At 53.3% G+C, this 70,002-nt stretch overlaps 2 protein-coding genes across 3 annotated transcripts; both read right to left on the bottom strand.

Moving 5' to 3' along the window:
• Positions 1 to 11,561: 11,561 nt before the first annotated feature.
• Positions 11,562 to 18,360, bottom strand: SLC35B1 (solute carrier family 35 member B1). The gene is made up of 9 exons (XM_056127297.1): positions 18,120 to 18,360; positions 17,380 to 17,483; positions 16,870 to 17,000; positions 16,613 to 16,643; positions 15,798 to 15,955; positions 14,677 to 14,803; positions 13,222 to 13,328; positions 12,918 to 13,071; positions 11,562 to 11,810 (listed from the first exon to the last, which is right to left on the bottom strand). The coding sequence occupies exons 1-9, from the start codon at positions 18,329 to 18,331 to the stop codon at positions 11,758 to 11,760; spliced, it is 1,077 nt and encodes a 358-aa protein (XP_055983272.1). The 5' UTR covers positions 18,332 to 18,360; the 3' UTR covers positions 11,562 to 11,757.
• Positions 18,361 to 21,244: 2,884 nt separating this feature from the next.
• Positions 21,245 to 67,607, bottom strand: FAM117A (family with sequence similarity 117 member A). Of its 2 annotated transcripts, XM_056127124.1 has the most exons (8): positions 67,376 to 67,607; positions 38,752 to 38,921; positions 29,252 to 29,347; positions 28,020 to 28,112; positions 27,576 to 27,710; positions 26,147 to 26,330; positions 24,491 to 24,641; positions 21,245 to 22,379 (listed from the first exon to the last, which is right to left on the bottom strand). In XM_056127124.1, exons 1-8 carry the CDS (start codon positions 67,569 to 67,571, stop codon positions 22,076 to 22,078), a joined length of 1,329 nt encoding a protein of 442 aa, XP_055983099.1. In that variant the 5' UTR covers positions 67,572 to 67,607; the 3' UTR covers positions 21,245 to 22,075. The 2 variants fall into 2 exon arrangements, with proteins under 2 accessions (XP_055983099.1, XP_055983100.1); XM_056127125.1 differs by lacking the exon at positions 38,752 to 38,921 and having other exon boundaries at positions 67,376 to 67,500.
• Between the last annotated feature and the right edge of the window lie 2,395 nt (positions 67,608 to 70,002).

The raw sequence follows: 70,002 nt of genomic DNA, 5'->3' as shown, positions 1-70,002 counted from the left end.
CCCAGTTCCAGGGACGGGTACTGGGACTAGAGTCCAGCCAGCCAGCAGTGCTACAGGAGAGGCGCCTTCCGGAGAAGTCTCGTCTCCACCAGGCTTATCACTGCCACACCCCGGAGGCTGGAGAGGGCTTTGGCTTTCGACAACTCTTCAGAGAGAAAATTATGAGGCTGCAATTACATAGGACCTTCCCCCCCACTTTTTTTTTGGGGGGGGGAACACCCAACTGTGCTCAGGGTTTACTCCTGACTCTACGCAAAGCAGGCACCTTCACCCACTGTGCTATCTCTCCAGCCCCTAGGGTGAGTCTTTTCTTTCGGAGAGGTGGGGGATTAATTTTGGGACCACACCTGGTTGTGCTCAAGGCTTACCCACAGAACACTTTAAAGAGGGGCTCCACACTGTTAGGAAAAATGAAATCATGAAATTTGCTTATAAATGGATGGACATGGAGAGTATCATGCTGAGTGAAATGAGTCAGGAAAAGGACAGATATAGAATGACTGCATTCATTTGTGGGCTATAAAAATATATGTATAGTAGAAGTCTAATATCCAAGGCCAGGGAAAACGAGGGCTAGGAGGACTGGTTAATGGTTGGAATCTACCACAAGTGTGTGTGGGGGGCAGAGGGTAGGTGAGACAGAGAAGGGACCAGGATGACAAGAATAGTTGGAAATGATCATGCTGGACAAGAACTGAGTGTTAAAAGTAGGTAAAGGGATATACCTGATAACCTTTCAGTATCTATACTGCAAACCAAAATGCTCAAAATGAGAGAGAGAGAGAGAGAAAAAAACGCCTGCCATAGAGGCAGGCTGGGGGTGGGGTGGGGGGTGATGTAAGTGAAACTGGGGACACTGGTGCTGGGAAATGTACACAGGTGGAGGGACGGGCGTTGGAACACTGTATGACTGAAACCTAATCATGAACAGCTTTGTAAGGGTCTATCTCACAGTGATTCAATGAAAAAAAAAAAATCTCAGAAGGAAAAAAAAAAAAAGAAGGGCTCCAATGTCACTCAAGCCGAGCCGATATCCTCCATCCTTCTGATTCAGAAAATTGACTCTTCCGAACGCTGAAGAGGTTTCCAGGCCAAACCGGAGGCTCTGCATCCTGAACGACTTAGTTCCTGCTCCTGAAACTCAGACATCATCTTGCTAAACCTCAGCTGTGTTTTCCAGAGATATGTCCTTATTCATTGGGGCGGCAAGAGCACATATGGGAGGCTCCGAGTGGGTGCGAGGCAGCCGGCTGCGGGTGAAAAGGACAGCATAGCATTAGCACGAATCAACAGACTGATCTGGCGGTCCGGCTCGGTCTCGGGGTGGGCACTGGTGGTGCGGCCGTGAAGCCGCCCCCGGCCTTCTCTTCCACTTGGGGGTTTTTGCAGCCCGGTGTGGGATGAAGGTTATTTTGATGATCTCGCTCTGGAGAAGTGAGAAGAGGAAGCACTGCCCTTTGACCCCCTCAGCTGCTTGCTTTTCAGTGGGCATGCAGCGGGTAGGTGGTGGGCGGCAGCAGATGCCAGGCACCTTCCCCTGAGGATGTATACGCTGGTGCCAAAAGCCTGTATAAGCTTTCTGATCTCCGTGCCAGCGTCTCCAGGCCCTGGAAGGAGACCAGGGAGGCCGCCGTGACTCCCGCATTCCTAGCTGAGAGCGGGGAGGGAGGGCTTGGGAGCCCACCAAGAAGGGAGCCAGCGGTTCCCAGACACATTTTCCAGCTGTCACACCTGCTAACATGGAAAGCTCACACGCGCACACACACACTCAGAAGCGCATTGTCTCTGGCTTTCTCGTTCCATCTGTCCTGTGCCCAAAGCAGTAGTAATGACTTCCATCAACAAACTGGTACCTAGGTGCCTGGATTTCTGGCCCTCCCAGAGACATGCACCAATGCTGGGCTGGCACCTACACCATGCCAGTCACTGTGTTAGGGGTTAGAGATACAAAGGCCTGGTCTGCAGTGGGGGTGAGGGAGAAAATCTGTATAAGTCTGAATGAGAAACAAGACAGAGAGTGATGTTAGTATTGCAACAAGTAAAGGGTCGAGTGGTGACCAGAGGCCTAAGAGCAGGCAAAGAATTTTAAAGATTGGGCAGGGGGGTAGGGGGTGGGGAGGGACTGGAGAGAGGTTTCAGGCAGAACCAGAGAGGAGGTTCCAGAAGGGTTCTAGAGATCCAGGTTCCATCCTAGGCAGTGCATGTTCCCTAGAGCATCCCTAGGAGCAACCTCTGAGGACAGAGCTGGAAATAGCACTTGAGCATCTTTGGGTGTGTGGCCCGGAAACCAGTAAACAAAAGAATATTCAGAAAGGGGATATGGAGATAGCTTTTCTTTTTTTTTTTTCTTTTGCTTTTTGGGTCACACCCAGAGGCGGTGCACAGAGGTTACTCCTGGCTCTGCACTCAGAAATCACCCCTGGCAGTGCTCAGGGAACCATATGGGGATGCTGGTTGGCCGCGTGCAAGGCAAACGCCCTACCCGTTGTGCTATTGCTCCAGCCCCCAGAGATAGCTTTAGAGAGCTGGAGTTCATGCTTTAAAATTGTTTTTTTTTTTGTTATTTTTTTTTGGGGGGGGGGGTCACACCCGGCGATGCACAGGGATTACTCCTGGCTCTGCACTCTGGTATTACCCCTGGTGGTGCTCAGGGGACCATATGGGATGCTGGGAATCAAATCCAGGTCAGCTGTGTGTAAGGCAAACTCCCTACCTGCTGTGCTATTGCTCCAGCTCCTGTCTGTTTTGAGACCACACCCGGCAGTGCTCAAGGCTTACTCCTGGCTCTGTGCTCAGGGACGACTCTTAGAGGGGCTCAGGAGACCTTATATGGGGCTGGGTATTTGAACTGGGATTCTCTGCATGTAAGACAAGCACTGACCTGATGTACTATCTCTCTGGCCCCTGCAGTGCACGTTTTGCAGGCAGAAGCCCCATTCCCATTCCTGGCCTTGCCCGTATCCACGGTGACCCTCTAGCTGAAAGTAGATCCCCCCAAGCATAGGTTTGACCCAAAAATAAAACCAAACCAAACAGGGAGATACAGCCCAATGGCTGGAGTATGGGGGAGCCCCCGAGCTCGGCCAGCTCTACTATCCTCCCTCCACTAAATTGAGAGTTCACAAGAAACTCAGTCACTTAGGGGCCAGAGTGACAGTACAATGGACAGGGTGCTTAACTTACACATGGCCTACCTGGGGTTGATCCCGGCATCCCATATGGTTCCCCCAGCACTGTGATCCCTGAGGTAGAACCATGAGTAAGCCCCAAAACCAGCCCCTCTCAAAAAATCAGTATTTTATTTTATTTGCTTTTTGGGTCACACCCGGCAATGCACAGGGGATACTCCTGGCTCTGCACTCAGGAATTACCCCTGGTGGTGCTCAGGAAACCATATGGGATGCTGGGAATCGAACCCAGGTCAGCTGCGTGCAAGGCTAACGCTCTATCCGCTGTGCTATTGTTTCAGCCCCCCAAAATCAGTATTTTAAAAGCTACTGTATAACTGGACAGGCCTGCTGCTCTTAGCCCCCTACCCTCCGAGATTGCACTATTCCCTTCAACTGCATGTGGCTCGTTCATCCCTATTCACCACACCGGTCCCGCAGGTATTACAGTTGGGACCGTGATGTGGAAAAGGCCTCCAAGGAGAGCGAAGGGCGAGCCTTCAGCGCCACTTGATGGAGTCCAGTCAGTGAGCCTTGAATGAGGGCCAAGTGCTTCGTGGCTATGATTTCTCGCTTGTTTCCCCTCCGGTCCCCGTGAGATGCATCTGGAAAGGAGTCTCGTGGCATCCCACCTCACCAGCATTGCCAGCTTTGACTCGTGCTGGCGACCTGGTCCCTCTCATTCCATACGTGTGAAGTGTGTCAAGTGAACAGAGTGGTCTAGAGGCGCCAGGTGGAACAGGGAGTTCCAAGCAGAGGGAACCGAGAGCACTCAGGCAGGGTGGGAACTAGAGACAGGGAAGCTGCAATACTCCCTGGTGAATGGGGGGCTGCCTTCTAGAAGTGGGAGGTAGGTGAGGTCAGGCTTGGGGAGGCAGCAGGAGCTGAAGCAGGGGAAAAGAATCAGTAAGAATTTGATTTTTTTTCTTATTTTATTTGCTTTTTGGGTCACACCCGTCAATGCACAGGGATTACTCCTGGCTTTGCACTCAGGAATTATTCCTGGTGGTGCTCGGGGGGGACCATATGGGATGCTGGGAATCGAACCCGGGTCGGCTGCATGCAAGGCAAATGCCTTGCCCGCTGTACTATCGCTCTAGCCCCAATCAGTAAGGGTTTGACAGGCTCTTTTCTGCTGCAGTAAGAAGGGGGGCTGGAGAGATAGGACAGTGGGTAGGCCTTGCTCATGGATGACCCCAGTTCAATCCCCGGCATCCCATATGATCCCCTGAGCACTTCCGGGAGTAATTCCTGTGCAGAGCTACGAGTTAGCCCTGAACAACACTGGTGTGGCTCCTCCCAACCCCCCTCCCACCCCCCCACACACAAACACACAGAGGGTAACATATAATATCAAGGAATAGCTCCGTGGCAGAGAGCTGTTCTTCCCAGTGTGAGCTCAAGAGGAGCATGACCCTACCAGAGCTGCCCTTTGGCACCTCCCCGGTGTGTGGTGGTGGGGATGGCGGGGGGGGGGGGGGGGGAAGCTCGGTGGTTTGGAGTGCATGTCTGACATGCATGCAGCTGGAGTTTGATCTCTGGCACCGCGTGGTCTCTTGTGCATGGTTGGGTGTGTCCCTGGTGACCCCCACACCACTGCACCCAAGCTAGCCACCCTCACCGGGCCCAAGCACCGAAATATCAGATCCGACTGCCAGGCTGAGTACCCCCAGGAATGACCCCAAGGCCGTGGCCACTGCTCGGGAGGTCACCTCCCTTCCCTCCACAAAAAAGTGTAATCTTCAGCCACTTCATCCAAGTATGTGTAAGCAAATGCCATCGCAAGAACACGGGGGAAAGAGATTCAGTGAATGAATACATGCGTGAAATAGAGCGAACCGTGGAAGCTTGGCAGTCAACAGGAGTGAAGGGACAGAATCAGATTTTTATTTCACAGCGATAACTCTGGCAGTGGGCAGGGGAGGGAAGTGAGCTCCCAAGGGCGGGGGGAGTTAAAACTTCAAGAATGCCGCCCTTCCCCCTTGAGGCCCCTGAAGCTCCACTGGGGTCTAGTTTAAGAAAATGGTGCCCCCTGCTGTCCCTGTTTGGACTTGCACTTTGCCGACCAGGAGGGAAATTGGGAACAAAGTACCTGCCCCCTACCCCCACCCCAGCACAGAATGGCAAGGGGTGATTCATTAAGGAGCCCCCTCCCTTTCCTAGAAAAAGAGGGGTTCATGAGAACAGGTATGCTAGTGACTAATGCTACAAATAATGTTTCCAGATGAATACAGAGCACTTGCTAGATTTGCATTTCAGATGAGCAACACGTAATTGGTGTTGTATGTCTTAATATCTCATGAATATTTTCTAGCATAAGCTTGGCCTAATTATTGCACTTGAACTAAAGTGTTATGCTCATATAGGGGCCAGGGACATAGTACCAGGTTGGGGTAGCACCTGACACTGGTTCCATCTCCAACACCACCTGGCCCTTTTATGCTGCCAGGTGTGACCTCAACATTGCAGGGACCAAGTAACACCGCATCCTCGGGTTGTTGTATTGAACACCAGTCTAGATGGCCAAGGATCACGAGAAATGCCGCCGTAGAGAGAGCTCAAAGTGCTGGAGGGGGTGCCTTGCACATCAGAAGCCAGGGTTTGCTCTAGCACTGCAAAGTGTCCCCTGAACATAGTCAGGAGTGATTTCCAAGTTCTGCTGGGTAGTACCCCAAGCCCCCAAAATAAATATTTTTGGGAACTAGCCTCTGACTCCATGAGAATTGCTAAAGAGCCCCATACTTTAAACAAACAAACAGACAAACTGGTTCATCTGAAATTTAAAGTAAATTATTAGCTAATGTGCTAAGCCTAAATTGTTAGAGGGGCAAGGAGAAATAACATTGGATGGGTTACTCGAGGGTTTTTTTGCGGGGGGTGGGCGCATACCTGGAGGTGCTGAGGGTTTACTTCTGGCAGTGCACAGGGCACCAGATGGAGTGTCAGGAAGGGAACTTGGGTTGGCGGTGTGCAAGGCAAGCGCCCTACCTGCTGTGCTATCACCCAGCCATGGATGAGTTACTCTTGTCAGGTTTCTCTCTACCACCTCAACTTCTTTCCTTTAGTTTAGCCAAGTTGGAGGGTTTGTTTTTTCGAGGGCGCAGAGGGTATTTGACTTGGGGGATACACTTGGCGGTGCTCGGGCTTACTCCTGGATCTTACTCCTGGACCACTCCTGGTGGGGCTCAGAGGACCATATGGGGTACTGGGAACTGAAACCGAGTCGGCCACGTGTAAAGTGAGCTCCTTACCCACTGTGTTGTTGCTCCAGCCCCACCAGCCCTACAGATGCATGAACACTTGCACCACTATGCACAAACTCACCTTTTTACAGGATATCTTAAGGGAACCCCCCCCCCCGGCTCCCCAGTCTCCAGGCAACAGTTCCTTCTCCATGAGCTGAACCCTGAGTGTGAACATTCCAGGCTCCCGAGTAGGAGGCAACAGAGTCCAGTCAGAAATGAAGCTGAAACACTGCTGCTGTGAGTTCCGGCCACCCCCACACAGCAAAACACACAAGTGGGCAGGAGACACGCTGGGCCTCCCCTGTGGTGCCCTCCTTCCACCTCTCCCAGAAATAATGCGGGTCAGGTGTCTTCAGAAAGAAAACCTACCAGACCCCAGGGACTGGTTCAGCTGTGTAAAATGAACTCACTCCCTCCTCTGAGACCCTCGTCGTCCTCTCCCCACTCTTTTTCGGCCAGTGGCAGGAGAGCCCCAGGTTCCATCTGAGAAGGGCACCTGTCGGAAATTGGCTCTCAGCAGTCCGGGAAGATCTTCCAGATGGCATTGTGGCTGCACGGAACTGGTATCTGTCACAGCCTAAACGTCCTAGGAGACCTTGGCAGGATTTTAGGCCTGACCATGAAGCCCACCGACCCCCACAACTAACGTGCTCCTCCAGGGGGGAGAAGGCAGAGGTGGCCTTGGGTCAGGGCCTCAGGTCATGGGTCAGGAGGTTGTTTTCCAGCCTTCAGAATGTTTGAGATGAAGTGGAACCTCATGGCTGGTCCTTTCTGTCGGGCTCGGCTTGCTGCAGCGCCCGCACTCCAGAGGCTGTGTTGTGAACACAGCCCCAAATTGAGTGATCCGAAGGGCATTGTGTGCATTACCATGTTGTCACAGAGCAACTTTTCTTCTTTTTTCGCTTTTTTTGGTCACATCCGGCGATACTCAGGGGTTACTCCTAGCTACGCACTCAGGAATTACTCCGGGCGGTGCTCAGGGGGTCATATGATAGGATGACAGGTATTGAACCTGGATCAGCGGTGTGCAAGGCAAAACACCCTCCCCGCTCTGGCCCCCAGAGCAACATTTTATGTTGACCATTTTCTGCAATTAAAAATTTCTCTAACACAGTGGCGTGACTTTCAACTGTCATTTCCTGAAAAGGGTTCTGCATTCTGAGATGAACAGCTTTCCCTAAAACCCTTGGTATTAAAGTACCCTTCTGTAAGCCTTAAATGACGCTAGATTTTCTTAAAATAATCTGAATTGGGGGTAGGGTGGGGAACGTATCTCTCAGTACCCTCGGTCCCCACTATTTGAAGATTCTACTGCATCAGGAAATCCCAACAGCCACGAAACCAGGCTCACTTCCCCGCTCTCCTTTGTGGTAAGCAGACCCACGTCAGGGCCTGGCCTTTATTGACGCATCTTGGTAGGCTATGGGCTTCTCTGCCAAATATGGAGACTTTGGGCCTAAGTTCTCCCCAAAGGCAGGGTAGGAAAATGCCATGGGCTAGAGCTGGAGGAAAGGAAGAGCAGATAGGGATGACAGTTCTGCTGAATGACTCCTCAGGCTGCCAAAGTCCCCTGAGGAGGGGTGGGGGTGGGGGTGGCCATCACCGCTCATAAAATTGTGCCTGTTGTTCTACTGACAAGTCACTGTGACTTGTCACTGAAGGGCTGGGCCTCTCCCTCAGAGGGCATGGATCCAAGACCCCACTAGAATTTGGAGAAACCTGAGTTTTAGTTCACCTCTCAGGGACCTACTATGTTGCCATTTCCCCTAAGCTGGCCCCCAATTCTGGATGGTGTAGACAGTCCACTCTGCCTTCTTTACAAAGCAGTTTTGGGGCTTTGAGGAAACACCCCATCCGTCCCCAAATTCCCCTGCTTCCAACTGATCAAAGGAAGCCCTTAGTCCTGCCTCTGTTAATCATTTGAAAAACAATGGGTAATTTTTCTTTTTGATGCTTCATTCCAGGATAGCTTCACCTTCAGTTTCACCCCAAATCACCTCTGTGGCTCACTCCCCTTGCTCTTGGCTAAGACGTGGACAGGAAATGGGAAAACCACTTTGTTGTGGGGTTGAGCAGAGTGAAGGAAGAGGCGGGGTGTGTGGACCTGATGGTCTGACCAAAATAGACCCAAGTACCATCCACCCCACACTGCAACCCTAATGTTAGGGGAAACACGCGTGCTGGCCTCCTCCCTTCTGCAGAGCCGAGAATTAGCTGGAGAGTCTTTGATGTCTGGAAAGCCGAGGCAGCAGGCTGCCCAGGGTTAGCGATCAGCACAGCTGTTTGAACTTGTCTGGGATTTCACCTTTATCAGCCCTCCTAGATCCTACCCGCACACGGCTGCTGCCTCGAGTCTCGCTTGGCACTCCCAACTCCTGTGATCTGGCAGCTAAGTAGGGCACCCTGGACAATCTGGAGACTTGCTCATTTTCAAGAACCATCCTATGGAGCTGATCAACGTCCCCACGGGGAGGCCCTCGCCTGCTCCCGAGCACACACTTGAACTGACCGGAGGCCTGGGAGGCCTGAGCATGGTGGGGGTGAGGAGGGGATGGGGCGACCATTTTCCATTTGCGGCTGGCGCCAAAACTCCAGTTCCCTTCTCCTTTCATCTTCCCACACTCCCCAACGCAAGCCTTGCCTTGCCCGGGCACCTTCCTTCACTGTTAGCCCTGAGTTTCCCAGCTGCAAACATTTGCTGGCCTGCTCCCTTGCTGTGAGCCCCGGGAGGGGAGGCACTGGTTCCACTCTGCGTTCCTGGCGTGTTCATGGGACGATGCCCAGAGAAGAAAGTTTCACTTGGAGCTCTCGGCAAGGAGGGCTGGGTGGGGGCTGCCAACAATAGGGCAGAATTGGGCTCCGGGCTCACGGTGGGTAAGGTGGGATTGTCCTAAGAGCCTGTTGCAGCAACCAGGCTGACAGGCTATCTGAGCAGCTGACATGTTGCCTTGCCCTGAGTGACCAGAACCAGGTGTACCGAGAGCTGAGATGTCGGGACAGTGAGCCAGGCCACACGCGGCAGAAAAAGTTTTACTAGCTTGTTCTTCTAGTCTGTGCTCTCTCTTGAACTGTCTTGCCCGTCTGTCTCCAGGTCTCTAGTAGCTTGCTTTTCCCACTCTGGAGAAGCCCATGTTCTCCCCTAAATATCCACGTCCTCTTTCCTTCTCCTCATATCTAAGTTTCAATATAAAAACTATCTTGCTTCACAAAAAAAAAAAAAAGTCTTGCTAAAATTGCCAGCTAAGGATTCCTGCAAGGTCTCTGGCCCCAATAACAAGCTCTCCACCTGTCATCGATTCACAGAAGCCACTGGGAGAAACTATCAGCCCAGATGAATTAGAAGGAGCTAATTCCTGTGAGGTCCAGGCTGAAAAAAAAACCCAGGGAAAGGGGTGGAGGAAGGAAGAGCAGCCCAACATACTTAAACATCTCTTCTTGCAAGGAGTTCAAGATGAGGCGGGGAGGATGGGGGGCGGGGGGCTTTTGGGGCCCTGTGACAGCGACACAGCGCCCCTGGAGAGCGAGCCAAGCGCGAAAGGCAGGGCTTGAAAGGCTGGGCCAGGGGAAGCGGGCCGCTGCTCAGGAAGGAGGCTGGGCTCCCATCTGGAGAGCCGAGGGGCTGGGGCTGCGGAACAGATGGAGCGCAAGTTGCAGCTGGTGGAGATGCACTTTCATGTGTAAAGTTGGGTCCTCAGAGGCTGGTGCACTCCAGCGCGGGCGGCGGCAGCGGGCAGGTGGCTCGGCGCCATGCTCCGCCTTCTCCCCCTCCTGCCGCCCTGAACACTCCACCGCGCTCCGTGCCAGGGCTCAGCCACCCTGCCTGACGCCAGCATCCCTTTCAACAGGCAGAAGCTGGCACGGGGACAGCCTCCCACAGCCAGGATGGCAGCGGACTGCAACACTGGAGCAGCTGAAGGGGCAGGGGCTGAGGAGGGATTAATGCGGCCTCCCGAGGGGGTGGGGTGGGCGGAGGACAGATGCGGAGCTGGAGAAAGGGCCTCAATTCTCCGGAGCTGTCACACACGTGCCAGCTCACGGCTCTCGCTCCACCGAGCTCTGGCCAACGCCGGGGCAGAAGGGAAAATGGGGGAAGCCAGAAAACTCTGAGGCTCTGGGAATTATTTGACCTCAACCTCAAGAGAAGGTTCTCAGGAGAGAATGTGTAGGAAATGTTTACTGTTAACCCACCCATTTTGTGTGTGTGTGTGTGTGTCGGGGGAGGTGAAGTGCAGGGGTTCGGGGGGGGCGGCAAGGGGGTGGGGAGAAGGACTGGGCCATGCCCGGTGGTGTTCAGGGGTGTTTCTTAATTCATGTCCCAGGGCGCTGGTCAGGCCAAAGAGCAGGATGTTGTAGATGATGTAGGGATCACTCCCAGTAATGCCTCGGGGAAGCATAAGTGGTCACAGGGATGAAAACCTGTCGCCTACAGGCCAGAGCAACAGCACAGCAGGGAGGGCATTTGCCTTGCATGTGGCTGACTCGGGTTCTATCCCTGTAACCCATATGGTCCTTTGAGCCCGCCAAAAGTGATCCCTGAACACAGAGCCAGGAGTAAGGCCTGGGTGTGGCCCTAAATACATTCCCCTCCACCCCACCCTCCCAAAAAACCAAAATGGGAAAAAAAAAAAAAACACGTGGATTACCTGAAAGGCAAGTGTCTTTTTTTTCTTTTTTCTTTTTGGGTCACACCTGGCAATGCACAGGGGTTACTCTTGGCTCTGCAATCAGAAATTACTCCTGGCATTTGGGGGAACATATGGGATGCTGGGAATCGAACCTGGGTCGGCTGTGTGCAACGCAAATGCCCTACCCGCTGTGCTATTGCTCCAGCCCCTGAAAGGCAAGTGTCTTAACCCTGCTCTATCCCTCTGGACCCCCCCAACCCTGAAAAGCAGCAGCTGTACCCCTCTCTAGACTGAACAGCCAGCCTGCCCTGGCATACTCCTACCCTCAGTACGAACAGCGAGCACATGTGCGGCTCTCTGGTCTGACTTTCCCGCCGCACTGCTGGGGCTCTTGGGAATTCAGCTGCTCGGCCAGGCCGAGTCCCCCCGATGAGGGACCAGTGTGCACCAGTGTGGCCTCCTCTTTCTCTGCTCTAGGATGTGTTCTGGGGTCATCTAGAACAAAAACCGCCAACTCTGGCTTGTAAAATCCAAATATCTTGTTTTCTGTTGTTGTTTTAGAATATGTAATCGTGCTTCCTTTAAAAAAAAGAAAAAAGAAAAAAGAAAAAGACTGGAACCCAGTCCATTATTCCGAGTGTGTCCATTTCCCCCCAGAGATGTAACTGTTCGAGATAATAACTTAAATATCCTTGGAGTGGAGGTAGTCTCAGACTCTTCCTAGTGGGATGTCTTCTTGGATCCTTTCCCAAACTTGGCATCAAGACCGAGACCTACGGAAAGGGAGAAATGGCTTTAGCTTGACTGGCGACGGGAATGAAATATAACAAAGTCTGCTGGGTAAAGGGAGTTCAGTCAAGATTCTTAAGATGAGCTTTAGCTAAAATGATTCTTCAAACATTGGGTTTATAGACCTTCCTAACTACAGAGTGGGGTAAAAATGAAAAAATGAAATTCAATACAATCACACACACACACACACACACACACACGAGATACTCCCATACCCATACAGTGCTGGAAGGTGATAAAGTGATATGCATGACACCGTACACACACACACACACACACACACACACACACACACACACACACACGCACGCGAGATATTCCCATACAGAACTGGAAGGTGGTAAAGTGATGACACCATGTACACACACACACACACACACGCACGCACGCACGCGAGATACTCCCATACAGAACTGGAAGGTGGTAAAGTGATGACACCGTGTGTACACACACACACACACACATACACACACACGAGAGATACTTCCATACAATCCTGGAAGGTGGTAAAGTGATATGCATGACACTTCTCTCTCTCTCTCTCTCTCCCCCCAAGCCCCCCCATACAGTGCTGGGAGTGGTCAGTGATATGCATGACACCGTATCAGTGATAGTACTGTAAACCACAGTGCCTACAAAACATAACAAGATACCTGCCATAGAGGCCGGCTGGAGGGTGAGGGAAACTGAGGATGTTGGTAGAGGAAAGTGGACACTGGTGTTAAAACACTGTATGTCTGAAACTCAGTCATGAGTAATTTAGTAATTCATGGTGCCTCTATTAAAATAAATAAAAGTACTCCCACATATGCATGGATATAAAAACACATCAAGCCTGAAAGAAACGCAAGGGTCAAACTTGTTGGGTGTTCTCTCGACCCTTCCAGCCCAAGTCTGAGGGGAGCCCAGATGCTGAGAGGAATTGTAGGCACAAATGATCATTGAGAAGGTGAGGTCTCCTTCTTTCATAAACTTTCTTCTCTCCAAGATAACCAGCAAATTTCATAAACATACAAGTCAATTTTCAGGGGGAACATAGCTAGTAATATCTGTCACTGTCCCAGGGACACCACGATTGGGGTACTCACCCAGAAACACAAGCACGGTGCCCACCCACTGCATGGAGCTGATGGGGTTGGCAAAAAGGATCACAGAGGCCAGAATGGTGAAGAACTTCCGTGTGGTGGTGATGATGGAGCAGGTCAGGGGGCCGAAATACACAACAGTCATGAAGATGAAACTCTAGAGACAGAAAGAAGGGGTCAGTGAGCGCCTGAGACCTGCCCCAGGCCTGAGGTCTGTAGCAGGATGATGGGGAGGAGCCGGCCACCCCCCTCTTCACAGTTACCCTGTCTCTCCTCGGGACGAGCCATCCCTTCCTGAGGGGCTCACCTGTCCCAGGGCGCTGGTCAGGCCAAAGAGCAGGATGTTGTAGATGATGGAAGGGTACCTTTCAGCGAAGCTCAAGAACTCCCAGAACTCCCCAGTGAAGAGGATTCCTAGGAGGAAATGGCCAAAGATTAATGGGGTATCCTATGGGCCCACGCCAAGTGATGGTTGAACATAGGAGACTGTGAGGAGAGGGGGGACTGGAAAGCCTCTATGTTCTGGGAGACTGTGGTCTTGGCAGAGAGCATCTATGGTCTATGAGGGATGGAGAATCTTTATGGTCTGGGTGTGGGGTCAGGGGATAGTCTCTGTGGTCTGTGAGGGAGGCTAGAGTCTCTGAGATCTGGGGAGATAGTCTCTATGGTTTGTGGGGGGATGGAGAGACTCTATGGTCTGTGTGTGTTGGGGGTGAAGAGTGTCTTTAGTCTGGGTGGGTGGATGGAAAGTCTTTATGGTGGTGGTGGAGCAATGAAGAACCTCTATGATCTGTGGTGATGGAGAATCTCCATGGACTGTAGGGGGATGGAGAGTCTGCATGGTCTATGGTAGAGATGGAGAACCACTGTGGACTGTGGCGGGATGGACAATCGGTATGATCTATGGTAGAGATGGAAAACCTCCATGGACTGTGGCGGGATGGAGAATCTGTATAGCCTGTGGTAGAGACGGAGAACCTCTATGAACTATGATGGGGATGGAGAACCACTATGGACAGTAGCAGGGATGGAGCGTCTCCATGGCATGTGTGAGGGGAAGGAGAGCAGTTCTATGATTCCATCAGGCATTCTCACATTTCTGGATCAGGGAAACTAACTGAAGACTTTTCCAAGAAAAACCTGAAAGTGAATGAGTTGCTTCTGCCAAAGTGATTGACAGCAGAGGCCTGAGAGGTGATGGAGACACCGATCCTATCCCCCAAGTCAAGTCAGCCCCGTGGCCTGCAGTTCTCTCCATCTCCTCTATTAGCCCCACTGTGCTGCACAGAGAATACATACGGACGCAGATCCACGGACGGTTCCAGTGACTTTCAGTGAATGAACTCACTCTCACCACCTACCAATGTTGCATCTCCCTAAAAGGGCAAGACCCCATAGAGCCCTGGGGTCTTGTGTGTGTCCTGGGTCTAGAACTGTGTGTCCTCCTGCAATACCCCACCCAGTGTCTTTTTCAACAGGCCACTCCTGAGTAGCAAGGAGAGCCCCTGGGAGTCTGGCCACATAGCAGCCTTGGTCAGGAGGAGCTCAACAGGCTGTGAGCATGCTCTGTATGCAGCAGGTCCAGGTTCAATCCCTGGCACCACTTGGTCTGATGTGTGCCGAGCCACGAGCGGCCCCTGAGCACCTGTAGCTTGGGTCAAGTTAGCAGCTGGCATCTGAGCCATGGAACAAGTGAATGAGGGCTATGTGTCCTCAGGGGAGAAATGTGTCCTCATGGAAAGAAAGCAGAATTGCTTCTTACCAGCACCCAGCAGCAACGTCGACCAAAGGTTGATGTTCAGCATCATGTGGTTGGAACCAGTTTGGTAATGTGCCCGCATGTGGTCCTGGGAAACGCCGGTCAGTCCATCCAGAGTCAGAGAGAGAAGCTGGGAACGACAGGGGGTGACCTATAGTGGGAAGGTGACAGGGCGCCTCCCCAGGCCAAGAGTTGGGAGCCCCTTGTCTTTTTGAGTCTGCTTTTCCTTTAGACACTACTTGGAACCAAAGGTTGTGTTTTGGCGGTGGGGACAGTGGGGATGCTAGCTCAGCAACCCCCACCTCACCCCCACACACACCACTGCCTCTGCAGGAAGCCTGCCCTTCCAATACAAAGTCACCACTCCAAGGGACAGGCAGACAGAATAGGTTCAGGAGAGCCACGGAGTCCCACACTGAAGACACAGGGGCTAGAGATATGACTCAGAGGCAGAGCACTGAGGGATGACCTGGGTTCAATCCCTGGCACACTCACTTCTGCCCCCAAACAAAACATGAAAGATCCTTCTAGGGAAGAAATTTAGTCCCAACACATGAGCCTCCTGGCGTGGAGCGCTCAGACTGGACTCTGGTCACACTGTCTGGCTGGACCCGGGCAAAGTCAGCTATGAGTTCTGCCACTTCATGGTCAGACTGGTCACCTGGCTAAGGGACTGAGTATCTTGGACTCAGTTTCTTTATCTGCCAAATGGAAATACTATCTATTGGATGAGGTCACTGTTAGAAAGGTCAGGGTCTACGGGAGCTACTGGGGACAGCTCATCCCCAGTAAGAGGCAGCTATGCCAGCTCAAGTGCTCCAACTAGCTTCAGGCTTGCCCTCATTGCTCTTAGGGCTCTGGGGGGATCCCTTCCCAGTTTTTAGACCCAGATGCAGAGTCAGCCCTTCACCAGAAGACAGCTAAGCTGCAGCTACAAATTTCCACTATGGACTTTGCAGAGTCCTGGGGCATGGAGTAAGAGACAAAAAAAAAAAAAAAAAAAAAAAAAAAAAACAGGGACAAGGAGCATCCCAAATTCAAAGATACAAAGCTAGCCCTGCCGGTCTCGGTGGGGACGTGCCCTGGAGAAGGTTCTGGAAAAGTGCTGCGCCAAGCTCACGTACCAGGAGCAGCTCTCCATAGCCAATGGCGTGTTCCTCCATCCCAGCTACTTTCTTGGGCTTGTACATGAAAAGAGCCACTCCAGCCACGATGAGCAACACACACATGTACTTGGCCATTGGGTACTTCTTCTTCAAGAGGGTCACTCCAAGGAGCATGACTACAGGGGAACAAGGGGAAACCTCAGGCCCCCAGTGGTGCCAACGAGCCCCCACTCTCCTCAGGGGAGCCAAGAAAGGGCTCACGGAAGAAAAACATATCTGAAAGAGGGTGTGAGACTAGCACCTAGATAGAGGCAATTGAGCAATGAACTTGGACAAAGAGTACCGGGCCAGGAGAGGGAGGGAACAAAGGTGAAAGGTCGAGGAAGGAACAGGGCAAGAGTGGGGACAAAGGGAAGCGAAAGAGTAAGATCGTTAGGAAACAAATCAAAGATTTTGGTCACCAAAGATGGGTTTAGGGGCCAGGGTAAGCATGCTTCACAGGCCTGTGGCCCTGGGATTCAGTCCCTGGAACCCACAACAAACAAATGAAAACACACAAGAAAATAACCCAAAGCAAAAAAAAAAAAAGGGATTTGGAGGATCTTATGAAAACACAGAAACACTGGGGGGCAGAGAGACGGAGCGCATGAAGCAGGCCTGATGGGCCTCCATCCCGCTCGCAGCCAGCAGCGCCAGACGCTCCCCATCCACAGCTGCAGGAAGGGCTCGGGGTGAGAAAGAGACCGGCACGGAGGCCAGTGCACTGCTGCAGAGGAGGAGAGCGCCTGCCACAGGAGTGAGGAAGGATGATGCAGCCCTCTCCCACTGCTTACCTGGGATTGGCTTGCAGGATTTACCAAGGACCTGAAATGAAATTCGGCAAGCAATTCAAGCATCATCTGCAATGTGCGAGGCAAGGTGCTACACTGAGAGGACCCAGGGAAACAGCTGCGGCCCCATCACCGCCAAACCCTCACCCAAACCCTTGGATCGCTGGCTCTTCACACTTGGAATCTCTCTCACACACTCTCCTCTTTCCGTCACAGGCCCCTGTGGCCATCCCCCTCCCCCTCCTGCCCCGAGCTGTCACCTGAGTTGGGTAGTTGACAAACTGCAGTGCTGAGTTGCTGGAGACCATGGCACCCAGATAGGAGACAGAACAGGCAGCATAGAGCCAGCTCCGCGTGCGATCCACCCTGGCAGTGTCAAACAACTGGATCACTGGTGGAAGGGCAGAAAAAAAAAAAAAGGGTGGGTGGGTGGAAAGAACCTGGCAAAACCTGGTGAGCCCAGGATGAAGCACTGAGCAGAAGTCAAAGACACAGAAGAGGAAGCTGCCTGTGAAACAGGACCAGAGGCACAAGCTCTGTCTGTTCTCTCAGGCTGGGAACTCTCTTCATTATTCAACACCCAATCCCACCCAAACCTAATACATAAAGAGTGCGGGGTGGGGGAGGGGGGCGCGCATTCAGTTCAAGAGCCAGTTAGCCCTGTTGCTAACTAACATCCAGGGGAAAAGGAGAGAAAACCCACTGTGGGGGGAGGTGTGGAGAGTTAAGACCGTCAGGGGTGCACAACCTGTTACTGTTCAAATACTCACAGATCTTGGCAAATACAGCATTGATCACACATTGGATGAAGACCAAAGTTAAGGCAAAAGTGAACTTCTCCTGCTTGGCTCCCTCCCCATATTTTCCTCTTGTTCTATGAATAAAATGCATAAAAAAAAAGGAGGGGTGGGGAATTAGTAACTTTCCCCCAGTGGCACATAATATATTCATTCAGTCACTGAGAAGTTTGATGAATCGTTCTACCTCTCAGGATGCAGGAAAAGGCTGGTTAAGGATCACTGGGCTTAATTACAAAGGAGGCCAATTTCATTAGTTCAAGAAACTAGACGTCCCTAGCCCGGGGAAAATAAATACCCGTCGGAGAAAGAGGGGATTCGGGGTACGGATGCAACGTCCAGGGGAGGGGAGGGGGTGTCAGCTACCGGCAAGCCTCTAGGAGCCGCAAAGAGGAGTCAGCACTGGTCATGAAGACGGCGGCTTGTGGCAGCCAGGTCCCGAGAGTCAACGGGGAAAACCAAACCAAACCAAACCAAACCAAACCAAACCAAACCGAGCCAAGATGCAGAGTACTCAAGAGGCCAACTCTCGCACTTGGGAAATTGAGGGGCAACAGGCCTCGCCCGCAGAGGGGTCGGGATGCAGGGAGAGCAACCGGGACCACCGAATCGGGGGGCGGGAGACCCACGACAAGGTCTGCGGCTGGGACGAGGGGACGAAAGAGCGGGGGGTTGGGGGATGCTCGCGGTCCCGCCCCGGGGTCCCCGCTCACATCTTTTCCTGCAGGATCCCATAGTAGAAGTAGCAGACGAAGACACCGAAGAAGCAGAGCGGCAGGCGCAGCCTGTCGGGGACCAGAGCGTTGCTAGCGGCCATGAGACGCCCGGACGATGCGACCGGAGACCCGCTCACAGCCGACAGCGGCGGCGGCGGCGGCGGCGACAGCTCCAGCCGGACATCGCCGACCGGCGACACGGGCCTCATAGGAGCTGCCTGCGACCGCCGCGCAGCAGGACCCCGCGGCTTCACACATCACTGCCAGCTCAGGGCCCGCTGGGGAGGAAACGCCTCCGGACGCAGGAACCGTGGGCAAGGAAAGAGACCAGTCTTAGGCGCTGGGTTTTGTTCCCTGGTGGCCACGAGAGCCGGATGCCCCGTCGCTGACGACTGGCCCTGGAGATTTTCCGATCAGGCAATCCCCAGGGCACCCTCAACCCCGCTCCCGACGGGATGGCCTAGGAGACACGCTGGCGCGGGGTGATGACGTTCAGGGATGTGGAGGTTCCCGATTGGCTGCCGTGGGCGAGGGCCGGCTTGTGGGCGTGCGGGAGGAGGTGCGGCCGGCTGAGCGAATCAAATCACCTTTCCCGGTAGGCGGTCAGTTTCCAGCTGGGTCCTAACGTCGGAAACGGAATTAAAAATACTTTTTTTTTTTAAATCTCGGGGCCACACCTGGCGGTGGTCAGGGGCCACTCTCAGCTTGGTGCTAGGGGGTCGCTTCGGGGATTGCCGGTGATCGAACCCGGACTTCTCGCAGCAGCCAGGCACTAGCTTCAGCCCTCTAGGCTGCCTACCCAGCCCCAAGCCCAAATCAGAATGGGGCCTCAGCGCCCCCTAGCTGCCGTCTAGCGTCAACGACTCGAGCCGCCTCTATCAGAAGAGCTGCCCGGGCCGGGCTTGTGGGACGGGCATGTCACCCAGGGCATGCTCATGCTCGTAGGGCAAGTCACCCAGCTTCCTAGGGCCACACGGTAGCGGCTCTTGTCCCAGCTCATTGGAAGGTAGAGTCGCCTATTCCTGTCGCCCGAGATCCAGCGGGTCGTTTCCCCAGTCTGTTGTCCACTGGACATAGAAAATTAATGGTAACCACCGTTTCACCTCCAGGCTTGGCCGCCGAGCCCACGTGCTGAGGTTTATGAGCGCGCTTTATCAGCTGCAACGCAAATCGAAGCCTAGCCCCGCTCTTCCTCAGCTCTGATCTTATTTCCTCACGCCCTGGATGTGGAAGTCGACACGCCGCAAAGTGCATTTTCTTTTGGTCGTACAGTTGGGTTGCCCTGTAGAACAAACCCTTCCGCTGCCCTGCAACTCTTTCCACCCCTCCTGAAAGGAAGAGTCACCCCAAATCTCACTACAGCCCCAGAACCGGCACACCCCACTCTCTGGGTCAAGGCTCATCTCTTCTTCCAGCTCCTTTGGCACAGTCTTAGGCAAAGGAAGGAAACTCGGGCAGCACCACACCCAGCGTTCCCGGCCTGACTCACTAAGGCCTTGGGGACAGGCCAAACATCTTTCAGAGGGAGGGCACAGAGAGAAAACAGGGTCTGAACACACACATACACACCCTGTCACTTTTTGTTACTGGGAGGGATCCCCACACATTCACACATCAGTGAATTGGTGATCCCATGGCACCTGGCACCAGGCAGGCCAGGGAGGCATCCAGCTGGAAGCCCAGCTGGGACTTCCAAGATTTCATGTGACCACAAGTGAATAGAATAGGAATCAAATCCTAAGCATTGGCACTGGATTCAAATGATTGGGTCCAAATGTTTGGAGTTCCCCTTCCCAGCCCAGTTCATCTCTCTTGTTTTGTTTGTTTGGTTTTTGCTTTTTTTGGTCACACCCGGCGATGCACAGGGGTTACTCCTGGCTCTGCACTCGGGAATCACCTCTGGCTGTGCTCAGGGGACCATATGGGATGCTGGGAATCGAACCCCGGTCAGCCGCGTGCAAGGCAAACGTGCTACCCACTGTGCCATTTCTCCAGCCCCATCTCTCGTTTTGGGGGCCACACTTGAGATTGTTCAGGGCTACTCTTGGCACAGTGGTCAGGATGAAGCTGGGGGCTTTAACAAGCAAAGCCTAGAACACTTTTTCAGCAGTTTGAGCCATCTCGCCAATCTCTCCTGTGGGTGGTGGCTTTTGGGAAAAAGTAATCAATTCTCCTGCCCTTCCCCCATCAGCAGAGCAGAAGACCCCACATTTCCTCTCCCTGTGCTATGATGCTTCAGTGATGTTTGACAGAAAACACTCCCCAAGGTATATCTGGTGCTCGGTTGTCAGGCCAAGGGTCAAGCTTTTAGGAGCATCCAAGTGTCACTGGCTGCTACTGGACTAGTCAGTTTCCCTACAGCTGCAGTGGGCATGTCTTGCAGAGCCGCTCAGAGCTTTCTTGTGGTTGTTCCCATTCCCCTCACAAAGCCTACAACTTCTTACAGGGTCAGTAACTGTAAAACTGCTGTGGGTTCGAAGATATGGAAAGACAATCCAGAGGGCTTACTAGGTCTCCAAAAATATTTTTTTAAAAACTCCACAAGGGGCTAGAGCGATAGTACAGCGGGTAGGGCGTCTGCCTTGCACGCAGTCGACCCGGGTTCGATTCCCAGCATCCCATATGGTCCCCTGAGCACCACCAGGAGTAATTCCTAAGTGCATGAGCCAGGAGTAACCCCTGAGCATCGCTGGGTGTGACCCAAAAAGCAAAAAAAAAAAAAAAAATCCCTCCACAAGTGATCCAACATAAATGCTCCTCTCTGGTCTTGCTCCTCTTGCTGGGACAAGAGGCAGCCATCACACTACACCATTTCCCATGGGAACTCTGAATCCCTCTCTGAAATCCACTCCTCAGGCAGCTTCTTCCCCCCCACCCCCACCCCTGGACTCAAGAACACAAGATACTTCCTTTACCCTCCTTCAGGACCCCACCCCCCGCCATTGCTTCTCTGTCTACAGGAGACAAAGTCTGAGGACAGAGCCCCATGTCCACCTCCCAGCACCCACATCCTCACAACTCTGGTAAGAAAGTGCTCTTGAAGACCAGGACCAATGGATCCCACCATGCTCTCAGCCTCCAGCCTGCTCCCTCCTCCCCCAGTGAACAGAAGACGCTCAAGCTTCTGGGAATACTTATTTATTTAGTTTATTTAACACCAAGATCTGAAAAAAAAAAACTCTAAACACAGGATAAGAAAACTTGAACATTAACATTCTTCTTCAGTTTCGGGTAGCTCTGCAATACGGAAAATATACAAACTTCAAACAGCTGCAAAAATAGTGTCTTTGGGAGAAAATAGAGTTTCTACATCAATACCAGAAAAATAGGCCTTTTCTAATCCCACCCAGTCCTGGGGCAGGTGGAGGGTGGACAGTCACCACTGGCCACCCCGAGCAATGCCAGCTCTCCCTCTCCCCCATTACCCACCTGGGGCTGGGCAGGCTGGCGGCTGCTTAAGACAATCTTAGTCAGGGTGAAAGCGAGATGAAAATGCCACTTGGGAAAGCGCTTGGTTGCCCCCTCTGCCAGCAGCTGGATTGGTCAAGTGTGGGGCCCCTGAGGGCTACTTTGGTCAGCTCCTCCAGTTAGAGGGAGGGATGAGGTGGGGGGATGGAGGGATGGGGGTTCTGCAGCCTTGGAGGAGGGCACCCCTCTCCTTCACTCAGCAGCTGGCTGCACTCCCAAATGGACCCCCACTGGGACTTTCCACCAAGTGAGGAAGGTGTGGAGAACACAGGTGGGACTTGTGAGCTGCCTAGCTGCTAGCAGGGAAGGCGGGACCCCTTCCATTCCCAGGGGCCCGTGTCCAACAGGATGAGGACCCGGGGCTTTGACACAATAAATGAAAGTGCTCGAAGGCCGAGAGGGAAGGGCTCCTTCATCCCCCAGCTCAGGGGACAGGGAGGAGCCTGCCACCAAGGCACTGGTCTCCATGGAAACGCGGGGGTCCTTCAGACCATCAAGGAGCTCTGGAACAGCACAGGTTCTTCTGCCGGCGGGGGGAGCTGCCATGGCTCAAACGGCAGCGAGGAGGAGGCCTTTGAGGCCTCTGGATCCTTCCGAGGTGGGGGCCGGGGGCTGGTAGGGGGCAGCGGGGACCCGGGGCTGGAGGGGCAGTTACGGAAGATGAAGCCCATGCTGGGGAAGAGGGGCTTCATCAAGCTGACGGGGCAGAAGGCCGAGCCGGTCGGGTTGAAATGGACTTTGTTCTTGTCAGGACAGGAAGAGAGGAAGGCCAGGTCGGGCCCTGGGGACCTGGAGGACGGAGAGACGCACCGGACACACAAGCGTACACAGAGAGAGAGAGAAAGGACATCCCCGTGAGACACTGAGCAGTGACGCGCAGGCCGGGCAGGGGAGCAGGTGGGTCTCTGTGCTGAGTGTGGCCACTTGATCCGCAAACAACAGGCTCTGTCCGACCGTCTTTAGGGCCTCTGAACTCTCCATGCTGGAGAAGCATAAGCCTGGCATGGACACAGGAAGGACAACTCCCTGGTCATGTGACTCTACATGGGGCTGAGGGAGCTTTTAATTTGAGAGGTCTTACTGTAATCTATTTTTTTTGTTTTGGGGTGACACCTGATGGTGCTCAGGGCTTACTCCTGGCTCTGTGCTCATGGGTCACCCCTGGCCAGTGTTGGGGGGGCCATATGAAGTGCCAGGGATCAAACCCAGATCGGCCATGTGCAAAGCAGGTGCCCTACTGGTCGAACCATCTCTCTGGCCACAGAGTTTTCGAGGCAGACCACTGGCCCCAAAAGCAGAGAGCCAGGCTAAGTGACTTTCTAAGACTTTTCATAGACTAAGATATCTGGGCCGAGAAGACAGCTCACAGGGCTAGAGCTCATGATCTTCTATGGGAGCTTCGGGTTTGAACCCTGGCACCACCTGGTCCCCGAGCATCACCAGGTAAGCCCCAAAAGGACAAATAATAGTTACAGCAGCATGTCTCAGCCTCTGCTCCACTGGCCTCTGGGTCTGGATCATTCTGGCTGTGTCGGCTGTTCTGGCATCTGCTAGGTCTCGGCCCACTAGCTAGACCCATGCAGCACTGCCCTACCTCAAGCTGCCATGATATCTCCTGACACTGCTGTGTCCCCTCGGGGACAAAACTGTCCCTGACTGAAATCAAGTGACCTCAAGAATCTGATTCGTAAACATATTTCAGGAGTGTGATTTTCGAAAGCCTTGCTGAAAGGAGCAAGCTTGAAGGTTGACCTTGCACGTAAGGTGCCCTTCCTCCTCCCAAAGGGAAGGATGAAGTGTGGTCCAGAGAGGGAATCCTGCATCTCTGACAGGCACACACCTGAAAACTCAGGGCTTACTCCTGGCAGGCTCAAGAGATCATATGGGTTGCCGGGGACTGAATCCAGGTTGGCCATGAGCAAGGCAAGTGCCCTACCTGCTGTACTATCACTCTAGGCCCTAAGACCAGGATTCATGAAGGGTTACCAGGCAACCGTACATGGGCTTTCCATTGCTCCTGCTCTGGTGGCTTCTGTATGTCCCTCTGTGACTACCAGGCTCCCCCCATTTGAGATGCAAAGGCAGCTGTGCCAGGCCCCAGCCTTTCCTTAGCTGAATCTCCACGCACACTCTGGGACTAAACTTCCTGACTGCTGCTGAGAACACGGCTTGCAGTGTGGCTCCACTGGCTGATGACCCACTGACAGGGGCAGTGGAGGGAGAGCTTGGGGCCTGCTGAGGGGTCACTGGGGCAGGACAGCTCTGAATTCTCTCTGCTAATGAGCTGGGATTGTGGGGGGAGGTGGGGAAGTGGAGAGGATCAATGTAAGACGGACTTGTGAACTGTCTGGTCTAGTTCGGGAATATTCATTGCATGCAAGGACTGGAAAAGTCTGACTGGGGATTTCATGGCATGGAAACACAGGGGTGAGCCTGACTCAGAAGCAAGTGGAAGGCTTTGAAGCTCCCCCCACCCTGCCAGTAGGGATGAGACACTTCTAAATCTCCGCCTGAAGAGAGCTACTGGGATGTGCCTTTTCTCTTTCTGAATATAGTCTAGCAAATTCTCACACCTTTCCCCAGGGAGGGGAAAAAAAAACCAGAAGAAACAAAGGGTTTAGGTTTCAGATCTCGTTCCTTTCCAGCTCCTGCTGCGCTTGTGGCTGGCATGTGGGCAGAGAGCAGGTTTCTATGGAGATAATGATAAGCAAAGATTTAAGGGCTCAGAGTAGGTAATGTCAACAAGCTTGATCATGGAAAAACTCTAATACCAATAATCTAATGCTGACAACACCTCAAGGACCAGAGCGAGTCTGGAGCTGGAGAAGGGTCCGTGGGAGTGGGTGCGGGGGCGACCCCGAGCTCCCACCCTCCCTCCCCTGTCCCCGGGCAGCACTCACGTGGCCTCTTCAAACACGCGCACTCTCTCACAGCCTTCGGGCGGCTCCCGTTTGAAGACGTAGCTATGGTTGGGCCTGGGGGAGGCGGCGGAGGCAAGGACTGGAGACGGGCTGCCATCTTCCAGGAAGGCAGGCTGGCCTGGAGAGAAGGCTGCCAACAGAGCAAGGCGGGTTAGGAGCGGAAGGGAGGTCCCACCCTCCAGGGCCTAGGCCCGGGTGTGAGGGGGCACCATGCAGAGAGGCGGGTGGCAGCAGTTATGCTAAGCCAGGTGGTGTGTTTAGAGCGGGCCTTAAAAGGAAATCTAGCCTTGCATGCAGCTGACCTGGCACCCCATCTGGTCCCCTGAGCCCTGCCAGGAGTGATCTGTGAGCACTGCCCAGTGTAGGCCCAAATAACCACCACTACCACAGGAAAAAAACAATCTATGAGGCAGCTCACAAAAAATAAAATTCCATATGCTTTTAGACAGGCCGAAAAAATTAAGAGTGGAGCTGTTGGGAAAGCTGGGTCCTGGGCACCATTCTCTAGTCCCAGGAGGTTGGCGTAGCTGGAAACTTCTGCCCCAGGCTTAAAGGGACCGTATCTTCTGCCTCTCTGCCTCCTCCCAAGGCTGCACCACCCAGCCGGCCCACATACCACAGCTTCTTCCTTCCCACAGCCATGAAATCCAGCCCTTCTTCCAGGAAGAGCACTCACCACCCCCGAGAAGCAATCTTTACTCAACCCCACTTGTGGGATAAAATTCCTCTCACTCTCCATGCAGAGAATGTCCTTGGCCTGCGTGGCTAATATTGACTTTATCTCTATTTATCTCACATTTTTACTCTATTTACCTCTGTGCCCTGTGGGAGCAGGTCCTGGGCCGGGCCACCCTACCGGGCTGCTGTGCAAATGGGAGGATCGTTTCCCTCTGGGGGACTGGCCCATGCACGCAGAGAAGGGAGAGGAGCTCAGCTTCTCATCCAGGTCAGTGTGCGACCCACTGTCTCTCCCATCTGCCCAGGAACTGGGCGTGTGACAGCTGGCCTGGACAGACACCCACACTGAGACTGTCAGGTCTCAGCTTAGCTTGGACCAAAACTCTGTGTGTGTGTGTGTGTGTGTGTGTGTGTGTGTGTGTGTGTGTTGGGGCGGTACTTCTTGGACTACAGTGACGGTAGACAGGGCAGAGGGCCGACAGAGACTCAGTAAACTCTAAGTCAGAGTCAACACCAGGGGCCACAGGGGCCATTATTACGGGTGACAGAGCAGTGTTTCCGGCCTTCTGACACCCGAGGACCAGCCCTGCACTGTGGACTGGTGGCTAAAGATCACTGATCTTGTGCAGAATGAAGATAACTCCTAAAAAGCTGGGAGCCAGGGGGCAGCTCAGCGGGCGAGCACCTCCCTGGTCAGTGTGAAGGCGGTGAGGCCGCACTCGCCCCCAGTGCCACCCCCATACCCGTGTATGATCCCAGGAGCTCTGCCACTTGGAATCCTGGTGTCCAACCAAGTGTGCAAGCATGTGGCCCTGGTCACCACAGAAACGAGGATGAGGAGGGGGGCAGGGCCTGCTGGCTGGTTTGAAGGGAAAAGGCTGGTGCTGCAGTGGACTGGAGGCAGCCGGGGTTCAGTTGGCCCAGGTGCACCAGGTTGCCACGGCCTCCAGTGCTTACCTTTGTCGTGGGGGACCGCCCCACGGGAGTCCTCCTGGCTGGCCTGGCCACAAGGCTGCGGAGATGCCAGGGGCACGGAGGGTGAGCTGGCAAAGATGCCAGGTTCCCGCAGGAGCAGGGGTTGATCGCAGCTGCCACTCTGGGGGGGTGCGGGGGCGCGGTGCCCATCAGGAACTTCAAGGATCTGCAAAGAAAAGTGGGCATGAGAGCTGCAGAGACCTGGCTCGGGGACTTCGTGTCCTGGCCGCTCTCCCTAAATGCAGCCACAGCAGGACAGCATTTCCTCAAGTCCCTGCCTCCCCACCTGGCCTGGCCGACCTGGGAAACCCCGCCCACCTCTCCCATAGCACTTCCTCCTCCTCTCTTCGCAGCCCCGCCAATGGTGACATGTTTATCGTCTGGTTTCATCAATCTGTCAGCCCCATGGGGCTGGAAGCCTCCCGAGGACAGGGACCATCTGTGTGTCAGGCTCTGGGACACAAAGATGAATGGCACAGGGTGGGGAGCGGTCGGGGGACAAGTCAGCAAAACCCTGGGACACTTGGAAGCCACAGCGGGGCCCACACACAGGTTGCCATCATGTGATGCCCCCTTAACATGCCACAGCACTTCTTTCTACCCACAGATCACCAAACCGTGGGATAAAATCCCACAGATGTGAAGTTCTAGCCATGGGGCCAGAGTGACAGTCCAGCAGGTAGGGTGTCTGCCTTGTGGCTGACCCAGGGTCAATACCCAGCACCCCGTAAGGGTCCTTTCAGCTCTGCCAGGACTGATCTCTTGAGTGCAGAGACAGGAGGAACCCCTGAGCACCCCTGGGTGTGGCACAGAAATAGAATACCTAGCAAGTAAGTCCTAAACGGAGGAGTATTCCCTTTGGGATGACGCAGGATGTGCCCAACTGCCATTCCCTGACTGAACATGTTGTATGAACCATGCCTGCAGGCATGGAGGGGCTCGGTGGCAGAGCTCTGGCCCTGTACTCGAGAGGCCCTGAGCTGGATCCCCGGCACCACTCCTAAGGAATGGGGTCTACCTACCAGCAGGGCAGGGGAAGGGATTGCAAGGGAATCGAGTGGACAGGAAAGTGGGCTGCGAGGAGACTGGAGGGAAGGGACCTGGACACAGACTAGTAGGGGTGGGAGATGAGGCTCTCAGGTACTCTGGACCCCCGCCCCGCTGGGCACCACCACCTCCCCCGTCAGCCCCCGCCCCCTCCAGCTGGCACCCCTTCCTTGGCCAGCCCCTCCCCACCTGCTGGACATCCCCCACTGCCAGCCTCTGCCACACCACTGGGCACCTCCCTCTTCATTCCCTGCTCCTCCTTCCCCACTCCCCTCGGCCCCCAGCTCTGCGGCTCTAAGCCTGCTGGACACACTGGTGCTCCTCCCACAGGCTGGGAGGGGGCCCGAGACAGTCCCCTGCTCACCCGCAGCAGCTCCTCCTCGCCCTGCTCCTTCACGAACATCTCCTCCAGCTCCTGGTTGAGGCCCTCCAGGCTCCGGTGCAGGCAGGGGCTGAGGCGCAGGCTGGGGGGCCCTGAGGGGAAGCTGGGAGGGGAAGCCTGAAGAGGGGGCGAGGGAAGCTCACAGGAGGCCAGGCGCCACCTGCCCGAACCCTCACCACTCCAGGGGCCCTAGGGTCTGTCCCCAGGCAGAGACCAGTGAGCTGGGGGGGGGGAAGGGGCCTTCAGTGGGTTCCTGGGGAAGCCATTGTGCCCCGCAGTGTGGGTGGAGGCGAGCAACCCCACAGAGTGGCCTCTGAAGGGCCACGTGTGCACTAGGCCCCCACCCCCACGCCCCAGGGTCTACCAAGGGGTAGGGGGCTCAGGGCCGGAAAACCCCACCATAGGGGGCCCCGGGAGAACACATACCCTGAGAGTCCCCCGCAGTGGGGAGCCCCGCTCCTTCTCCTTCCCGCCGCGGCTCAGCTTGGTCCTCTGCAACTGCTGCTTCAGCTTGGTGATCTGGGAGTCCAGAGCAGGGACAGCAGGCCAGTGAGGTCCAGCCGACGCCCCTCTCTGGCCCCACAGAGGGTTCCCTGACCCCCGTGAAAATGCATGCGGGAGCTGGGAGTTCATCCTCCTGTTAAACACCCTGGCCGGAGCTCGCTGGGGCAGCAGGGGGCCTCTTGGACATGATTATTTGCTTTTCTGATCAACTGTGTGATCAGCGGCACCCCAGTTAAAAACAAAAAACTCCACAAAAATACTATTTCAGGGGCTGGATCATAGCACAGCAGGTAGGGCGTTTGCCTTGCACGTGGTCGACCCAGGTTTGATTCCCAGCATCCCATATGGTCCCCTGAGCATCACCAGGGGTAATTCCTGAGTGCAGAGCCAGGAGTGACCCCTGTGCATTGCTGGGTGTGACCCAAAAATAAAAAAAAAAAGGAAACTATTTAATCTTCTGCAGGTTCCAAAGGCACTGGGTACTGCTCTGCCCCTAGATGTGGGAGAGGGGAGGTCAAAGCCAGGTCCCCAGGCACGCTTCCGGCTACTCTCAAAGACCCTGCTGCCAGGAGGACTGAAAGGACTGCCCTCATTTTATTTATATTATTTTGTTTGGGGTTTCGGGGCAACATCCCGTGGTGCTAAGGGCTCATTCCTACCTCTGCACCTGGAATCACTCCTGATGGGGTTTGGGGAGGGGGGCAGCGCAGAGCCAGGGGTAAGCCTCAGCACTGTTAGGTGTGCTCCCCCCCAAATAAATATGTGCACACTGAATTGTGGGATGCAGAGTGCTCAGCTGCCTGTGGTTATCCAACCCACGCCCTGTGCCCAGGATAAGGTCTAAGACTTGCTATTGTTGTGCATGCAGGCCGTGGCCCCCAGTCTCTGGGGGTACACGGTGTGCCTTTACCCCAACATTCCAAACTGCATTTCCCACCAGCCGTCATTCCCCAGTACAAGTGTTTCCCAGTCTCTCCTTGCTGCTAAGCAGAAGCTGTTCCCCTCATCCAGGGGGCAGGTAGGCTGAGGGCCCCTGCTCTGCAGGTGGAAGGAGCATTTCTCTGGGAAGAGGCCAGGAGACAGCCTCGCGCCTGAAAAAGTCGCTTCGGCAGAGCTGGAGTGGACAAGAGGCAGGAGGCCCACGGCACAGTTACCTCTTTCCGGTGGTCCGTGCTGCCCCAGGACGCCGAGCGCTTGTGCGTGCAGGAGCTGGGCCGTTCACCTTCCAGCTCTTGCCAGGACAGGGGCGTCTGCAGGGAGAGACGCGGTGAGCTGGGGGCGCCTGGCAGCTCGGGGAGGTGCACGCACACTTCCTGTGCGGAGCTGGGGGCCTAGCGAGCTGCTCTCCTGCTGGCCTCCTGAACTTGGACGCCTCTTTTACTTCATCTGGCTTCCTCACCTCGTGCGTGGCCTCTGCACCAGACACACCCTCAAGAACTTTCTCCTGAGCCCAGGAGGCCAATCTGTGCTGTGCTCCCTTCTACTCTTCCACATGGATCACGGCTTCCATTTCCCATGGGCTCCCCGGGGGGGTGACAAGTACCGGGAGACCACGGCAGTTGTGCCTGCTTTAGCCCGGGCTTGCTGGGAGCCCAAGGAGAGCAAGTTACTAGCCATGCCTCCACTAAGGGCCGTCCATGGGGGTGACAGGAAGATAGCCACAGAGGATCCCACTACCCCCACCCCTTGGCCTTAAGTGCCTCAGCTACGCTGGTGGGCGAACTTTACCTGCAGTGTAAATGCTGAGGGGCCCAGAGCCCCTCCTGACACCCAGGGCGGCCCTTTCAGAAAGGGGGGGTGGCCTTCTAAGTAGCCCTAGTCCCTGACACCTCCTGGCTGCATCTCTGCCCTCAGGAGCCCCCATACTCCTCTGCCATCCTCCCTTCCCTGCTGCGTGGGGACACGGGAGACCCCCATTCTGACCCCTCCCCCAGTAGAGGGAACGGCTGGCTCATAGCACCATGCAGAAAAGAACAAGATCCATCCCCAGGACCCCCATCCTTACAGCGTTTCCCAGAAAGGCCGGAGAGGTAACTCATTCGGGGAACCCGTCCCTCTCCTCCCTTGCACACACAGCCAAAGCCACGAGGGCCTGAGAAACAGCTCTTCCAGCGGGGCTGAGGCTCCCCCCGGGGCTGCTGCACACAGAGGCAGCAGGCAGGGACCGCCCCCCCCCCCCCCAGCTCGCTCCCAACAGCTGTCAAGGACAGCGGGGTGGGGCAGCCTGCATGGGGCTGTGGGAGCGGATGGACAGATGGACGGGCCTGCGAGACAGCTGCAGCTGCAGGGGGAGGGTCTGAAGGGCTTGGGACTGGCGGGCAGATCTTCTCCCCTCTGTGACACCAGGAGATAACGGCCCTCATGGCCCGGCTTGGCGGCTTGGCACCCCAGGGAGACGGCCCAGAGAGGGGTATCCTCCGGCTCCCTCCTCGGGGAAAAGGGAGATGTCCCCAGGGCCTAGGGTGATGCAGCTCCAACAGGGGTGGAAAGCAAGCAGCTGCTCTCCTCACAAATGCCCACTCTCTGCGGAAGAAGGTGCTGGCAGCCGAGCCTCAGGAAAGGGGCTGCAGACTCTGTGAAGCCCCACCCTCACTGCCCCTCGGCAATGCCCCAGCCAACACACAAACACCAAACACGCATCCCGGAGCTCCACCAGCCCCACCCGTGCTAGAGAGCTAAGTGCCACCACGCCCGCCCCTGGAGAGGTGAGCAGGGCTGGAGAAGGGAGGGTCGGGCTCACCATGGGTGGCGAGAGGCAGGGAGGATGTCACAGTGGGCTGTGTCCTTCCGAGTACCCTGTCTAACCCTTGAGTCCTCTGATCACCCCCTCTGAGCCCTAAAGGTCCTCTGAGCACCCCTTCTGCCCTGTGGTCCAAGCAGCCCGTCCAACCCCACGGATGCCTTCTTTCTGCAGAGATGTGTTTGGGGTAGAAGGAGTGCCCCCGAGCTTGGAAGGCTGTGAAAGGCCCTGGCATCTGGGGGTATCTACTACCTGAGGTCTTTAGCCCCCTCTCTACTCTGCAACATCTCCTGGCAACTCAGTTACCCTCGTGAAAGATTACCACAGCAGTCATGTCGCCTCCATGTCCACCCACATGGCCACACAGGCTCACGTTACCCCCTTCCACAGGCTCTCTCCACTCACAGCTCTCTGTCCTCCCAGGCAAGCCTAACTCCATTGCAGGGGAAGGGGATGGGCGAGAAACTAAGCCGGGGTCTCACACCTGCAATGTGCATCCCTCCCACCATCTCCTTCTCTTAACCCCTAACGCCCAAGTTATGTCTAAGCTGCCCCACCCCTGCCCATCAGAAAGCCCCCCAGCCCCTGCTGACGGCTCCTCGGCCCTCATCACCACCCGTCAGCCAAGGGTGGGCCACGCTTCATTCATGTGTTCCTCAAAAAGCTACTGAATGCTGGTGTGCAGAAGGGGCGAATCCAAGTGCTGGGGGTACAGAGAACAACCAGACCCTCGGCCCCTTTGATTTTACACAAGATGGGAAAGAGTGGAGAGGAAGGAAGGAGGAAGGGAGGGAGGGAGGGAAGGTGGTGATGAAAGAGAGAAGGAGGGAGAGAGGGAGGGAGAAAAGGTGAAAGGGAGGGAGGGAGAAGGAAGGGAAGAGGGAAGAGGGAGGGAGAGAGGCATGCTGCAACCTGGTAAGAGGCTACATTTTGTTTTATTCATTTGGGGGGCACAGGGCTTACCAGGGCTTACTCCTGGCTCCGCACTCAGGATTCACCCCTACACAGTGCCACAGATAGAACCCGGGTCTGCTGTGTGCGAGGCAAGTATTTTCCCTGCACTACTATCTCTGGCCCCAGAGTTGTGATTCTAGATCTCAGATCAGCCCCGGATGAGGAGGAGGCTCAAGGAGACATGGGCTGGCCAGGCGCGAGGGAAGCAGAGGGCAGTGGCGACCGGAGCCACCGCAAGTGCTCTGGCCCAGAAGCGGAGGATGGCAGACGCCCTGGGCAGTGGGGCTGGAGCAGGGGGAGAGAGGGGCACAGCAGGCCCAAAAGACCAAAAACAGCCCCTCAGAGATACCAGGTCTCAGGCCCTGAAAATCTCATTTGGGGCCAGAGAGCAAGCACTAAGGGTAGAATGCTTTCTTGCATGCAGCCCATTTGGGGTTGGTCCCCAGCATCCCACATGGTCCCCAGAGCAGGCCAGGAGTGATTCCTGAGTGCAGAGCCAGGAGCAACCACTGAGCATTTGCAGGATATGACCCAAAACCCCCAAAACTATCTAAATAAATGAATAAATGTGCCATTTGACAAAGCAGAATCTTCAGCAGAGGCCCCGGAGTGAGCTCAAAGGGTTGAAGTACATATTCTGTCAGCAATAGCCCTACCTGATGCCCCAAAAAGCACTGCACCAGGAGCTTCTGTCAAGCATCCCATGGCATGTGATTCAGAGAAGGATTCAGAAGTGTCAGGTCATCCTCAATTCCCTAGTCGGGCCCCAACTCATTATGATTGTCTTTATGAGAGAGATAGACACTACTGATAAGTGATTTTGGCATTTTGAGGGTTTTTGCTTTTTGGGTCACACCAGGCAATGCTCAGGGGTTACTCCTGGCTCTGCACTCAGGAATTACTCCTGGCGGCACTCAGGGGACCACATGGGATGTCAAGGATCGAACCTGGGTTGGCTATGTGCAAGGTAGATGCACATCCACTATACTATTGCTCCAGCACACAATGCCAATAGGTGAGGCGATCACAGAGGTCGAAATCCAAGTGATGTGGCCATAAGCCAAGGAATGCTGGTGGCTGCCAAAAGTGGACGTGGCAACACCTCCCAGAGGGCCTCCCCAGAGGTCAGCCTTGCCAACACTTTGCTCCTGGGCCAGTGAAACCCAGTTCAAACTTCTGGTCTCTGGCAGTGTGAGGGGATGAACTGCTGCTGTCTGCAGTGACTTGGCATGTGGTGTTCTGCGCAGCAGTCCTGGGAACCATGCACAGCCGTTCACACGGTGACCTGGAGCATCCTGTGCGAGCAGACGTGCACACAGGTATGAACTCAGGTCCGCTGCTGAACTGGGAGAGTGGAGAGTGGGGAAAGACCACGCCCTGCACCTCATTTCCATGTCTGTGGTGGTACCTGGAGCCAGTTGCATGTGTAGTGGAAGGAGTCCTTCCCGGGGCTCCTGCAGAACAAGGACAGAGCCAAAGTGCAGCAGGTGCCACATGGGCACCAGCTTATCTCCACACCTGGCTTAGGGAGCCACCGAGGGACAGGCCGGGCTACTGACCAGCCAGCACGCGGGGAGTCACTCAGCCAATGGCATAGAAGGCCATGCAAAAGTGGATGTGGGTCAGGCCAAGGAGGTCATGCTGGGACACGGAGGGCCTGGAGCAGTCAGTGGGGGGATAACTGGGCGTGGCATGGGGTGGGGTTGTGTCCAGTGAGGGCGCGACCCCATGGAATTAGCAGGCAGGAAAGGGGACGGAGTAGCAACCCCTCCAGTGGAAGCTGTTTCGAGCCGAGCTTTGGGACAGGACCTACTGCAGGTGTGGGGCATCAAAGAGCAGCTCTGGGCCGGGCCTGGCACCAACCACCAGCAACTGCGAGCAGAACTGAAACCCAGCAGGAAAAGGCCCCCTCACGTGCTCTGCCTGCAGGTGGCCCCGCCGTCAGCAGGCAGCCTTCCCATTTTCCATCACGGATTCAAACTGTCCCGTCGATGTGGGAAGCAGGAGCTGCACCCAGGCCCCAGCGGGCAGACTGGATTCAGAGTCGCTAAATGCAAAGGCAGTAGCTTGAGGAACGGAGAACCAGAGAGAGGGGTGGGCAGCCGTGGTGAGACTCCCCAGACAAGGCCACAAAGTTCTGCACTGGACCTCGCAGACACTCCATACGGCTGGTCAGAACTGAAGCCACCTACTGTAACCCCAAAGGACAAGTCAGGCCAAAGACAAAAGGTCTCTCTTGGGGGCTTCCTTCCCCCCACCCGGGCCCTGGGAGTACACAAAGGGAGGTGGGCGGACCAGGCGCCCAGGGCCCTAGCTGTCCGCAGGAGAAGGTCGGCCAGGAATTCTGTTCAGTCATTCCAGCCACCAGCATCCTTCCTCCCGAAGATGGCTCCCAATCTCAGAGGCTTTGCAGAGTAAGATGAGGGGGACCCTATATACCTCCGCTCTGCAACTGGCCCCCAGCAGGGCTGGCCCAAAGCCCTCAGGAATTCAGAAGAAAGGGAAATGGATTCCAGTAATGGGGCTTGAGAGATAGTAGCATGGGTAGGGTGTTTGCAGCCCAAGTGGGTTTGATCGTTTGATCCCAGGCACCCCATACAGGTCCCCAAAGCACTAAGAGTGATCCCTGAGAGCAGAGCAGGAGTAAGCCCTGTGCATCACTGGGTGTGATCCTAAACCTCCAAAGCCACCTCCCCAACAAAGAAAGAAAGAAAGAAAGAAAGAAAGAAAGAAAGAAAGAAAGAAAGAGAGAGAGAGAAAGAAAGAAAGAAAGAAAGAAAGAAAGAAAGAAAACAAAGAAAAACAGAAAAACAGACTGTAGTGAACCTAGAGACTCCTGATCCCAGACACAGTGAACCTTCCCCAGTGAGGGCGGCCTCCACAGCAGCCCCCTTCCTCCCTGGCTGCCACAATGCACCCCACTTGTCCTGGGCCCCTGTGCTATCCTGGACCCGTTGCCCTTCTGCTTGGTCTCAGAGTAGCGCCAAAGCACCCCTTCCCCAGGGAGGCCCAACCAGCCCCTCTCTCCATCCCCTCCCCAAGGCGGCACAGCTCTATGCCTGACTGGGAGCCAGGGCAAGAAGAGCAGTGCTGCCATCTTTGCAGCCCCTGAGTCCGGGACATAGCTGAGCCTGGTGTGTTTGGGGGTGGGGGGGAGGGTCACGGGCACAGCAGGGTCCCTGCTCCATACTGGAACAGGGGTTCAAAGCCCCACTTGCTCAGAGCAGACAGGACCTGGGCTGCTCTAGGGACAGCCGAGAGGAGAGCTGCTCATCCCAATTGTCACTCTGGCTCCTGGGAGTGTGTGTGTGGGGGCAGGGGGGGAGGAGGTAGCGCAGCGGGGAGTGGGCACGGGAGGGCAGAAGTGAGGGTCTGTGTTCCACCACAGCTGGACTGGTGAGGGCAGGAGCTGGAGAAGGGCTCAAAGGGCTGCACATGGGCCCTGCATGGGGCGGCCAGGGTGGGGCCCAGCCCTGCAGAGCACATGGTCCCTCAAGCACAGCTGGGAGCGATCCCAAGCGCAGAGCTACAAGGAGCCCCTGAGCTCCACGTGCAGCCCCCGAATAGAAATAAAACTAGGTAAAAAGGATTGGGCCCAAGAGGGAGTATAGAGGATAGGGCACTTACCTTGCACACGAATGAACCAGGTTGAATCCCTGGCACCCCATATTGCTCCTCAAACCCCACCAAGAGTGATCTCTGAGTGCAGAGCCAGGAGAGGGCCTTGAACACTGCTGAGTGTGCCACCCCCCCCAAACAAACAAAAATAGAAGGGCAAAAGGACAGAGGGGTTTGGGGTAACAGTACAGCAAGTACAGCTTTGCCTTGTGAGGTTGATCCAGGTTTGATCTCTGGCATCCCATATCCCTGAGTACCACCAAGAGTGACCCCTGAGGGCAGGGCCAGGAGTAAATCCTGAGCATTGCTAGGTGTGACCAAAAAAGAAAATTTTAAAAAACAAAAAAAAAAGGCAGGCACAGAGGTACAAACAGACCCTCTAGTTCTAAGGAATTAGGGGAAGGTTCTGGCCTCAATCTGTTTTCCTAGTGCTTTTCTTTTTCCTGGAAGGGGGTTGGGGGCCACAAGCTGGTGTTCGAGGTTATTCCTGGCTCTGGATTCAAGAGTGAACCCTGACATACTCGGGGGACCACATGTGGTGCCGGGAATTTGAACCGAGACGGGCTGCACACAAGGCAAGCGCCTGCACCATGCACTCCCTCTCCGGCCCCTCAGTCTAGTTCTACCAGTTTGAAACTTTGAGGCCTGGGGCAGGCCCTGACACCCGTCTACCCTCTGCACAATCCCTCAGAGAATCCCAAGAGAACATCCCCACATCCCTGGTCCCTACAGAGAGAAAGACCATAGGCACATGGGAGGTAGGAGGTGACTGGCACACTGAAATCACAGGGCTGGGAGCAGGGGCTCAAACCAGCCCAGGAGTGGGGGCGGGGGGGGGGGGGGAGCAGAGGTTTCTGTGGAGACCCGACCCTGGAAGGAGTGATGCTGGGCTGAGGGCACATCCTGGTGCTGGCGCTTGGGCTGAGGCAGGCACTTCCCCTCTGGAGGCAGTCACAATATTGACGGGTTGCTAAGAGTTCCTCGAGGGCTGGAGCCCATCCCAGGGAAGAGGAAGGTTGCATGGCGCTGCCTGGCTGAGTGCAGAGGCCGGGGCTGGCCTCTGTCTCACAGTGGCAGGAGCCCAGACTCGTGATAAGAGAAGTGCTGGCCTGCAGCGAGCACAGCCTCAGGCCATCACCGTCTGAAGCAACCCTGCCTTGAGTGGGATGGAGGCTGCCTAGACTGGCCACAGGAAATCACAGGGGCCTAGGCCAGTGGGGGCTTCAGCATTCGATGCACTGCAGGACCTCCTCCTCCAGGAAGCTCTCCTTGACTACACACCTCATCTGACCTGAACACTGCCCTGGAAGGAGTAAAGGCTGCATGCACCAGGCCCGTGAAAGGGGTGAGACACCTATGCTACATGACAGAAAGAGCTGCACCCAGGGCTCCCAGGAAGTCGGCTGCTCTCCTAACCTGAAGCATGTTCTCCCTTCATACTTGGTTCCTAATCTCCGGCATGCGCAGCTGAACCATGGCAAAGCCCTGCTGGGCCAGGTTGGAGGACCCCCACCAGAAATCTCCTCCTCGAAGCTGTGCCAGACATTTGGCTCCAGTCCACCCCTTGGCCATCTGCTCACAGGCCTTCATGGGAGCCCCACGCAGACGCAGAGTGCCCGAACCTTGTCCTCAGTTCCTTACTCTCTGCTCCAACATGCCAAGCCCAGCCCTGGCCATTCCAACATTCACTCATGACATCTTATTCCAGGAAACGGAAGAAGGGATGGCCACGGAGTGCCCAGTAAGGCGGCAGGCTCGGGGAGCCCAGGACACACTGTTACGTCTGGCAGCGCCCACCTGGGGAGGCAGAGCGGGGCTTTCCCCCAGCTGGCACAGGCAGAGCTGACGTGCGCAGTGTCCCTGAGGGCCTGGGGCCACCTCCAGGCCTGTGCTCATTCTACCCTGGTTCCTCTCCTCCGAGAACCACCCACTGGCTCTGAAGAGGCACAGAAACGGCCAGCATCGGAAGGGAGAAGCTTTGACTCGTGCCAAAGGGGCCGGAGCGATAGTACAGCGAGGAGGGCTTCCGCCTTGCATGCAACCAACCTGGGTTTGATCCCCGCATCCCATATGGTCCCCAAATCCCTGCCAGGAGTGATCCCCGAATGCAGAACCAGGAGTTAAACCCTGGGCATCGGTCGGGTGAGCTGCAACACACACCCCCCCACAGAAACAAAAGTATGTGCTAAGAATCCTGATGTCCTGAACTGGATTAGGAAATCCTGGAGGGAGGGGGGGGTCAAGGAGACTGAAGGAACAGTACAGCAGCGGGTAAGGCACTTGCCTTGCATGCAGCCAACCCAGATTTGACCCTGGGAGCCCTATATGGTCCCCTCAGTCCCGCCAGGTGTGATCCCTGAGCACAGAGCCAGGAGTAAGCTCTGAGCACTGCCAGGTGTGTCCCAAAATAGAAACAAAGAAGAGGAGGAAAAAATAAGAAAAGCGATGATGTAGGGCTGGCCTTACAGGGAGCTGATGCTCAGCACCGCATAGGGTCCCAGAGCAGTGCCAGGGGTTACTCCCGCGCACAGAGCTGGAAGGGCCACCCTACATACCCCTAGGTGTGGCCCCGCACCCCACCAAAGGAACAAAAAACATCTCTGTATAATTTCCCATGCAAGATGACTGACTTCTGACTCGGTCTGGCACCATCTGCTCCAAAGACACAGACGATCGTGGGGACTGCTTCCACGCCGAGGCACCCTCGCAGAAACAACTGGCACGAGGAAAGGCAACGGACAAGAAGGAACCTGGATTCCCAGGAGCGCCCAGGCTCACCCGCGGGCTAGGGATCCGCTCAGTGACCTGAAAACACTCCAGCCTCTGGCAACAATGGGAGGTTCTCCTGGTCCCATGTGTTTTGGGGAGCCATCACCATTTCTAGCCATCCGGGGGGCACCAACAATTGAATGCTGGCCTCAAGTCAGCCAGCAAATCTTGTTTTCCGAAACCTAGACTGAATTTCCAAGCCGGCTCTGGCTCGCCCACGTGTGACTACACTGACCCAGGGCTGGAGAGCGAGGGCGGCAGTGAAGCACTTGCCTTGCACGCAGCTAGGTCAGCTGTGACGCTGGTTTGAATCCCCAGCACTGTCAGGAATCACGCCTGAGCACAGAGCCAGGAATAGCCCCTGAGCACTGCTGGGTGTGGCCCCAAAACAAAACAAAAAGGAAGGGAAATGAGCTAGTGAACAAGGCACGGGGCTGATGGAAGGCTCCGTGGGGAATACAAACAGCCCAAATCCAGGGCCAACCAGAGGGCCCCTCAGCTAGCCACAGTCCCCCAAAGCCCCTCACCCTCCACCTCCTCAGCCCTTATTCCCGTCAGCAAGAGTGTTATTACCTGGGTGGCTTTGTCATTGGTACAGTAGGTGAAGGCCCCATCTGCATCTCGTGGCCACTGGCCCAGAAGGTAGGAGCTGAGGATGGTGTCCAGAGAAAATGTACGTCGGACCTGGGGTGGCTGAGGCCTGCACACAGACTTTTCTGGGGCCACGGAGCATGGGACGCTGGCTGGGAGAGAGCACAGTGGCACACCTTGACATCAACGTGGGGGGGGCGACCTCCCCCAACTGCCCCCTGCCCCCAGGACCCACCTCCCTCCAAGGAGCCTCCTTTGAAGCACCGGTGAAAGCACATAATGTGGCCAGAGCCTTTCTCGCTAACCAGTGGGCCCTAATCACTGCAAAAATTTTACACCATATTGTGTGGGCTGGGGCTTACGTGATATGTATCCTCTCTCTTTGTCCTGCTCCTACTGGCGGAGGAACTGCCTGCCTCAGTCTCCACACTGAGCTGCCCAAGAGTGGTTCCCATCCTTAAGGAGGCCCCGAAGTGGACAACCCCACGCCTGCCTCCATTTTGCATGCCCTGCCCTTCTTCCGGCCTCCAACACCCGCTCAGGGCTCCTGGCATGGCAGACCCGTTCCCATGAACTGAATGAAGGATTCTTCGAAATTCCTTCCAGACTGGTGCGCTCCAGGCAGCTTGGGGCAACCGAGATCACAGGAGTAATATCACTGCTTTCAGCTAGCCGGGATTGGGGCAGCCAATTTAGGAAAACATCCAAGGCTTTTGGGCTCCCTCTTCTGCCTCTGACTTCTGTCCACAGTGCACAAAAATAAAGCTATTACAGATTCATTCGCTCTATTTTTACCTTAGTTTAGGCTTTCTGCGAGACGGTAACAGTTCCAAGGACCCTGGAATCATCCATAAGTTTCAATCATCTCAGCTGACCCTGTTCTCCTTCCACAGTCATGTTTAAAAATGCTCCTGTCTTACTCTCCTGTAAAGGCTCCTTCCTTTAAGCAGAACAAACTGCTTTCACGTCTATAGTAACTCCTTGGCAATGCTTGTGTGCATTAAGCACAGCACAGAGAACTGGGGACTGCAGATATAAATAAACCCGAAGAGCTTTGTATTAAAAAGACACTAAGAGGCTGGCAGTACCTCAAAAAAGTTAAACAGAATTACCGCCTAATCCATCAAATTCAGTTCTAAGTGTGTGCATGCGCACTATCTCTCTCTCTCTCTCTCTCTCTCTCTCTCTCTGAAAGAAGGGTCCTGGAAGAGACATATCCTTACACCCATGTTCATAGCAGCATTATTGGCTGAGAGCACAAAGGTGGAAGCAACCTTTGTGGACAGAAGGTGAATAAGTAAAATGTGGCAGATACGAACAAGACAGTATCTCTCTCAAATACACATTCTCCAGCACGGACTCAACTCCAACACGTTCAAATAAAAGAAATACAACAGACGTGAAAAGAATAAATAGCCCGGCAAGCTACCGAGAGTATCTTGCCCGCAAGGCAGAGCCTGGCAAGCTACCCGTGACGTATTCGATATGCCAAACACAGTAAGAACAAGTCTCACGATGGAGATGTTACTGGGCCCGCTCGAGCAAATCGATGAACAACGGGAGGACCGTGACCGTGACCATGATTCCACCTAAATGAGGCACTAGAATAGACAAATTCATCAGGACAGAAAGAAGGGAGGTGGCCAGTGCCTGGAGGGGGCGGGAATGGAGAGTTACTGTTAGAGGGCAGAGTTTCTGCTTGGGAAAATGCCGATGTCCCACCATGGGTGGTGATGATAGCCGCAATGCTGGGCCTGTACTTAGCTCCACTGGAGAGGAAAATCACAACAGTTACTTGCCTTCTGCATGTATGCAAGTTTATATAGATCATGTATGTATATATTCACATTTGTGCTTAAAAAATTTTAATAGCCCTGGTGTGATCTCTGGCACTGCATGGCTCCCCAAGTACCACTAGGAGCAACCCCTGAGCACTGAGTGAGAAGCCCTTCCCCTGTCCTTAGCACACCAGCATGGCTTCCCCAAACACAATTAAAAATGGACTCATACTTGCTCTGCTGTTTTGTAGTCTCTTCCCACTTCATGTAATAAATATTATCTCACACACACACACACACACACATATCGTTCAGGAATGACTGACATCTCAGTTTGGGTCATTTCTTTACATTATGAGACTCACTCTTTTCTTCCACACTTCCTAAATCTAATTATTTACTTCATAAAAATAACTAAACAAAAACCCTCCTTGAAGAGACTGAATACGGAGCTCAGTGGTTGAGAGAAAGCATTGTAGCTGTGAGGCTGAGTTTGATCCCCAGCACCAAATCCAAAAACAAACAATGGTCTCAGACACTCTTTCACAGGTGGGCCCTAATGGCTCATGCTCACTCCCACTCCCTCACTTCCTGTTCTCTGCACTGCACTGCTCTTCAAGGTGTCTGTGTCAGGGACAAGCTCTCTGCACCATTTCCTACCCAGGTCCCAGGCTTTCCCACCTCTGAGCTTTCAATCACGTGCCTGGGTTAAAATCTGACCCATCTGTCAGGACCATCACACTGACTCCACAACCAAGAAGCCTTCCAGATTGCCTGGGAGGAGGATCTCAGGATTTCCTGACTTTCCTGGGGAACTTTTCTCCTCTAGGTTATTACCTCCTCTCTTGGTGAAGAGCATTTATACTTCCAGATAATAAACAACCCCAGGCCAAGGACTGGCTCAAATTTATGTCTTTGCCCATACCCTCAGTCCCCAAGAGCACAGATACAACACCTACCCCCACACACTCCACCACATACACATCCCACAAATAGTACACACACAACACACAACACACATACAACACACACACCACATACAGCACACACCACATACAGCTCACACACACCACATACAACACACACAACACATGCAACACACATACCATACACACCACAAACACCACACACATCGAACAACACACACAGCAAACAAACAACACATACAGCACACACACAAGACACACAGTCACATACATACAAAACAGACACAGTACACATACAACACACATACCACATACAGCACACACTCACAAAAAAAACGCACAGCATACATACACAGGGTCAATGATCTGCAGGCCCCTAAGTATCTGACTGAAAGCACTTACCACAAAGGTTACCTGCTCTAATTCTGCCACAGGCTGAGTCAATCTGTCCTGTCCAACCCACAGACCCCATCCAGCCCACCAATGCATCCAGCCCACCACCCTGTCGGCCCGCTGGCCCTGTCCTGCCCACTGGCTCCTCCAGCCCACCTGCCCTACCCAGCAGACAGCCCAGTGCAGTTCACTGGCCCGCCCAGCCCAAACTCACCGGTGCTGAGCCAAGCCCCCAGAACAGCTTTTCTCTCTCTCAAGGCTCGTAAGACACCATCCCATCTCCCCTGCCCTGTCACCCTGCAACCCAGTCTGTGGGTTCAAGTCCCAACACTAACATTCCAACCACTCATTTTCCCAACCTGGATTTATTTAAGATTAAATGGTGGTTGGGGCCTAAGTGATAGTACAGAGGGCAGAGTGCTTGCCTCAGCCACGACCAACCCAGGTTCGATCCCACATATGGTTCCCTGAGCCCCACCAGGGAGGATGATCCCTGAAAGCAGAGCCAGGAGTAAGTCCTGAGCACCACTGGGTGTGGCCCATAATGCAAAAACAAAAACAAAAACAAAAAAAACACAGGGCTGGAGCGATAGCACAGCGGGTAGGGCCATTTGCCTTGCACGCAGCCAACATGGCCAACACAGGTTCGATTCCCAGCACCCCATATGGTCCCCTGAGCACCGCCAGGAGCAACTCCTGAGTGCATGAGCCAGGAGTAACCCCTGAGCATTGCCGGGTGTGACCCAAAAAGCAAAAAAAAAAAAAAAAAACCACAAACATTACACGTTGGCAGTTTCCAGGTAGGGTCCCGCCTCAGAAGCACGAGGCTGCAAGTCTTGTGCCTTGTCCCATCCACATGTGCCACGCGCAGTCCCTGCAGCTCTAGAGCTGGCACTGAGCGTGTGATCTCAGTGCACATCCAGGCCAGCATGAGGACAACCGAAGTGTGCAACCGGCTGAGGCTAAAGATGCTTGTGCAACAGGCCCAGAAGTGGGACCCCCAGCAAGCACATATGTGAGCACCGCAGTGACCCCCAGGGAGCACTGCAACCAGATGTGGGGAAAACACAAGCAGCCTGGTGTAGACCACCCCTCACCCCCCAATGTGGCGGCAACAGGGAGGGCCATGGGTACCAAAGAGGGGGGTGGTGGCGATCTGGGTATTTCCAGGAGAGTCTGCACCACACAGGCTGCGGGTCAGATACCTGGGTAGCAAGAACAAAGAACCGGAGGCTCCAGGCTCTTCAGGCTGCCAAACTCTCCTTTAGAGTCTTTCTCTCAAGGAGGCCTGGAATCCCAGCCCCGGGCACGCTTGGGTTCACGCTCACATGTGTCCACTTTTTTCCTCCCATCAGCCCCATGAGGGGCCAGGGAAAGGCTGACGAGGCGACGAGGGCATGAGAGATCCAGGCTCAGTGGAACCCACTCCTCTGCAGCACACAGACATGGAGCAAGGGCGGCTTCCTCTTGGGCTGAGGGAGGACAGGGCACTGGCTCAGGAGTCCATGGCGGCCTCGGTAGAGGCAGCTAATGGGGTCTTTGACTGAGGGCTCAGCACTTCCGGCTCCCTCTGGGACAAGGTGAACCATACCCGATTCACAACTGTGTCTACCACCCTCTGTACTGTGCCCCTCCAGGGAGCTGTGGAGCCATCGGTGGGGTCTCTATTCCCAAGCCTCTTGGGCAGGAGAGGGCTCAGAATTCTGGTATTTGGTGTGGGAACCCAACCATCCATTTTGGATCAACGAAGGCATTCACAGACTCTAAGAGTCTGTGGACTCTTATGGATCCCAACAGACAAAACACTACCCCCCCCCCCCCCCACACACACACACAATGGCAGAAAAAGAGGCAGGGACGGGAGAACCAGGCACCCACACCAGTACAGCGCCAGCAGCCTCTGACCCCTTCTTCCTTATGGCTTGGCTGATGATGCAATGCTCACTGTTCCCATGTCACACCTCCCCCATCTCTCTCTTCTTGGGGGCTCTGGAGATCAAATCCGGGTCCCGCACATGCAAGGCCTGAGCCCTGCTGCTGAACCCCGATGTACTGCCTCAGTTTCTTTCCTTACATGCAACAGCTGGGCCTCAGCCCTCATTCTGCAGTGACCACATCCGAGCACAGGGTGCTGGCACCGCTCCGAGGCAGCCACAAGATGACAGATTCTTTTCTGTCTCCAAGCCCTCAGCAAGGCCCCTTCTCCCCTCCCAAAGCCCCAAATTCTTGGCACATCCTGGTCCCTCTGAGAAGCCTAAAATGGCCACGTTTCATTCGTGCCCAGAGAGAAGTGGGGGGGGGGGGGGGGGAGGGGAGGGAGGGTTGGGAGAGAAACTCAAAAAATTAAAATTAGATTTTGAAAGGGGGAAAAAAATTCACAGTTTATTCAACACACCAACCCAAATGGCTTACATGAGCACCTGCTCACTTAGGGACCAAAATCACGTAACAGTGAAACCAGTATGTGGAGGCGCCCCACAAAGATGCAACACTAGTCAAAGCTAAAATCAGACCTACATGTGTTTTATGTCACCCTGATAGGTCTCCAGGCTGGAATAAGGTGGCACCCAAATATCTTCGCAGGGGTTGGGCTGAAAGGCAAGAGATCTGGTCTGGAGGTAGCCAGCACCAGGAACCCTCACTGGGACAAGTAGGAGCACACTCCTGGCCCAACTGACCTGGTAAAGAACTGAAGACGAGGACCAGAGTGATAGTACAGTGGGTAGGGCGTTTGCCTTGCATGCGGCCAACCAGGGTTCAATCCCCAGCATCTCATATGGTCCTCCAAGCACCACCAGGAGTTGAGTGCAGAGCCAGGAACAACCCTGGAACATTGCCAGGTGTGGCCCAAATATTTTTAACAAAAAGACCTGAAGACAAAGGCCCGGGATGTGGCTCAGTGGTGGCGGTGGAGCACTTGCCTTGCAGGTGAGGCCCTGACACCGCAAAACCAAACCAAAGATAAGATACAAATGCATTTCCAAGTCTTTCTTCGGATTATGTGAAGCCAAGAGCCACTTAAAGCCCCTTCCCCGCAATCATAGAGCTGGGGGTAAGGGAGGCAGGAAAATGGGCCCGCAGGCCAGGGAACAGACCCGCCCCCCTCCCCGGCAGGGGCACAGCCCGCCCTGAATGTGAATGCTGCACCAGACTCAGCAGCCGCCCCACCCCAGGAGAGCTGCTCCCTGAAGAAAGCTACAAGCGAGAGTCACAGCAATGGGGGGCGCTGGGCTGATCTGTCCTGGGCATGCCGGAAGGAGCTGCACCCCCGAAGGCTCTGCCCTGCCGTCCTGGGGTGATGGTTACCAGAAGAAGCGCTGAGAAGTCATGACAGTTGCTTGTGGTTGGAAGGCGAGATGCTTTCATTTCTGGAAAGTACCCCCCTATCAGATTTGGGAAAATGGGAGGCGGGGGTGGGAGGGCCTGCAGGGAAAGAGGACAATCGGCTCCCCTATCTGAGGAGACACGACAGGCCGTGACAGAGCAGCGGGCAGCCGGGGCGGCAGGGAGCCGCGGGAGGGTGGAGTGTCCTGTTTACAGCGCGGTGGGGTATTATCGGCCCATCGCATGCAGCAGCCTCCACGGCCCAGCCACCTGGTGCAGCACCCTGGCAGCGGGCCAGGCCATTTCACCATGCAGCTGAGCAGTGGCGGATGCTTTGGTTCTTGGGCAACGGCAAATGGAAAAAACAAAACAAACCAGCGCACACCGGAGATAAGGAGCCTGAGGTGCTATCTTCCTCGGCCACTTGCCCTGTCTCCCAACTGCTGTGTTTCTATGGCTTTGGGGCCGTGGGGGCTCTAAGGGGAGAGGGCCAGGGGCCAAGTGACTAACCATGGGAGGGACGGGTCAGCAGCGGAGCAGAACGCATGCAGAGAGTGGGCAAGACCAGGAACCAAGAAAGGCCAGAGGTGATTCATCGCCTGGGGGGTGGGGGGGGGGGCTTGTGCGTGCCCACCAAGAGCCACTGCATCATGGAGGAGGGCTGTCAAGAGACTGAATCCTACGTGCCTGCAGGCGACCCCTCAGAAGGACCACTAACTGGTCCCTGCTGTTACCGCACCTCCTCACTGGGAATCCGCTCAGGCCAGACACTCCAGACCAACCACACCCCCCTTCCCCACAGCACCCAAAGGAGAAGAGGGATGGTTCTAGGAGGATGAGGGGTGAGGGGAGGAAGAAGGCGACAGAGGATGCAGGAAGTGAGCACTTGTGGTTGTTCTCAACTCAGCAAGGCTGTGGGGCCGAGGCTTTAGCAGCTCACAGAGAAGCCAGGCCCTGGGCCAGAGTGATGCATAGCGGGTAAGGTACTTGCCTAAAACAGTTCAATCCCCGGCATCCAATATGGCCCCCTGGACACAGCTGGGTATGCCTTCCCCTCGCCAAAAAGTAAACCAGGTTCTAATCACTGTGACCTGGCTTGACATCCCTGGGGGCCACTGAATTCACTATCTCCAAGGCCTGGGGGGGGGGGGGGGGGGGGAGGGTAAGACAAGGCTGACTGCCATCCAACCTCCATTAGCAAGAGGCCTGGGCATCCTAAAATATCCAGAAAGACTGCAGAGAGAAGAGAGACACATGGCCCAAACTCAGCTACTGGCTGGTTCAATAAACCAGTTATGAGTCACTTTCCTGTGTTCCTGGGCTCTGAAGCAGTGTTAGTACTCGTTTGTCTCACGTCCCTCTTAAGGAGAAAATGACTCTCACTTGAACAGAAGTTGGACATGTGTTGGAGGCAATAAGAAAATGCAGATGAGCAGAAACCGGACCATATGGGGCCAGAGCAATAGTAAGTGGGTAAGGCACTTGCCTTGCATGCAGCCAACCCAGGTTCAATCCCCGCCATCCCATATGGTCCCCCAAGTACCACCAGAGGTGATTCCTGAGCGAAGAGCCAGAAGTAACCCCTGAGCATCACTGGGTGTGGCCCATAAACCACCAAGAAACCCAACTGTTAAAACGATGCCTGCCCCTCCTCATGAGCACCACGGCCACCAAACCCTTCCTGACCACCTCTGTGTGTATGCAGAGACCACTGTAGTTTCAATGAACAAGACCATGCAGCCATGTTTCTTCTCTCATCTGCTTATGTCAGTCAAAGATGGTCAGCATGGCCCAGCATGCCGAGGCAGGCCTGAAGCTAAGACATGGACAGAACAGGGCCCACCCCGGGCTGGCTCCCCCTCCGGGGTCAGCATATTAGGGAGGGAGCACTATAATCAGGCAACCTTGGCAAGGCCTAGGGGGGTCCCAACTAGTGAAAGAGAAAAAAACAAAACCAGAACCAAACCCCCTAGCCCAGCACATCCTAACCTTTCCCCAGACACACACAGGTTTACTGCGAGGAGGGAAAGTTCTTCCCAGCAGCTCCCCAGGGATCATGTTCCCATCCTGAGGTGCAGCCCAGCACGCTGACTTTGGAGCTGCCCATTGTCCAGTGAACTGCTCAACTCAGCCACATGTGGGTCTGGGAGGGAAGTTGTGGTCTAACTGAAATCCCCGTCTGACTGGGTCCGAGTCAGAAGCGCTCCTTGGAAAGCCCAAGGAGAACCGTCCATCCCAGCTGAGAAAATTAAACCTGGGGACTTGGAACACATCTTTCAATACCCAGCAATAGCTCATCTCAACCCTAATAGGGGGAAGGAAAGGAAGCACTGAGACAGGGGGCTGGAGGGAAGGTGGAAAGTGTCACATTTCCCCTGACCAAGAAGACTGACTTGGAGATGCAGGAGTTCCTGGCGAGCACCAGTGCAAGGCATGTGTCACCACTGACCACCAAGAGGACAATGAAGCTGAGGGCAGAGGGGAGGGAATCTAAACATAAAGAAAACACAGGGTCAGAGAGAGAGGATGGCAGGTGGAGGGGGTCCGGTCCCTGGCACCACATATGGTTCCCCACATGATGCCAGGAGTCATCCCTGAGCACTGCTGGGTGTGGCCCAGAAACCAAAATAGAAAGAAAGAAAACAAACCAACAAAAAGAGAAATAAAGGCGTGGTATTTATACACATGTGGAGAAACATCTCAGGCCCCAGATTAATTATGACCTCCAAATTTAAGTGAAAGCATTTCTAGCTGTGACTCCACCCTCCACCCCCCACCCTCCACCTCCCCCTGACCCCCACAGAAAGCTGACCACATCTATAGGCAGCTGGAGGGAAGATCGAGCGGAAACCCATCTGGAGATGTCATGGTGGGAGGGAAGTAAGGAGTAAGTGCAGTCTCGTCCCAAAATGTGAGTGTGTGTGTGTGTCTGTGTGTGTCTGTGTGTGTGTGTGTGTGTGTGTGTGTGTGAGAGAGAGAGAGAGAGAGAGAGAGAGAGAGAGAGAGAGAGAGAACAGACAGCAGTTACTGAGACGTTTGTTCAATTCTCAAGAAGCTCTGCAGTTAGAAGAAAAGGAAGTGGTGTGAACTTTTCACCTCTTATCTAAATTCTCTGAAGAGGAGCTCTGTCGGACTTCAACATTCTTCAAACAAAACAAAGCACTAGCACTTACTGATGAGAATCTGCTTCCCTTTGGGATTCACTGGCCCTCTGGGAGGCACGCACTGCACATCAGTAGCCCCTAACATCGCCCTCTCCCCGACTTGATAGTGAAGAGTTTCTGGGTGGTCAGAGGACAGGATTTTGTATCTGTGCTGCTCACTACAATCTCATTCCTCTCCCGTTGAGAAGAAATCACGCAATTGTAAGCCATCTCTCAAGATAACGGAGGTAAAGGCAGAAACAGGGATGGTGAGGTTCCCCTATAGTAAGTCCCGCGAGAGGAAAACCGTGATTGAAACTGAAGCCGATCGCTGCTCAAGAAAGTGTGGCGCACGCCCACAAATGCCAACGAGCACCTCGGAGACTCTTGACAGCAGCAGCAGCAGAGCCTGCAAGGGGCTGCCAGGGGTGCGGGGCAGGTGTGAAGCACCTCGTGGAGGAGTGAGTGGATTTTTTCCAGCATTAGGATGCATGTCTCTTTTTCTCCAAAAGGGTTTCTTATGGAAGTACCCTTCCCTTGTCAGACTCCTCCGGCCCCCTGGCTGTCTCGGTTAGGATTCACTCCATGGATGGGCAGGGTCTCTGTCTTTTCCCAGGCAAGATGTCAGAATGATCAGACCTGGGTCTCACAGAACATGGTTTGCTCCCAGAAACTCTTGGGTGGGCTCAAGGAAAGTAGAGGACAATGGGAAAGTGAGGGACTTTGTGGGTGGCGAGCTAGTTCACAGGGCTAAAGCAGGGTGGGTGCAAAGCCTAGGCAATGTTCGATCAGTCTAGCCTGGTGGGCTGAGTATCTTCAAGAGTGGGTCCTGAAATCCCCTAGGCATTGCTGGGGGCCCTCTATACACACAGACACACAGAGGATCCTTTTCTAGGGAGTAAAGTGAAAGGCCAAGTAAAAGGAAAAGGAAAAAAGAATAGAATCGCAGACAATTCTCAAATAGTCCAAATAATTTGTTTTGTGAACAAATTTGAACTTATTTTTAGCTCCATTGGGTCCTTGACCTCAAGCAAATGGTCAGGCAGCCACATACGTGCCAAAAAAAATACTTAAGAATACCACATTACACAAAATACCTAGGATTTGGGGCTTGGGTGATAGTACAGCAGGTAGGGTGTTTGCCTTGCACAGGGCCAACCGGGGTTCATTCCCTGGCATATGGTCCCTTGAGCACCACCAGGAGTAATTCCTGAGTGAAGAGCCAGAAGTAACCCTGAGCATCACCGGGTGTGATCCAAAAAATCCAAAAAATAAAAAAAAAAAGACTCAAAGTTAAAACCCCCAAAACCAAAAAGCTAGGATTTGCTATATCATGTCCTTCCCACATCGCCCATGTCCCTCCTCCTGCTGCCTTTCAAATTATTTTCATAATATTTGTTTTTGTTTGGGGTCACACCTGGCAGTGTTCAGGGCACATTCCCAGCTCTGCATTCAGGGATCACTCCTGATGGTGCTTGGGGGACCGTATGTGGTACCACAGACTGAACTCAAGTTGGCAAGTATCCTATCTGCCATATTATTGTTCTTGCCCCAGCTCCACCCCTTCCAGATGTTGGGGAGGCCCTTTGCATTGGCCTCCCCACAGTGATTCTAAATCCCTAAAGAAAAAAAAATTCTTCCCTTGATCTGCTAGTGTCTATATTCACGTCCATTAGCATTAATTCAAAACTGGCTTCTGGAGCCAGAGCAGCAGGATCGCAGGTAGGGCACATGCCTTATTGGTTCAATTCCTGGCACTGCATATAGTCCCAAGCCCCATAAAGAGTAATCCTTAAGGGGCTAGAGTGATAGCACAGCAGGCAGGGCGTTTGCCTTGTATGCGCCTGACCCAGGTTCGATTCCCAGCATCCCATATGGTCCCCTGAGCACTGCCAGGAATGATTCCAAGTGCAGAGCCAGGAGCAACCCCTGTGCATCACCAGGTGTGACCCAAAAAGCAAAAAAGAAAATACAGTAATCCCTGAGCACACTGCCAAGAATAAGCCCTGGTGTGGCACAGCCAGGTGTGGCACAAAAATAAAATAAACCATATCAAAACCAAATAAAAAACTGAAAGACGAAATATGAAAAGGGACTGGGTATTAAAAGGAGCTAAGATTTTCTCAGGTACCACCACAATGCTGTAATGGTACAAAGAATGCTCTAGTTCTCACCACAGGACACTGCCAAAAACTACCAAGTGCTGGATCTGCAACTTCTGCTAGTGTCTATAATCACATTTATTAGCATTAATTCAAAACTGGCTTCTGGAGCCAGAGCAACAGCACAGAAGTTCACCAAAGACAGCATCTCTCTCCATCTAATCATGCGCCTGTGTATACCCGTGAGACTGTATGTGTGTGTGTGTGTGTACTTACAAATTTATAACACAAAGGAGAGTAGCACAATTAGCCAGTGAGTGGGGGAAGGGTAAATGGGTGTGTACTAATATAGTTTTTAATTTTAATTTAATTGGGCTGGAGCAATAGCACAGCGGTAGGGCATTTGCCTTGCACGCAGCCAGCCTGGCCAAACAGGGTTCGATTCCTCTGCCCCTCTCGGAGAGCCCGGCAAGCTACCGAAAGTATCTCACCCGCATGGCAAAGCCTGGCAAGCTACCCGTGATGTATTCAATATGCCGAATAGAGTAACGACAAGTCTCAAAATGGAGACATTACTGAGCGTGATGAACAAATCGATGAACAACGGGAAGACAGTGCATTACAGTGGATTTAATTTAATTTAAAAAATTCTTTTGCTGGGGCTGGAGCAATAGCACAGTGGGTAGGGCATTTGCCTTGCATGTGGCCGACCTGGGTTCAATTCCCAGCATCCCATATGATCCCCTAAGTACCACCTGTAGTAATTCCTGAGTGCATGAACCAGGAGTAACCCCTGTGCAATGCCAAAAAGGAAAAAAAAAAATCCTATGCCTTTCAAGTGGTGCTCCAGGAGTCCTGGAGGTCACTCCTTGAGATTCTCAGTTAACTGGGTTCACTGTGAGGTACCAGGGTTCACTGAGGATGAGGTCTTGCTCTGCCCTGCACTGGACCGAACCAATCTGGCAGTGCGAGGGGAACACCAGGGTCACACCAGTGATGCTTGGGGTCCATGTGGTGCCAAGGACTGACCTGGCCCTCCAGTGTAAAACAAACCCAGGTTGAAAAATTAGCACATCAAGTCATGAGAGAAAGGGAGAAAAAAGAAGTGGATAAATTTGAGAAGACGGAAATTCAACCACGCCTCAGCAAGGGTCTAAGCCGTGTGACATTTCCATTTTGGCAGACTGTAGTCAAATTCAACAGTCACAGAGCTAGGCGTCATCTGAGGCAGGAGAAGGTGGGCGAGAAAACTGCAACAGCTGAGTGAAGCTTAAGACGCCGATCACAAACTGGTGCAAGATAAATTAAAGATCCCAAGGAAAGAAGGCCCTCCCGTTGTTCATCGATTTGCTCGAACGGGCCCAGTAACGTCTCCATTGGAGACTTTGTTGTTACTGTGTTTGGCATATCGAATATGTCACGGGGAGCTTGCCAGGCTCTGCCGTGCGGGAAAGGAAGATTAAAGCGAATTAAAAAGTACCACATCATCCCAGGAGCAAGACTCAGGCAGTGGGGAGAATCCAGGGGTAACTTCTGGCTCTTCACTCAGGTCCAAGTTCAATCCTCAGGTGTTACTTCTGGCTCTTCCTCTAGGTCCAAGTTCAATCCTTAGCACACTGCCTATCTTCACCCCCTAGCCCAGCGCAGTCCCACAAACACAACCTGGAAAGCTCCGGTGACCTCCCCAGTCACACTGGGTCTGAGCAGCACCGAATGCCCGAGCCTGAGCACTGAACCATCAGGCAGGCATAGCTGCGCCGAGACTCAGCAATGCTTGGGAGGAACCCCTACTGTGCACTGTCCTGTAGCACTGTCCTCCCGTTGTTCATCGATTTGCTCGAGCGGGCACCAGTAACATCTCTCTTGTGAGACTTGTTGTTACTGTTTTTGGCATATCAAATACAGGGAGCTTGCCAGGCTTTGCCATCCAGGCAGGATACTCTCGGTAGCTTGCCAGGCTCTTCGAGAGGGGCGGAGGAATCGAATCCAGGTTGGCCGCGTGCAAGGCAAAGGCCCTACCCGCTCTGCTATGGCTCCAGCCCTGTAAAAAAAAAAAAATTCCCCAATGTAGGGGCCAGAGAAATAGCCCAATGTGCTGAGCATAAGCCTTTGCATGTTAAATGCCTGGGTTCAATCCCTGGCACCACATTGTCCTTTGGGCACTGCTGGGAGTGACCCCAAAATTAAAAATCACTGAATCAATCAAAAGAATTAGAGCTCATTCACTAATTTAATTCAGGAAGGTGGAAGGAAAGACCAGTAAGAAAGGGAAAAAAGTGGGGCTGGAGCAATAGCACAGCGGGTAGGGCATTTGCCTTGTACACGGCCGATCCGGGTTTGATTCCCAGCAACCCATATGGTCCCCTAAGCACCACCAGGGTTGATTCCTGAGTGTAGAGCCAGGAGTAACCCCTGACCATTGCCAGGTGTGACCCAAAAGCAAAAAAAAAAGAAAAAAAAAGAAAGGAAAAAAGTTATTAATTCCAGGCCCTTTTAGGAACACAGACAAATGTATAACACAAGGTTTGGTGAGAGAGACAAGAGACCAAGAAACAGTGAACAGAACCAGACCAGAAACTCCACCTGCTAGCTTACCAGTGTGCCCCAGATCCCCCTCCTTGGGTCTTTTTTTTTTGGGGGGGGGGCCACAACAGGCAATATTGGCTCAGGGCTTTCTCCTGGCTCTGCATTTGGGAATCATGCCTGCCAGTGGTCCAAGGACCATAGGGATGCAGAAGATCAAATCCAGGTCAATCACATGCAAGACAAGCACCCCCCCCAGCTGTGCCCAGCTCCTTGGGTCTTTTTACACCAAGAAACACTCGAGGGCAAGTAGAGAGTGCTGTGTGTGGTCCAGGCCCTTAACCTGGCACTGTTTCCTAAACTGAATTCAAACTCCCTTCCCCACCTCAGCGTTCTAGAAAAATGCAAAGCATTACCATTCCTTGCTCTGGCTCAGCAGAACCTAGCGATGGCATGGCTTTTGAGAAAAGGAGGGAGTAGAGTGAAGATTGGAGTGAGGGTGTTTCTGAGAAGAAAACAGTCTTCCGGGGCTGGAGCGATAGCACAGAGGTAGGCCATTTGCCTTGCATGCAGCCAACCCGGATTCGAATCCCAGCATCCCATATGGTCCCCTGAGTACCGCCAGGAGTAATTCCTGAGTGCAGAGCCAGGAGTAACCCCTGAGCATTGCTGGGTGTGACCCAAAAAGCAAAAAAGAAAACAGTCTTCCCTAGAAAGTACCTGGGCATCCCAAACAAGTTCAGTGCATGTCAGCAGGCTTCTGGGACCCTGTTGAGCTCTGTGCCAGGCCAGATGGGGCACAGAGGGACACACAGCAGCAGGTGATGCCAACTGTGTCCGCCTCGGGGAGGGAGAAGCTGCAACTTCCGGTGCCTGGCCCAGATCCTGCCTCTGCCCCAAAGTGTTCTGTGAACTCACACGAGTCACAGAAGCTGCCCTGGGTTTCAGGTGTTCCTCTGTGAAATGGTAAGGAGAGATGCTTCCAATTCCCAGGAAGTCCAGGGGCACCATTCAATCCCTCTGGCAGATGAGCGCTTCTTAAACCTTTCATTAGGAAATCATTCCCAACTTACAGATGCAAAAAACAAGGCCAGACAGGACAGCAGCAAAGAGCTCTCTGTGGCCACAGGGCTAAGGGGCTTGGCCTGGCACACTGCCAATCCTGTTTTGCCCTCCAGCAACCCCTGAGCACTGCGAGAAGTGAGCCCCGAGTACAGAGTCAGGAGTAAGCCCAGAGCACTGCTGGGTGTGGCGTCAAACCGCTCCAAAAACCCTTAAAAAACAAGGACGGCTTACAGAACCACCACAGGACCTGCCCCCAGACTCACAGATGGTGAAGCTGCCAGCTGGCTCTCACAGCTTGCTTTCACGTGCACTTTTACTCACATACGTGCGCCCACATTCACGGACACCCACACGTTCATGCTCAAGACACCAGCACACACATGCTCTCATTCAGACGCACACAGTGCCCTTTGTTGGGGCGTGTATGGGGTTCTGTCTCTGAAAACCACAGGAAGTATCGGAGGGTGGGAGGCTCGAGAAGAGAGGCTGAGGGGCCTTGTAACTCGGTGACAGTCCCACGGTTCCATCTCGTCCCCCAGTGGAAACAGGCACCTGAGTGTGAGGGTCCAGGCACTGTTCTACGGACAGGGACCAGCCAAAGTACATGTTCCATAAGGGAACTGGATCTCTCTCCTCTTTCTTCCCCTCTCACCCTGCCCGCTCTCTTCCCCGTTGTTGGCGAGTGCTAGAAGCCAAACCCAGAGACCTACAAAGCACAGGCTCCTTCTAACTCTGAGCTACATCCCAGTCGTCTCTTCAAAACACAAAAGTCACACAAAACAGCAGCAAAAAGCATTCTTATGAATCACGGAAATAGCTTCATTGAGCAGAATCAGTTGTATATTTGCTATTGTGGCCTTTTCTCTTACGAGGTGGGAAAAGTAACTGGGAAAGGAAGGTTCCCCCCCAGTAAGTAATATTCTTAGAGCACCTGAGAACTCTATATGGAGGCTAATTTGCGGGGGAGAGAGACGCCCGGGAAGAGTCCCATGAGGGTGAGGTGACCTGCAGGAAGCAGGCCAGGCCCTGGCCCCTGGATTATTGTATGTGATGTATTCGTGATGTATTCAGGTCCCTGCTCATCTCTCCACTGGGCACAGGCTGGTCTCGGACAGGCCCTCTCCATTCCCCAATTCCACGGCCAGCTACCCTCATCAGGAGAAAGAGGCCCACTCCAGCAGTGTGGGAAGAACAGGGCGCTGCTGTGAATGACAGCAGACCAGCACAAGAGCTCCTGTCCCCACCAGAGGGACGCAACACCCCCATTCACTCCCACATGCCTTTGGTGACATGGGGGGAGGCCCTACACAGCCACACATGAGAAAGAGCATCTTGTGGGCTGGAGATGCGATAGCAGGGAGGGTGCTGAGCGCTGCCGGGCATGACCCCAAACAACACACAGGACACCATCTTTTGAGCTCTATTTTTAAAGTATCTAGTCCGACCCGGGTTCAATTCCTCCACCCCTTTCGGAGAGCCCGGCAAGCTACTGAGAGTATTCCACCCGCACGGCAAAGCCTAGCAAGCTACCCGTGATGTATTTGATATGCCAAAAACAGTAACAGCAAGTCTCAGAATGGAGACGTTACTGGTGCACGCTCAAGAAAAATCGATGAACAGCAGGAGGACAGTGCTACAGTGCTAGTCCATCCCTGACAGGGCCACAGCCAGCACACAGGCAGGAAAGCCGCACCCCCTCCACCTTCAACTGCGCCCTCTCTGGCCCTAACCAATATCTCCCTTCACTTGACAACTGCACATCTCAAACCAACCAGAAACCTTCTAAAACTCCCACCTTATCACACCTACGAGGCAACAACCATTACCTGCCTGTCAGCGGGGTACTAAAGGAGCTGTCATTCTTGTGCTCTCCTGGGGGCACTACAGCAAGGCCCAGGGGTCACACCCACTGGTGCATGGCGCACCATCAAACCCCAACCTGCTGCACGCAGACCCGCACTCCTGCCCTTGGAGCCACCTTCCAGGCCCACCACTATTCTCCTTTTGCCTTTCCAGTTCTCTTTTGGTTGGTTTCAACAAGTGAGTTTCTAGGCCAGAGTGAGAATACAGTGGGCAGGACACTCGCCTTGCATGTGGCTATGTGGCTGACCTAGGTTTTTTTTTTTGCCTTTTGGGTCACAACCAGCAATGCTCAGGGGTCACTCCTGGCTCTGCACTCAGGAATTACTCCTGGCAGTGCTTGGGGGACCATATGGGATGCTGAGGATGGAACCTGGGTCGGCCGTGTGCAAGGCAAACGCCCTAACCGCTGTGCTATCACTCAGGCCCTGACCTGGGTTTGATCCCCTGAACCCTCCACCCCCCACCCCACCAAGCACTGCCACATGTAATTCCTGAGCACAGAGCCAGGAGGAGGAAGCCCTGAGCACCACCTGGTCTGACCCACACACCAAACCCAAACAAAATGAACCAAATGAATCTTTGCTCCTGGAACACAGGCACCTGAGCGGAAGGGAAACAAAGGCTGGAGGTGGGCTGGGTGGGCACAAAGGACACCGGCCAGGGAGGCAAGTCCTATCACAGAATGGAGCCTGGTTTGGGCGACAGGAGCTTCCCGCTCGACCACACCTTCCAAGCCACCCAACTGTGGGCTGAGCCCTGCAGATCCGCAGGAGAGAGAGCGGGCGGGCGGGCACGTGGCCTCGGGCACGGTGCTTCCTTCCCGGGCCCTGGCTTCTGTATTTGCAGAAACGGGGAAAAGCCGCCTGTCCCTGCAGGACAAAGGTGAGGATGAATTGAGAAACACTCCAGAATCCTGATCAGAAACAACGAGAGCTACAGCTGGAGCAGTCAACATGCCGATCCCTAGAGGCTCGGCCTCTCTGGAAACTACTGCTGCATTGGGGGACCCTTCCAGAGTCAGGGTTCAGTCTTCCCACAGCACAAGCAGTTGTTTCAGGCTCATGGCTCCTGAGAGCACAGAACTGCCCCGATAACCACTCTCCTGAACAAGATCTCCAATGCTGCTCTCAGAATCAGCACATGCAAACACCATGTGGAGGTGAGTCACACTGCCCTCCTCATCCAGACTGTGTCATATTGTGAAACCCCTGTGGCTGTATCCCCTTGGCCATGCTAGATGCCCTCCACCTCCACCTTCACCCCCAGATCATATGTGGTATCTGATGGGCAGGCGTTAAAGAGACAAGCCTCAAACAGGGCCGGGCAGCAGGCGGCCGCTCACATGCAGGTAGGCGTGGGGCCGGCTGTGCATGTGTCCTCAGCGGTGGCGCTCTCGAAGCCACGTGGGCGGTCAAAAACGCAGAGCACCAGAAAGGCAGGGCCGCAGGGTGGGGCAGAGGAGCCAGGAAGAGGAGGGCTGAGAAGCCATTCCTCTTTCCTCCCAGTCACAGGTTTACTCTCTCCAGAGCTCCCCCAAGCCGGGCTGGTTTATCAAACCATCATGACGAAGCCAGGACTGCACTCCATGGCTGACTGCATGAACCCAGGGCTTGGGGGTGAGCATCAGCATTTCCTCATGGGGTGGCAGGGAGAATATAAAACAGCAGAGCTTTGTATTTCAGGAGGCACCCAGCTTGTGGGGGGCGGGGGGTAATGCCAACCTGATGCCTACTCTGAGGGTACCTAGGACCCACACACAATTCTGTTCTCCAGTCCCCAAAGCTTGCAGATTTAGATTCAGAGAGCACTACTAGGGAAGGGATGTCCCCAATCCACCTCCATCTCCTTGACTCCTCTCACATACTCACTTTTATTTGGGGGCAGGGGGCTCACATGAGGCAATGCCCAGGGATTATTCCTGGCTCTGAACTCAAGAATCACTCCTGGCGGTCCTCAGAGGACCGTTATAGGATGCCAGGGGTCAAACCTAAGACAGGTACCTGCCAGGCAGGCGCCTTACCCGCTCTACGGGGTCTCTCCGGTCCCTCACAAAAAGCCTAAATAAAACCAAGGAATTGGAATTGCTTCTTAAAATAAAAATAAATAAGTAAATAAAATGGGCAAGAGCCAGAGTACAGCAGGTAGGGCATTTGTCTTGCACAAGACCAACCTTGTGCAAGGCATCCTATAGGGTACCCCAAGCCCCATCAAGAGTGATTCCTGAGTACAAAGCCAGGAACAATCTCTGAGGATCGCCAGGTGTGGCTGAAAAAACAAAACCAAACGATTTTTTTTTTAAAACACCAGAGTAAAAATCATAAACACTGGCTGTTTCCCTGAATCAATCTGCCCAAGGGTATCCTCTGGTTTTTAGTGTGTGGGGAAGAGAATCTACAGGCCCAGCAATGACATCTATGGAAAGGGCATATCTGTGCCACCAGCTGGGCTTCAATCCCAATGACCTAGATGAATGGAAGACCAATGAGAGAGAGAGAGAGAGAGAGAGAGAGAGAGAGAGAGAGAGAGAGAGCGCAAGCACACTAACACTACTTTGGGAGGAAGGGGTTTGCTTCTTAAGTAGCTAAAGAGAGGTACTATAAAGGGGACACTGTGGGGACCAAGTGGGGAACCCCATTTCCAGGTAGCCTAGAGGAAGCACAGTTTACTCCCCAGCCCTGCTGCCGTTCCAGCAACTCAGTCCAACGAGTATTTATTGAGCATGAACCTCCCCATGTGCCCTGGTCCTCTGTCTGCAGAAACACTCAAATCTGTTCAAGCTGCAGGATGAGTTCCATTGCACTCGAACTTGAAACACGAGGTGTCTACCTTTTAAAAAGGCAGGCACACCACTTCCAACCTGAAGAGACTCGGGGGCCTGAAGAGATTCAAGAAAAGTTAAGAAACTTAGCTAGCTAGATATGGCCAAAAGTCACATTTGAGTGGGAGGAGGCACAAAACTTCCTTTAATGGAAAATCATATACTGGTCAATCAACAAACAAACCTCCTGGAAACTTCCCAAGGTTTTCCTAACATTCTCTACCAAACTGAATGACTGAACGTTCCTTCTTTCAAGGCCTCCTCCTGCATGAGTTTATGTGCTTTACTTCTGGATGTTAGTGATTTGCTTTCAGAGTTGTCAAATTAATCTTACTTTTGCTTTCTTTTTTTTTTAAATAAGGACCACACCCAGCAGTGCTGAGGGTTGGGGAGTGGGGTGGTGGACGGAGAGGCTCAGGGCCACTCCCAGCCATGCTCAGCCAGTTCAGTACTTGGCCTGGCCCAGTGGAGCTCGGGGCAAACAGGTGGTACCAGGGATCGAAATCAGGGTCTCTGCATGCTTTGCAAGTATGCTACCACTTGAGCTACATCCCTGACTCCAGCTTTCGTCCTGAAATGCTCAATGCTCTCCTACATGTCTTCACTTAGCATCAGATTGTAAGGGAGACCAAGTGACAGAGCTGGGAGTAGCCTGTTTGTTTTGTGCTTGTGGAGTCACACCCAGTGGTGCCCAGAGGCTATCATTTCCCTGTGCTCAGCTCTTCCTGTCAGTGCTCAGGGGACGATGTGATACCAGAGATGGAACTTCAGTTGTCAGCTCCTTCCTGAGCTTAGTAACCTGTGTTCATTGGCGCGACTCTACCAGTCATCCTTCCCCTGCCCTCCTCGACACCTCCCTCCCCACCACCACCCCCGCCACACACACACAAAGGCAGTCATCGCTTACAAGCTAGGGAGCTAAATCAAAAACAGAGGCTACAAAAACCTGTGCCTTTGGCCTGCCCCAAAATGCCCATCTTCTGAGAAGCTGCACCCAGGCCGCCTGGAGAAACCTCTCCCCACGCCCTGATTGGAGGCCTGCTGCTTCAGAGAAACCAAAACCCTGAGGAATCTTCCCAGGCCTCCCCCCAGCCTCCACCCCTTTTTTATTAGGGAGCTGGAAGCAAGGGTTGCTAATACGCGGGCAGGGCCGAGCCCAAGGCGCTCCAACCGCCCCCAGTGTCAGCTGTCTGGGGCTGTGAGCAGGGCAGGGGGAAATGTCTGTACACAGCCCAGACTTCAGTTCCAGGTTCCCCAGGGGCTGGAGTTAAAAGCTTTCCTATTATGAAATACTCTGATAGCATTCCTTTAAGTTCGTTAAAGTCACCCTTGATTGGCCATGGTACTCCTACACAGTAAAAGTCAACTGAGGCTTATTCGGGCCGGAGGATAAACATTTAAATGACTCCAAGCTGGGCACTCAGTTCTGTAATGACCACAAGGAAAAGTGCAGAGGAGCAAGCCAAGTGCCAGGAGGAGGGTTCAGAACCAGAAGATTCCATGGTGGGAGGTTGGTGGGGGGGGGGGGGGAGCTGGAACTGCAGGCCTGTGTGCAAGCCAGCGGCACAGACCCTCCCGCCCGCTGGACAGCTGTTCCCAAGAACAAGGGCCTTTCACGCACTGGCGAGGAACTGGAGTACAGATAATTCCTTGCTTCAAATAGAATCCAAAACCCTTCCCTCTAGGACATCAGGATTCATTTTTGACCTAACAATGTGAACGGATTCAGCTAATGTTTGGTTAATGCAGAACCCTGCATGCCAAGTAACGGAGCCGCCCTGTGCAGACTCAACTCAGGCCAAGGTGGAAAGCTGACCAGCTGTCCTACTCATCTGTTCTCTACTTCCACTCCTCCCTGCTCTCTCTGCCATGACCGGGCAGGGCAATACTCACTGCGGGGGCATCATTAACCCACAAGGAGACTGTCCATCCTCACAAAACTAACTTAAGGATGAGTGCCTACCTCGGCTCTGCACAAGTAGGCACAATTTTTCCCTTTTGGCCCCACAAATGGGCTCCAGGCTGGCTGTGCAATCAGTAAGCCCAGGTAAGACACTCAAAGCAAGTGAATGAGTGTCAAGTAGCAGCTGATATGGGTAACAGTGTCAGTAAGAACTCAAAACTGCCCCCCAAGTATGGCACAACCCAAGACTGAATTCTTCGGCATAGAAGTATAAGAACTTGGAGCCAGGACCGGAGCACAAGCTTTGCACGTGGGGGTCAGAGAGATAGTACAGTGGGTAGGACATTTGCCTTGCATGTGGCTGACCCGGGTTCACTCCCCAGCCCCACTTACAGGTCTTAGAATGATGCCTGAGTGCAGCGCCAGAAGTAAGCCTTGAACACCACCAGGTGTGCCCCCCCCCAAAAAAAAGTTTTAAAAAGGTTTGCAAGTGGGAACCCCACATTTGATTCCCAACACCAAGTGGTTTCCCCTACCGAAGCACCACCGGAGGTACAGCCCCAAAACAAAATTTTTAAAAATCAGAATCCAGAGGACACTTGGTAAATAACTATTTCACGCCAGTAAGGATGGAGAGGATAGTCTAGTCGTGTATAGTATCATTCAGCATAAACTAGAAAAAATTTTCAGGGAGGGGCAAGAGAGATAGTACAGTGGGTAGGGTGCTTGTCTTGCAAACACTTGACTAGGGTTTGATTCCCGGCAGTATATACAATCCCCCAAGCCCATCCCCTACACACAGAGCCAGGAGTAAGCCCTGAGCACATCTGGAAGCAACCAACCCCCCCCCCCCACACACACACACAAAGAAAAGCAGGTAGGGGGCTTCCCTGGTTCTTAAAGCCCACCAACCACTTTGCAGTACACCAATTGCCAGCCACAAGTATGAAAGTTTTGCAATCCTGTCTTAAATGTTCTAGAGATCTGTCTTATCTAGAAGCAGAAAGAATGAGGTCCTCTTGCCATCACACCCCACTTTTGTTCTCGCCTCTACTCAATTAACCTCAACTGGTTTAAAAACTCTGAGTACTTAAAAATTTTGTGTCTGCTTAGGGGGCAGGTTTTGGGGGGCGGTTGGGAAAATGGGAACAATGGTGGAGGGAAGGTTCACATTGGTGGGGAGATTAGTGTTGGAATATTGAATGCCTATAATAAACATAAGAAGAACATCTTTGTAAATCACGGCCTTTACACAAAGGGGGTAGGGGGAGGGGACTCTGAGTACTATGTTACATTAAGTGGAGAACTTCCAATGTTCCAATCCTTTCCTATTCCAAATCCTGAAGAACACAAGCACTCATCCTTTTCTGAGTACAAAAGGGATTAGAGCAACTAGGCAATGAGGCCCCCAATTCTGAGGACATTGTCACTGGCGACATTTAAGAGCTAGACACTTTGGGCTCGCATTTGGCTGACCACGTGCCTGGGGCTAGCAGAATGGTCAGCAGCAAGTCAGCAGTGTCAGGCTGGGAAGTGCCTGGTGTGATCATGCCCCCTAAACAAAAGTTGCCTCAATCACAGGGTAAGGAAGGACAATTGTAGCTCTTAAAGGATTTTAACTGCACCCCTAGCCTCATTATAAAAAGAAGCCTCCTTGGTGAAGAAAAGTTGCTCCGGACTCCAGACTGTTTCAGGAAAACTGGGGTCCAGAAGGACCAATGTTTCATGGGAGCTTTATCTTGGGGTGTCTCATGGGCCACCTCCCTTATGTGGTACCATACCGACCTAAACACCCAACCCCCATGAGTTAAATCTGCAAAGCATGATGAAGAGAAGTGTTTAATAATTACCAATAGCACTGCTGCTAACAATGCTGCCTTATACTCACTGAAAAGGCCATCCTGGAGGACCTCACTGCCATCTGAAATAAGCCCTTCCTCTGCCCCTGTGGGGAAGCAGTCACGACTCTGGGCAGTCGTGGCCATTGCCGGCTCTCGGGGATCTGTTCAGGGAAATGAAAGGCTACGAGGAAAGTCAAACCAGGAATAAGCCTACCGTCGTTTTCATCTGATTAGGAAAGGAGTTCCCTGCACTGCTGGGGGAGGAGTGGGGCAGGTGCCAATTTGCCTAGCAGTCATGCTTTTATGTAAATCCAAATTAGTTATGACTCCTGAGCATATCACCTGAGAGTGGTGGGGATGGCAGCTGGATTCACACGTGCTCATGTTCCACCGAGACTGAGGATCCAGCCCAAGCCCCGTTTATTTTTTCCTAAATTGATTGTGATGTAAAGTAGTTGCTTTTGCCCCCTTACGACAGAGAAGGTATATGTTACACACATGCAAATGAATTTTTTTTTTGGAGGGGGGTCTATTGGGCCACACACAACTGTGCTCAGGGATCATTCCTAGTAGTGCTGGGGGACCATATGCAGTGCCTTACCTGCTGTGCTATCTTTTTCACCCCAAAATAGACCTTTATCTAGGAATAAATGGTTAAGAGTATCACATATGGGCGGCTGGAACGATAGTACAGCAGGTAGGGCATTTGCCTCGCACGCAGCCAACCTGGGTTCGGTTTTCAGCATCCCATATGGTCCCCCGAGCACCGCCAGGAGTAATTCCTGAGTGCAAAGCCAGGAGTAACCCCTGTGCATCGCCAGGTATGACCCAAAAAGCAAAAAAAAAACATATCACATATGGGTAGGCAAAATTTTTCTATAGGCAAACTTTTTCTGCAGTCACCCCAGAAATAGCTTAGGCTTGGGACTAGACATTGCCACTGTGGCCCACACCAACTGGACAAAAGACATGAATGAGGGACAGAGAGTACAATGGTTAAGGTGCTTGCCTTGCACTGACCTGCAATGGATCCCTGGCACCCCATATAGTTGCCCAAGCCCACCAGGAGTGATACCTGAACGTAGAGCCAGAACTATACCCTAAGTGTTGCTGAGTGTGGCCCCAAAACTTAGAACTAGAAAGAGAGAGAAAACTTAATTTAGGGGTGAACTGGAGGAAAAAAACTGTCCTGGGTTTCTATTATCCACCTGGGGTTCTCAGGTTTCTTAGACTTAATCTTCATTTTTCTCCTCACTCCCGTGTGTCATTCACACCTCTAGGCCAAGCTCATGAAAATGAAGTCATAGTGGGGCTGGAGCAATAGCACAGCGGGTAGGGCGTTTGTCTTGCACGCAGTCAACCTAGGTTCGATTCCCAGCATCCCATATGGTCCCCCGAGCACCGCCAGGAGTAATTCCTGAGTGCATGAACCAGGAGTAACTCCTGTGCATTGCCGGGTGTGACCCAAAAAGCAAAAAAAAAAAAAAAAAAAAAAAGAAAGAAAATGAAGTCATAGCTCTCCTTATGAAGCTATCTCATAAGGCTAAATGACTACAGAAGGTAAATCCCTCTCTCGACAACCGAAGGCCTAATATATCTTGTCAAGAACACAACAGGGTATGTGTGGGGAGATAACCACACAGTCCCAAGCACTACACACCGCCTGTGATGGGAAACACAGTGATGACCCCGAATGTTCTTGAAACCTAGGCCTGGTTCACACGCCTTTCTAAACAGCTGGGTTCCCAGCCCTACTCAAAAAACTCAGATTGGTGGAAGAGATGGCTCAAAGCAATTTGCTGGAGCATACCACTGTCTCCCTGCCCCCCAGCACAGGGGAGGGGTAGCTCTTGGAGGTTTCCAACATTAGGGGAAAGACCCCCAGCACCTCTGGGACCAAGCAGCATCTCAGTGCCAAGCTCAAACATTTAACCATCTGGTCCTGTTTGCCAAATATCACCAGGAGTGGGCCTGGGGCTCCCTGAGCCAATTGCCTGGGGTGGGGGTGGGTTAATCCTCCCAAAATAAAATTCCAAGTCAAATAACTTTTTTGTTTTGTTTTGTTTTTGGGTCACACCCAGCGATGCACAGGGGTTACTCCTGGCTTTGCACTCAGGAGTTACTCCTAGTGGTGCTCAGGGGACCATATGGGATGCTGGGAATTGAACCCGGGTCAGCCGCGTGCAAGGCAAATGCCCTACCCATTGTGCTATCTTTCCAGCCCCTCAAATAACTTTAAAATAGCTTAAAACTCTAAAAAATAAACAGGTCATTGTGTAAGGCAGGCCCTGAAATCCTGAAACTTGCAGTACTGGTTTCAGACCAATATAGGTTTCTGGCTCTTTGAAGCCTGAAAAAGTAATGGGCTCTGGCCAACAGTGCTCTTACCTTGGCTGTGTGGAGAGTATAACAATATAAAAGACAGCAAAGATTTCTGTAGCACCTTCTGGGTACCAGGCACAGTTTCAAGCACTTTATATCTAGGTAATTCGTTAGATTTTTATGATATACAAATTATTATTCCTATTGTACGGGTGAAGAAACTGAGACATAGAAGAAACTTCTACTAAGTCACACAGTAAATGGCAGAACCTCAACTGGAAGCCCAGGCATTTTAGCACCAATATCATTCTTCTAGAGGTTTATAACTGCAAGGCATTTCCTTCTATCCCATGTACCTTACTGGCCTAGAGGAAACCACCTCTGCCACTTTCACAAGGACGATGAGCCAAGGAATGGTAGTAACCTGAACACACACACATTTTCAAGCTAACACGCAGAAGACCCATTGTGCTCCCAACCCAAAAGCCGGGAACATTCCCCTGAGGTCTGGCCGCGAAACAGCTCACAGGCTCCACTTTCACAAGGGGGATTTTTCCCTCTCGACAGCTACCCTGAGAATCTGTAGATAATCCTCCTCTACACAGCAAGAGCCTTATGAATGTCTCTGGGATACTAATAAGTAGTCATCCATCAGACCAATCCCTAAGCAAGATATCACCCAATTTGCCCTAAATGATTCTGAGCCCTACCCCCTAGCTTCCTGCCAGGGCCTTGGGGCCCTGGCCCCATAGAAGGAATAGTCCATGCAAGAATCCAGTTCTCCAAGCCTTCACTTCACTCCTTTCCACAGCATCTGCCAGAGTTTGTTCCTTAAATATTAGTTCTATCTATAGTCGACATGAGCGAACTGTTCTGACAATATGACTAGCAGATTTCCCGCTACTACAAAGGCCGGCTGTTGAGTTTTGCTAAAACTTACTCAGGTTCCTCCTGGTGCTTGCTCTCCTACTAACTTCCCTGGATTCCAAGGAAGCACAAACAAAACCAACAGGTTTGTAGTCTTGTGGTTTGCTTTACTGCTCTTGAAAGGCATAAGTTTGTCTGGGCATTGCCTTACTCTCCACAGCCAGATTCTAGGCATACTTTTGCTAGCTGGTCACCATCTTGCTACCAGATTCGACCAAGTTTCTGCCTTCCATGAGGCAAAGCTCATATTGACAATGAGGCCCAGATCGCTCTGGGTCTTCCAACTTCAGAGACCCTCTCAAAGCTATTCCTACCAAGGAAGGCACTGGGACAAGCTCCACTTTCACAAGGGGGATGTGCAGTAATTAAGCTTAGTAATCCCAGGAAAAACTCCAGAAAACTCCGACTTCCAGAATGTCATTAAGACGGCAGGGACCGTGACTTTGGTACATTTGGTAGACTTGGAGGCTTTGGAAATGTGCAACGATCTTTTTCACATCTGGTACAAATCAAATGCAAGCCTCAACTTATTTATTTCAACTTATTTACTGCCAACCTCCTCATTCACGTCCCCATTCCTCACTGCATTCGGGGGTTCCACGGCCCCGGCTCCTCGGAGTGTGAAGGCAACAAGGCTAAGCGTGCTCCTGCCCGTCTCCTCCCCAACACCCACCCTACCGAGCTGCCAGTCAGACACGTTTCACAGCCGTTCGGAACGTGGGGGCATTTGCCACAGAGTACTTGATTGTAACCCTCACCCTACTGCCACGTTGGCTGGCAATGCCCAGGAGAAATCAGCCTGCGTGGGGGGAGGGGGGGAGGCAGGGGTAAACTGACCAGGTAACACACACACACTCTCTCTCTCTCTCTCTCACACACACACACACACACACACACACACACACACACACTCGCGATGGCTGCAATGAGACAGCCATATTAAGCAGGTCAACGATCTGGGAACATGCAACTCCTGGGCAACCCCAAGAGGAATGTACGGGAACCGGGAGCGGGGAGTTTGGGCGGCGGTGAAAAGCCGTTAAACCAAACTTCTTCCAACGGCTCCAGAGGAAGCAGCTTCCGTGAGGCGGGCACGGAGAGGAAGGCACGCAGCGTGGAGGCGAAGGAAAGCCCCGCCACGCTCGAGTGGGATGCCGGGGCCAAACTCGGGCTGGAGAAGGAACACATGGCTCGGCGGGGATCGCCTCCATGCCCCTCCCCCTCCCCGTGCCGACGCGCGGCGCCCCCCGGCTCCACGCTCCAGCCCCAGCCCCGGCCCTGCACGGGGCGCCCCATCACGCGCTGCTCACGCCTCCCTCGCGCCTCGCGGCCACCCCTGACTCTTCCATTCACCCCCCACACGCACGCATGCACACACGCGCGCGCGCGCCCGACGACACCTTTGCCCACTTTTCGGGTACGCCCCCGAAGCCAGCCTCCATCTGCCGGGTCCGTCCCCGCACCTCCCGGCCCCAGCTTCCCGCACGCCGGAGCCCGGCGCTGTACCCGCACGTTCACGGCTCCTCGCTCCCCCGCTCGGCCCTTCCACGCACCTCCTTTCCCTTCCTCGGCCCCGTCCACTTCCCCCAAAACTTCTCCCCGGACCCCTCCCCCGCGTCACGCGACCCCCTCCCCCAACGGCTCCTCCCCCCCGGCACCCGCTCCAGGCCCGGCTCACCTGCGCGGCCACCCCCGTCCCGGCGCTGGTGCGGCTGCTGCAGCTGGAAGGGGACCGTGGCCCTGAGCGGCTGCAGCCCAGCCCGAGGGGAGCCGGCGGGGGCTGGGGGTGAGCAGCCCCGCCGGAGCCCCCCGGCCCCTCCACGCCCCGGCCCCCAGGCACCTCCGCCTCTGCCGCCCGCTGCAACCCCCGCCATCGCCCGCCCGGCTCCCAGCCTCGGCCCCACCGCGAGCCCCGCACAGCCCCCCAACCCCCGCTGCCGCTGCTTATCTGCCCTACGGGGCGGAGACCTGCCCCCTCAGCCCAGAACTCTAATTCGCCCACGGATCCCCAGGCCCCTCCTTCCAACCAATCCCGGGACAGCTCTGCCCGTTTCCGAGGATGGTTGGCCAGCAAGCTTAGCGATCCGCCCCAAGGCCCCACCCACACTCCGCCCCCGCCTGCTTGCCTACCTCCGGGGGCTCCATGATTGGTCTGTCCGGAAGAGGGCTGGAAGAGGGCACAGCCAATAAGAAGACGCAGAAAAGGGGAGCGTCACACCCAGGCCCAGGTAGTATGCAAATACGGTGTCAAGTGACTTCGGGCTGCACGGGGGCGGGGCCGGGTGTGGGTTGGAATCAGCTCTAGTGAAATCTTTGGTGGGGGGTGGTGATTGGGTGGAGTGTCAAACTTACAGCATTGGGCCCTGACAAGAGATAACTTTAAAAAAAAAATCATTATTTTTGGCTTAGCCTAGAAACATTAACTTTGAATCTCAAAACAGCAGTGCTTCTTTCAAGATCCAAACTGAGAATCTACAAATGAACGTAAATTTGCATATATTTGCATGTTATTTGCATCATATTCGTGTATTTAATGGCTACCATGCCTCATGTGACACCCACATTTGTCTTTTTCCACGTTCCCAAGTCCCTACTTGGTGCTGATCCAACCTAAAAGAAAAAAAAGAAAAGAAAAAGAAACATCTGCTAGCCTGTAAATTAAACTGAGACAGAAAAGAAGCAGGGGATTCCCCTTTAGAATCGTCCATTTCAACTCTTAACTCAGCAAAGTGGAAGGAACAAAGTGACTGAGAAACTTGCACAAGTTTGCACAGTAAACTCCGTTAGTAATCCTGCTCTTCCCAGTTCAATGCTCTCTGACCTACAAGTCAGAATAAAACTGAATGGTCCCCAAGGAGAATGTATGTAGTTGTGGAGGGGAAAAGCATGCATGTGCGCACATACACACATACAGAGAGAGAGAGAAGAGAGAGAGAGAGAGAGAGAGAGAGAGAGAGAGAGAGAGAGAGAGATGGAAAAGACAACAACATTTAAATTACTGTTGAAAAGTACTGCTCTTCAGAAGAAAAAAATTATCACCCTTGGTATTTGTTGACCATTTTGTTCTTTATATAGAAAAGACAAAAAGTAATCATCCCTGAATAGTCTGTGATAAGGGACAGCCAAAATAATTGGATAAATCCCTCCAGATTTATATTTAGCTATGAGTTCTATTTTTGATCTTGCCAAGATTTCTATTTCTATTTCTGTTTTTGCCCAGTTTAATGATAAAATTAAGTTATTCCCTGAAGTCATACTAACTAATCAGAGAAAAGAAGGAGGTAATCGGGGAGTGTGCTACAAAGCAAATAGAGGTCATTGGGGGATTAAACATTGGACACTGAGGGGCTAGAGAGAAATAGCACATCAGGTAGGGGCACTGCCCTTGCATGTGGCCGATCCAGGTTCAATCCCAGGCACCCCACATGGTCATTCGAGCACCACTAGGAGTAATTTCTGAGTGCAGAGCCAGGAGTTAAGTCCTGAGTACCACTGGGTGTGTGCCTTCCCCCCAAAAAAATCAGACTAAAGAGAGTGAATTGAGGCAATATGAAGAAAGAGGATTTTTTCCCCCTGTGTGGTTGTCATTTGTTTTTATTTGACAAAGACTGTACTCTTACAGATTTAAAGGGTTGATTTCAAGATCTGACATTTGAACTTTTAAAAACTGTATTTGGCTTTTGGAACGCAAACTGGGGTCTAGCCATGCAAGGCAAGCACATCTGACTGTCTCTCCAATCTCTTTTTCTAGGGAGAAGGCAAACAGACCCAACAATTCTCCCTTTTGTTTCCTAGTTCAAATCTCTATCAGCTTTTATTGGATCACCCTGCTTTGCATCTTCATTAAAATAGCAATGGTAATAGCTAACATTCATTGAGTTCTTTTATATGCCAGGCTCATGCTTAACATTATGCATGCATTATCTCATATTTTGCTTATAACTGCATCCATTAGATAGGTATTATTTTCTTCACATTTTTTTTTTCATTGAAGCTTTGGGAAGTAGCATGGTCAAGTTTGCTCAGGAAGCCTGACTTCAGAACAAAGCTCTATTTCTGGGGAACTTTCTCAAAAATGTAAGGTATTATCATTTATACTTAATATTTGTGGACCTGCAAAAATGTAAATTTGACTGAGATGTTATAATTAACTCATTTATAGCTTTCACATACATCATCTCATTTAATTTTACAATAGGCATGTGAAGTAGAAAATGCAGATATTATTGTCCCTAGTTTACAGAAAACTGAGTCACAGAGATTAAATGACTTACCCAAGAATGTATGTGGCAAACCTTATATCCA

Source organism: Sorex fumeus, unplaced genomic scaffold (assembly GCF_029834395.1).
Source record: "Sorex fumeus unplaced genomic scaffold, SorFum_2.1 ptg000063l, whole genome shotgun sequence".
Lineage (NCBI taxonomy): Eukaryota > Metazoa > Chordata > Mammalia > Eulipotyphla > Soricidae > Sorex > Sorex fumeus.
Note: the sequence above shows the minus strand (reverse complement) of the source record. Positions and strands in the feature narration are given on the sequence as shown.

Coding starts and splice junctions, on each gene's coding strand:
- SLC35B1 (XM_056127297.1), bottom strand. CDS start 18,331: ATGAGGCCCGTGTCGCCGGTCGGCGATGTCCGGCTGGAGCTGTCGCCG. Junction 16,644..16,869: donor TTGTCAACTACCCAACTCAG/GTGACAGCTCGG, acceptor ATTTCATTTCAG/GTCCTTGGTAAATCCTGCAA. Junction 14,804..15,797: donor GCTATGGAGAGCTGCTCCTG/GTACGTGAGCTT, acceptor TGTCGTTCCCAG/CTTCTCTCTCTGACTCTGGA.
- FAM117A (XM_056127124.1), bottom strand. CDS start 67,571: ATGGCGGGGGTTGCAGCGGGCGGCAGAGGCGGAGGTGCCTGGGGGCCG. Junction 38,922..67,375: donor GGACGGGGGTGGCCGCGCAG/GTGAGCCGGGCC, acceptor GCTCTCTCCCAG/CCAGCGTCCCATGCTCCGTG. Junction 26,331..27,575: donor GCGAGGAGGAGCTGCTGCGG/GTGAGCAGGGGA, acceptor TTTTCTTTGCAG/ATCCTTGAAGTTCCTGATGG.